The sequence below is a fragment of the Vicia villosa genome, linkage group LG3, assembly GCF_029867415.1.
Source record: "Vicia villosa cultivar HV-30 ecotype Madison, WI linkage group LG3, Vvil1.0, whole genome shotgun sequence".
NCBI classification, from domain to species: domain Eukaryota; kingdom Viridiplantae; phylum Streptophyta; class Magnoliopsida; order Fabales; family Fabaceae; genus Vicia; species Vicia villosa.
The window spans coordinates 82859832-82931920 of record NC_081182.1 but is presented as its reverse complement, the minus strand read 5'-3'; the positions used below and the strand labels follow the sequence as shown (position 1 = coordinate 82931920).

Below are 72089 nucleotides of genomic sequence, written 5' to 3'. Positions count from 1 at the left end.
GATTGCGGGGTTTGTCATACCCCAAAATTTGCCCACATTTTCAAAAAAGAAAAAAATTCGAAACTATTTCAACTGTCATACCCCAAAATTTGCCCACATTTTCAAAAAAGAAAAAAATTCGAAACTATTTCAAAAATTGGGTTTTTATAAAATCTAGGTTTCATTTACATTGATATCCTGATTTTTATAAATATTCGATTTAAAATCTATTTTAAAATATAATAGTTTACTCTTAAATTGTTATATTTTAAATAGCAAAATATTGATTGATGCTTCTTAAACTTTCAATTGACTTTTTATTTCGAACAAATAATATAGCCCAATTGATAAGGAAACAGGGTTTGTAAGTACAGGTCTTGGGTTCAAATCCCACTTTTAACATTTTCCCCTTTTATTTGTTACTAACTTTATTTTTGTTTTAAATTATTTCAAAAAACACAAAAAATGTATTTTTAATTAAATTTCGTATTTTATTAATTAGATATTTTAAAATATTATTTTTTACATTTTTTTTTATTTATTTTTATTTATAGAAAATATCAAAAAATCATAAAAAGGAAAAAATAGTAGTTTTTGATCCGGATCATTAACACTAAAGTCTTTGATTTGATTTTCTCTACATATATAGAAAAAATCAAGACAAATATTTTTAATGTTAATTTCATCATAAATTTTGATTTTGGTTTTAATTATTTACCTTTTGTAATTTAACCTAATTTTCCATATAAAAAGAACCCGGATTCCAACTTACGGAGGGTCACAAATATAATCCTTTTTTTTACCAATTTTCACGTACATACTCACCAACAATTGACCCTATTCACCGACCATCTCTCACGTAGAAAACCTTTGATTCACGTACAAACCCACAAAAAAAACTAACAATCCCTACCACTCTCACACATTTTGTTTTGCCGTAAACCAATTTCAATAACCAAAATCTCCTCCTCAAATTATCCAACAAAAGCCTTGCTTTTAAAACAATTGTTTTTTAAAACCAACTTTTTTTTCAAACTAACATAACTCATAATTGGTACAAAGTTTTTTTTTTTCTTCTTGCAGGAAAAAGTAAAAGAAAAAAGAAGGATATTCAAAATCGTCGACCGCCACGAACAAGCCGTGAACCCGATTTGCTTCCGCCGTGGACCTCCACCGAGCACCGCCAACAGCCGTAGACGCGCACCCAGCTTCCAGCGAAGGGTCTCTGATGCAACCTCCGCGAAGCTCCACGCTGCCGTACCTCCGATGCAACTTCCGACGAAGCTCCACGCCACCGCGATTCGCCACTGGCAACCCCACTTTCAGCCACCCACTCTCGGCCGTAGATCTGACACTGCTGAGCAACTTTCTCTTCTCTGTTTCGGCCAGATTCATTGTTAGTAATTCCTCACTTTTTTTACTCTTACTATGTTTGTTTTATTGATTGAGATTTTGTTTGAATTTTTTTTTACGTGCTTGACTCCACATGAAAAAGAGCAAGAGAGATACTGAGCAATAGCATAGAAGAGAGAAACGATAGATCTACTCTCTCTTTTCTGGATTTTTCCATTTTACGCTTTAAATTCTTTTTTTATTTATATTACAATCTCACACCATGTGTTGTTTCAATGAGTGGTTGTTAATAAAACTTGAAATGGTCAAAGCCAACACCACATTTAATTTGAATATCATCTAAAAATGAATTAGAGAGAAAAGGAGAATAGATCTCCCACGTCACTGTTGGTTAAAAAATAATAATAATAAAATAAAAAATAAATAAATATTTTTCTCTCATTAGATTATTTAGAGTATTATATTTAAATTTATTTAGTTAGTGTTTTTTAGTTAAATCTAGGTATTTCTTTTAATCAACCAAAAAAAAAATCCAAAAAATTATTATTAGAATTCAGATTTTATTAAATTTTATTTTTATAAAAATACAAAAAATTTATATTTATTTAATTAGTTGTTTTCATTCTATATCAAAAATACCAAAAAAAATTGTTTGTTTTATTTTCTCTTATTCCTTTGTTAGAATTTAATATAGTTTTTTTTTTAGATTTATCAATATTTGTTCATTATTTTTCACCATTTTCCCCTCCATATTTTATCATTTATACTAACACTTTCTTGATTTTTTGTGAGGTACTACACTTTGATCAATTGGACTTGATGGACATTAACAAGTTTTCTCTTAAATCTTACATCTTATCTTTTATTTTTTTCGCCTTTATTTTCAGGCAGGTTTATTGTAATAATTGTAGTTTACTTTCCCCTCGTTTTATTATTTGTAATCCCCCATTCCGAAGCCATGTAATAGCGTAGGAACCTTTACCTTTCCGCACTTTAATTTTCTGCACAAATATTATATGTTAGATGTATGTTAATAGGATTGCATGGAAAGACTAAAACTAAACATAGCTAACTAAATCAAGATAAAAATAACTGAATACAACACACTTGCACGCACTCACCTCTAGGGTACGCCCCTCTTGGTTGCCTTACGAATATATGGTCAAGTCCCTCAAGCGTAGGGATGTCTTAGCAAGGTTGCCTCCGATTAATGTCGTTATAGTCCCTTCGAGTTGCCTACGATAAAATGATGACCGTCCCTTCGAATGCTAAGACGTCCTTACATGTTGCCTTCTACGACCATAGATGACCCTTCGATTGTCCCGAACACGTCCAATAAACAAGGATTTCCTACTTCTGTATAGTATGGAAAATCCTAGGAATTTTAAAAGGTATAGAAAAAGACCAATTATTTAGGGTAATGCTCTTAATATGCCTAGCTCAATAAAAAACATCTTTTCAAAACTCTTTCGAAATACTAAGGCTACGCATTTACGCTAAAGTCCTTATGCCCCTTTTCAACTCAAAACAAACAAACAAACATGAGCTAAGCAAATTAAGAGCCCGTAGATAACTACGGATGAAAAGGGTGCTTACACCTTCCCTTTTCATAACTTACCCCCCGAGCCCGTTTTCTTTTTAAAAGGTCTTTTTCTGTACTTTTTACCTTTCCTAAAATTGGACAAAATAAAAGTCGGTGGCGACTCATGCTCACCGCAACATTGTTGCTTTATTAAAAATAAAAGTCAGTTCACCGAGTTACAGGGTTCTTTTGGAATTGGCTCATAGGTCTAGTAGGTGGTGTGGGAAGTAAGGGTGGGTTGGGGGTTTTTTCGGTAGTTTGTGTTTGGTCATTTCTGGTTGGATTTAAGTGAGTTCTATTTTGGTGATAAACTGATTTCTGTGGAGCAGACACAGATTTCTGAGCAATCAATTTTTCCTCAAATAACTTGGCAATAGACACAGCCTTCACAATTGAAATAGGACAATGCAACATAACATCTCTACGAATTTCCTCTTTCAAGCCACTCACAAAACAATCAATTAATGCATCATTACTTAATCCATAAACACGATTGGACAAGGAAGTGAATTCAAGGTAATAATCATTAACAGATTTTGTTTGTTACAGTTTAAATAGAGATGCTCTTGGGCAATCATAAATTGAGGGACCAAAATCCAGCTCAAGAGCTCGTGTAAAATCATGCCATGATTGAAATGGCTGAGATCTAGTAACCATTTGGAACCACGGAACAACTTCTTGTTCTAGGTGAACAGAAGCGATAATCAATCGTTCCGGATCTGGAGTATGATAATAACCAAAAAATTGTTCAGCCTTGAAAATCCAATCGAGTACATTCTTACCATTAAACCTTGGAAACTCCAGCTTAATGTTGCGAACATGAAATGGAGGTCCCGACGAGGATGAGTGAGATATGGTTGATGTTTGAGACGCTGAGTTCGTGCTTCCATGGGTGACATTGAGAGCTTGCATCTGTTTCAACATCATTTCCATCGATTTCGACAACTCCACAAAGCGTGACTCCGATGACAACTGCATCGTCTCCATTCTCGCAAAACGAGCTGCATTTTCCTGTTCGTTCTTCTCCAGAACTTCGCCTTGCCGTTTACCCTCCGCTGCAAGCTCCTTCATTCTGGTGTTGTCGACCATGGATGGGATGAAAGCACCAGTGTAATGACTGATAAAGAAATGTAACAGTTGCAAGATAAAAAGAGGATGAATATTAATTATAGAAGAAATCAGATTCAACTTGCATAAGTTTATCAGGAAGGAAAATATGAGCGTACAAAGGAATAATAGAAGGAATACAGTCCCATAAAAGGGTGTGGTGAATCAGAGAGAGATGAGAGAGAGAGAGAGAGAGAGAGAGAAAGATCTCAGATAATTCACACCACACAATATGAGCTACCCACTACTAATAGTCTCTCACTCACTAACAAACTGGGTCCACCTTGGATGCTTTCCTTTTATTCTATTACTGCGCCTCACTTCATTTTTCTTTGCCACGTCAGCATTCCCTTCCTCATTAACATTATTTTCCTCAATTGGACCCTTCTCGCCCATAACATTATGACATTGTTCATAAGGTTTTTTCAACTTATTTTCATAAATTTTTCAAGATAACTAAGCTTTAGTTTCATATTTTAATTCAAAATACAACATACAATATAATAATAATAATAATAATAATAATAATAATAATAAAGTTATTCATGTTTATTTAAATAAGCTGATTTGGTAGGTTTAAAAGAATTTTTTTTATTACATGTGATTTGGCCTTTTTAAGTAAATAAACTTATAAAAAAGGTTAGACCTTTTAAGTAAATAGTCTGGCATATTCCCACCCCTAGGTAGAAGTAATGTTTTAAAAACTGGACCGAAGATCAAACTGACTAGACTTTCAATTCAAGATTTATTTAGTTCAACATATTAAATCTACGGTTGAACCGTTTGATGAATAAAGTAATAATATAAAGCTAAATTTTATGGATAAGTTATATTATAATATGTTCACAAATTAATTAAAATAAGTATTAAAAATCATTACTAATTTAATATTTGTAGACCAATTTATTTTTATATATGTCATTCCCTCAAATTATACTTGCCACTCCCCTAAATTATACATGTCACCTTTCAAATTATACATGTCACCCCCTCCCATTTTTTATTCTATTTTTACCCCTAATGAGATATAGGGAATTTCCGATACACTCTACCAAATTTTCGATAGTGTATTTGAAATTTTCGATATACCGTAAATTTCAAATTTTCAGGCAGTACCGGAAATTTCATTATAACTGAAATTTCTGGTATGTTCTAATATTAGGTTTTTAAATGGTTGAGATTTTGCCGTCACTTTTGATTGCATCGACACATATGTGTGGTATAGAACGCATCACCATTTGTATAAATATGGGTCTTAGGGTTATTGGATAACATATCTAAATAAAATGCCTCTTCCTCGGTATTTGATTAATGTAGCAGTGTATTTTAATGGCTGCAACCCTGCTGTTGAAACCAAGATTCCATATGGGCCAGAATCCTTTGCCACCATGAAAGAAATGTTGAATAATTTGTTGTCTAATTCTAATAACAAAAGGGTGACAAAGATCGAGTTTCGGGAGGACTGGATTGATACAAATGGAAGGGTGAAATTCAACTTAATTGAGTTGAAGAATGATGAAGATGTGAAGGCCATGTAGAAATCATTTCGTCGTAAGATAACTTAAGGTTCAATCAAGTTGGACGCACAGATCCGAAGATCCGTGGATGATATAATGAAGTGTCTGAAACATCTAGAGTCATACGTTAGTGCCCAGATTTTCATGTTTCAGAGTATTGTTAATGTTTGTTGTTTGTCATGTGATGTTTGTTCACTATGTTTGTTTGTTATTGATGTTATTTTATTTTCTTTACCTAATCAAAACATGTACTAGCAAAAAATATGATGCAATAAAAAAGATGTCTGTCCAAAATATACAAATAATACAACCATAAAAAAATTATACATAGGCCCTCCACGGGCAATATTGGCCAACCTAGCTAAAATAGTATGAACCTCACCATCATGGTTCACCAAACCCATGAGGCTATCTAAGTGAACAATAATGAACTGTAGGTGGATGTCCTGGTCACCTGCGGGAGGTAGAGGTGGTGGTGGTGGATCAGACGAATACCTGGTAGCTGAAGGACCTGGAACATCATATGTTGTGGCAGGTGGTATGACCCTAGGGTGTGACACATTGTGGAACCACTCTAGGTATCAATCCTCGCAGTGCCCGAGCTCTCGAACCTCAACGGTTGTATCAATGATCTCACGAGGGGAGTTGATGATGTGACTCTAAAACCATCGATCAATGCCACCAGCTAGAGTTCTAGAACCGGGCGTGGGATGCCCTGTATATAATCATATAGGCGTAGACACCTACCTATCAAGCAAGTGTCTAGCCACATGGCTCTCCCATCTGACATACCTTGAATATAAAGTAGATACCTCAAAAGGACGATGAAGGTGGCGAGTTGTATACGGTGTCCAGATGACATCATCTAAGGTCTGAGCATCCAACCTCCGCATGTACATTATCAACCCTCTTGGAATGACATGTTTGGCCTTCCACCTTTTCTCACATGGGTCAGTAGCCGCATGTCTGAAGAGTATTGTGGTACTTTTAGATTATCGTTTCCTTAGGGGTTTGTGCGATATCACCTCTGTTCTATAGTTTATGTTGTCTTGAGTTAATGTTACTTTGGTTTTGGATTTGCAAAAGATCATTCAACAATTTTAGTAGCAAGGATTAAATCAAATTAAGTTCTAAGTTTTAAAGAAAAGTATCAAGACTTGATTTCATCAACCTATAATTTGTATGTCTTCCTAACAACTTGCGTATGAATTCGTTATCAATCAATACCTCACGTATCGCTCGTCTATACCGTTCGTTTACGCAACGTTATAGAAAGATTTACTTGATTGTTCAACCAACAATTTCTCAATCGATTCAACAATACAAATAACATTTTTAAACCGATACAAAGTGATTATCAATCATTAATTCCATGTCTAGACTTAATGTCTGATAGATGATAGAGTTAGGTCAAGATTCAAATATTGTATTTCACAAACATTTAAACCATAGAAAGATAACGTAAAGCAAACTAGATCATCTATATTGATTAACAACTTGTTCATACACAATATTTATAAGGAAAACATACAAAAAGTAAGGAAGATTACATCAAAGCCTTGACACAAAAGTGTTTAGCTATCCATTGACATGGTAGCTTGCACAAGAAGGAAGGAAGGAAGAAAGGCAAGCATCAATAGTGATTTCTCGACGATCAAAGCTTCGATTCTTCGATTCTATGTTGCAATATTGAAATTAGGGTTTTCTTTCTCTCAAAATGTGGTAACCTTCTCCAAATTCTGTTCTTCTCCTTAAATACAAAAACAAAATTACGCAGACCGTGCTTAGCGCGATAAAGCCGACTAAATGCGCTATCCCAAAATAAATAAATCCCCGGCAACGGCGCCATTTTGTTGGAAGAGTATTGTGGTACTTTTAGATTATCGTTTCCTCAGGGATTGGTGCGATATCACCTCCGTTCTATAGTTTATGTTGTCTTGAGTTAATGTTACTTTGGTTTTGGATTTGCAAAAGATCATTCAGTAATTTTAGTAGCAAGGATTAAATCAAATTAAGTTCTAAGTTTTAAAGAAAAGTATCAAGACTTGATTTCATCAACCTATAATTTGTATGTCTTCCTTACAACTTGCGTATGAATTCGTTATCAATCAATACCTCACGTATCGCTCGTCTATACCATTCGTTTCCACAACGTTATAGCAATATTTACTTGATTGTTCAACCAACGATTTCTCAATCGATTCAACAATACAAATAACATTTATAAACCGATACAAAGTGATTATCAACCATTAATTCCATGTCTAGACTTAATGTTTGATAGATGATAGAGTTAGGTCAAGATTCAAATATTGTATTTCACAAGCATTTAAACCATAGAAAGATAAGGTAAAGCAAACTAGATCATCTATATTGATTAACAACTTGTTCATACACAATATTTATAAGGAAAACATACAAAAAGTAAGGAAGATTACATCAAAGCCTTGCCACAAAAGTGTTTAGCTATCCATTGACATGGTAGCTTGCACAAAAAGGAAGGAAGGAAGAAAGACAAGCATCAATGGTGATTTCTCGACGATCAAAGTTTCGATTCTTCGATTCTATGTTGCAATATTGAAATTAGGGTTTTCTTTCTCTCAAAATGTGGTAACCTTCTCCAAATTCTGTTCTGCTCCTTAAATACAAAAACAAAATTACGCAGACCGCGCTTAGCGCGGTAAAGTCGGCTAAGCGCGCTATCCCAAAATAGTTAAACCGTCCAACCGCTCTAAGCGGGCTCCAGACCGCTTAGCGCGGAAGTTTCTGCCAAAACTTCCTTCTTTTCTTCAAAACCGCGCTTAGCGCGCTTCTACCGTGCTTAGCGCGGTACCTTTTTCCAGCAATCCTAACTTTTGGTCTTGGAGTATCTTCAATTCATTTTCCATGGTCCAAGCTTCCATTTATCTAGCAAAAACTACAAAATCCAACACAAATTGCAAAGATAAGAACTATTCGACAATAAAATAAAATAAGAATATATATATACCAAATGATAATAAAATACCTAACCACAAAAAGACTTAAAAGTTACCAAAAACTACCCAAGATATTAACACAATTTGGTAACTAACACCGCATCGCGCTGAATCTTGCACTCACAAATGTGAGGGAAGTGCTCGTAGATCCAACACTGCATAAAAAAATCATAAAATAAATATACCCAAATAATTAAACACAAAACCATCTAATAAATTATAATATATTTGTAACAAGCTCACGTAACCAGCAAGTTGTCTGGTGTCAGGACGAGATGCAGCATCAAGCGCCATGTACAACATCATCAATGTCGCCACTCCCTAAGCCCAACATGGGGTGTCAAGGGCGCTGAATAGAGAAATGTATCTAACATCTATATAAACTTAAAACTTGTCCATAGAGAAAGTACATGCCACTAGATGTAGCTTGTACGCCCTAGCGGCAGCCTGGTACCTCTCTTGCATCCATAAGCTCCTGATTAGTAGTCCTCAACCAAAAGATCCTTCCTAAGATGACATTCCTGAGTCTCACCAAACTCACATAGCACATCCACCTCATCAACCTTCATAGCTATTAATAGTAATTTTACTATAATTATCTTTAATTATTTTTTAAATATTTTATAAATTATCTACTATAAATATATAAAAATTAATTATTGACATAATTACATACCAATCCAAGTAAAACCTAATTAAAAAGCTAAATTCATGCCCCTAAATGTAATTTTCATTTGCAAATCATTGCTAATTAATAAATAGTGAATATTTTAATATTTCCTTTAATTGACATTAACTCTATTACAAATGATTTCTATTATCTAGAGGAAGTCTAAAAATTTTAATATATTTCTAATGAAACCCTTTACATTCCAAAGCAAAGAAATAAAAAAACATGAACCCTAAACATTTTCAGCATTTCATCTCTATCGGAAACTTCAACACTTTCATGAGATCTATCTGCATTGTTAATTTGAGTATTCAATAACTTTTTCGATTTTGGACGAATGAACTCATCAGCATATTCGAGTGCATCAGTGAAAGGGTCTGTTTGGGTTACAGGTTTTAAGTTTACAGATTCTAAAACTTACTTTTTGTTTGTATGTTTGTTGTTTTTGATTTTGTGTCTCTTTTCTTTTCAGCATCCTTTAGATTTAAAGTTCAGAAGAATAAATTGGTCATTGCTAGAACGACTATTGCAAGTAATTCAAATTTAATCACTTATTGAAAAGGCTTCTTCTCTTTAGAGAAATGTTTTAAAAGCCTCACAGAAGATTGAACCGATGAAACATCTGAGTTATGATTCATTTGGTTTAGTTAGTTCAACTACGATTAACACGAGTTAGCAGATTCACTATATGTTAATGGATGTTGTTGCATGTGTGGTTTTTGCATAAGAGTACTTTAACTCAATGATGCATTTGTAATGAAACGAATTGCTCAAGGTGGAATTCGGATGCCCATGATTATGAACTAAGTGTTTGGAGATTCTCAAGAAGGATTTGTAGTAGCTACTTAAGTAGACTCATCAAATAAGTGACTTAAAAAATAGTTGTTTGAATTTGTTAATGACATTTTATCTTGGTATGTGTTACGCATTCAATTTTCTCTTATTATTCTATTGGTGTTTTGGTGTCGTGATGTTGACGAAGTAAAGTTAGAATACATTGCTGACGAATCCTTCTCCAATAATGCAGTTGAACATGCAGAAGCAATCAATTTCGCATTCAAAAACAAGCTAGTAAGAATTTAGAGTTATAATCAATTACAAACTTAATCTTTCATCTTAACATGTAATCAAATCCATATTTTTCAAGCTATACATTTGATGAATTGAAAAGAAAAAAAACATTTCAAATGAAACATAACTAATTTCATAACTGTAAGATATTTTCTTAGATGTTGCATCTGGCTCTGCTACTCAAATTTCCATGTGTGTGGTAAATAAATTTACTCTCAGCATTATGGATAATTTTATTTTGAATGGTACATGTTGTTACGTTGCAAATCTTTATATTATGAGAAATGAATCCGATGTGTTCGAAATTGTGGGTACAATACCGTTTCAGAGACCTCAAAGTCCTTTATATCACGGGTACAATTGTTGTTGTAGACCAAAATTTAAAACATATTACTATAGTTGTATTTAATTTATTTTGTAATGATAACATGTATAATATTAAAATTCAGGATGGTACGTCTCACTACATGAAATTAACACATGTGCGAGATTTCGTTATTGATTGTAATGTTATGGCTATTTAACAGGATAATCGGGTTGTGTTTTTTTCCTTGAATGCTTATCGGTGTTATTTATTATGAGTTTGTAGTTGTGGGAGACTTATCAATCAAAATGTGTTCAATGATAAATTTACATACAGGACAGTGAAACTCCTCAGAATTTCCACATTTGTTTTTTAAGGTATGTAATATAGTACTTGAATTTGAAATATTCTAAAGTATGATTCATAACAAAAGATAAAGAAAAAAGAGGTTATAATTTCCAAAAATGGATAATATATTTGAAATGAGTGTTGTAAATTATTAATATCATATTTTAGTTTAGACATAATTTTGTGTTTGAATTTAGGTATTTAGTTTTAATGTTAATGTTTTGAAAATTTCTTCACCCACCTCCCAACCTTCTTGGCCACCTCCGGTGAATTTACCAAAATACCCCTTGTTTCGGAAGTTCATTTCCGAAACTGTACGTTTTTTCTTGAAAAAGGTGTTTTCGGAAATGAACTTCCGAAAACGTATTTTTTTTAATATAAAATATTGATTTCGGAGATTCATCTCCGAAATAAAGTGACTTTTTCAGAAAATGTGGTGTTTCGGAAGTTCATCTCCGAGCGCACCCCCCTTGGAGGAATTCGGAAATGCACTTCCGAAAATAGGTCTGGACAGAATAAAATGAAAAACAACAACAATTCGCTTTATTTAATCGGGTGAAGATTACAACGATAATATTACATAAAATTTAAGTTACATATTGTTGAACACGGGTAGGTGGGGATGAGAGAGTGGTGGGGAGAAAAAAAGACTTCCAACGAAAATTAAAGTTTCAATTCGCTTTATTTAATCGGGTGAAGATTACAACGATAATATTACCATCTTAGTTTTTGGAAGTGGTAACCCGGGCCGGAACATATGACGGAGGAGGTGGATGTCCGGAGGAAGAAGAACCGGAGGTACGTCCACCGCGACACAAAGGAGCCAATCAATGTAAGCTATAGTTTATCATTATCATTAGGGGACGTCATTACAAAAAATTGGGAAAAAAATCTTATTATTTTTAATCTTGATTTTTTAGAAATGACGTCCCCAAATGATAATGATAAACTATAGCTTACATTGATTGGCTCCTTTGTGTCGCGGTGGACGTACCTCCGGTTCTTCTTCCTCCGGACATCCACCTCCTCCGTCATATGTTCCAGCCCCGGTTACCACTTCCAAAAACTAAGATGATAAATCCAATACAAAAACATTATTCGATACAATCCGAAATCAGAACAAAACAAGACACGTCAAACAAAACAAAAACATGTTATTCTGCCCGACGAGCGTTACAAAATACACATCAAACAAAATAAAAACACGTTATTCTTCTCGACGAGCGAACTCCTCCGAATGAAGATAATTATACCAATCTTCATCCCACTCATTATCAGAACCATCAGCGTTGATCACGCCTGAAGGCTGAGCCTGCGCGTCCGAGCCATGGACTCCCAGGGGACGAGAAGCAGAACCAGTCAAAAGCTTCTTCTTCTCCTTCACCTCCTTCACCTCCTTCACCTCCTTCACCTCTTTCACCTCCTTCTTTGAAGAACTCTTTCTTCCCTTAGCGCCCTCTTTAGAAGACGCAGTCCTGCGTGCTTGTTGGTTGTCTGACATGTTCCTGTAAACAGTTGAAATCGATTAATATGCGAGACAAAATAAAAAACAAAAAAATTTGAACTTCTGATATATTTCGGAAGTTCATTTCCGAAAACTGGGATGGAGGTGTTTTCGGAAATGAACTTCCGAAACACCCCTGCGATGCAATTTTCTGCAACTTCCATGCCAGACCCCTAAATCAACCTTCAAACCAAATCAAAATGCTTCTAAACAACCTAAATACTACTAACAACCTAGCCATATATCATTTATGTAATTAAAACCCTAAATAACATGCATTTGAATAATAGATCTAAAAATTTCAAAACTTACAAAGTGTTAGGATTGAGGGCTTTTGAATGTTGTTTAGCAGTGTGATTGGAGCCTTGATGCAGCTTTGGAATTCCGTTTGCACAAATTTTCGCCTCTGCCACTTTTTGTTTTGATTTAGGGTAAATGATTGGGGGAGGGGGAGTGTTTTGATAAATCTGCAGAAATCGCAGTATTTCGGAAGTGAACTTCCGAAATAATTGTTTCGGAAATGAACTTCCGAAGTAAGTCAATTTTTTTAAAAAAACACGCTTTCGGAAATGAACTTCCGAAGCAGGGGTAGTTTTGGTTTTTCGCAGGAGGTGGGTAAAGAAATTTTCTAATGTTTTTGTTGGTTCATCAGGCTGATATTTGTCATGTGTATCATTTACCGAGAAACATGTTTATATTGGGGCATGCTTTTAAATTTTAATCTTCTTGTCATAAGTTTTTCGATTTTTCTATTAATTTTTCATTTGGTCTTAGCTTTTTGGTCAAATTCACTCCTTATTCTTTGTATTGTATATGTTTTATTTAAAGATCTTTATGGAATTACTGTAAGGCCTGTTGCAATGTTTGGAAGTGCAACTTTTTAATGAGTTTAATCATAAACTCATTCTCATGCAATAATTTGACCTGGTTGTCAGTTTGGTAATGTTTCAAGGTTTATGGCCAACTGATTCAATCGGTATATATCGAAAAAAATTGAAAAAAAATCAATAACTTATATTTTAAAAAGAATCATATCAAACTTTAAAAATTCTAACCATAGTTTATTAGGCATCCAGTAATTCATTTTTAACTTGATTCTATTATATAGTATCTTTTGTAATGCTTAGCCGTTGTATGACAGACAAATAACCATATAACAAAAGTAATATGGTTGAATGAGTGGTATCACTAAATCAACCAAGTCGAAGCTTTTTTTAGTTAGCTCTATGCATTTTCAATATAATATACTCCATTTGTTTAGTAGAAAATTTGGTTTGTTATTTACTTGACTTTATTTGATATATCTCAAGTCATTATTCAAAATTGTTTGCCATGAATAGTAATGTAGTGCAGGGTCCAGAAGAACCTTTGAGATATGTGAGATAAAAGCAAAATGTTGTGGAGAATGATGTCAAACTTTCAAACAATGCGGAGAGTGAAAGTAAAACTTTTTATTATCCCTCTAAAATTATAATTACAATACTATTAGTATTAGTATTGTGTAGTGATTAAGTAGTTGAAAACCATCTTCTTCTTTTTCTAATGAGCAATCAACATTTATATCTACTTACACTTGCAAATGGGTTTGGCTTTTTGGATTTTCATATGTCTTCATTTTTGTTTGCTACCCTTTTTATTGTTATGCCTTGAGGTATGCCTTTAATACGAATTCCCATTTTAATCATTATGTATTTCATTTTGTCTGAACTAGGAGAGTCCAAAAATTCTAGATATATTGCTTGTGTTATTTTTTATTATCTTTTTTGCTAATTTTTTTCATTGAATCTTTTTGGAATGAGAGAAATAATTGTAAGATATACATTGTAACTTTTTTTTTAACATAGGAAATTTTATCCCATGCTACGCACGGATATAGACACTTGTAAACATAAAATAACATTAACTTATATAATCTCTAAATAGAAATAAAGTTTACTTATTAATGTATTAAAAATACATAATACTTTTAGATTAATTCTCCGAATCAATGTAAGGAAATGTTTGAGAAAATAAAAAATATATATGTTCTGGATTGGGCCAAGATTAGGCCCAATCTACTTTCGGTCCATTTAGCCTTAAAAGCCCAAACCACTCTGTGCTCCATAATTGGGCTTAGAATGCTCGTCTCCACTATGCCCGGCATAACGCTCCTCGCAAGCTGCCTGTCGCCCGGCATGGTTGCTCCCCGCGAGCATCCTCCCGCCGAGGACCTTGCTCCTCGTAGGGCTCCTTCACATTCAATCCTCCGAATGACGCGGAGTCCATGTGGCCCCTAAAAGACCGCGTCTCCCCTAAATTTCGGAGCGGTTAACCAGGACAGAGGGAACTCATGCACCTATGATATTTCCGCCTAGGAAACCTGGCAGTCTCCTAATTGGGCCTGGGCATCCAACCCAAACAGCAAGATCATGGCCCAGCGCTGGGGGCTATAAATACCCTCTTTCACTAGAGGGTCAAGTATTCACTTCTTTCTAACCTTTAGCTTGTACTTGCAGTCCTTTGCTCGTTTTCTTATTTTGACATCGGAGTACCTTGCAGGTACACCCCCCTTTTTCACTCCTCGAAGATCCAGTTCCGAGCAGCCCGTGACGATCCTTCTGATCAGGTACGATCAATATATATTCATTATCTTTTTATTTACTTATAGCAAAAATAAAAATATTGGAAAGTTGCATTAAAATAAAAATTTAATTTTTAAATTATATTAAAGCTGTTAATTTTACTAATCTGCTGTTTTAAACAACAAAAAAGATTAATTTAAATTTTTTAATATATTAAATCAATTAAATTTTCAAAAAAAAAAAACAGGTTCTTTTGATATTTTAATTTTTTTACTAAATAATTAATGATTACTTATTATATTTATATAATTTATTTACGGTTTAATTTGTCAGTTAAGAATTATTCAAAATTTATTAATTAACCATGAATACAGGTAAAGTAAACGTTATTCAAATGTTTAACGCTTAATTGAAATCTCCGCTATTTGTTTCGCTTCCCTCGGTTCTCTTCTTCCTCACTGTTCCACCTCACCATTTTCCTTCACGTGAAATCAATGAAATTCAAAAGCTAAATTACTCTCAAACCCTAATACTACTCTTCAACTAATGGCCACCGCAGCTTTCAAATCCACCACCAAGAGAATCCCCGTCGGAGCTTCCTCCGGCGACGACTCCCGCGCCTCTTCCTCCTCCCTCCACCACCGCCGCTCTCGGAGCCTCAGTCGACCTGCTCGTCCTCCCTCCTCACGCGATTCCGACTCTGATCTCGCCGCTCCTAGAGGCAAGTTCGTTAACACTGTTAGAGGCTCTGGCTTCCCGGAGATTAGCCTTGACGATCTCGCTATTGAGTTTTTTGATTCTGCGAACCGAGGTCGCGTTAATTCTAGAAGCTCGGAGTCGGAGACGTCGTCGTCGGTGAGAAGAGGGAGGTCTGTTTCGAGGAGGAGCTCCGGTGTTGGGGAGGATAGAAGGAGTAGTATTGGTGGCGGAGGAAAAACGAGCTCCGATGCTAGTTCGAGAAGAAGGAGATCGGTTTCAGTTGTTAGGTGTCAAATTAGTGATTCTGAGGTAACGATTAATGGATATTCGGTTTTTTCATCATTTGAATTAGTGTTTTTGATTTTTATTTTTGATTTTCAATTTTCGATGTTCCATTTTGAAATTTGAATTTCTTGTTGTGTCAAATTTCAATGTGCATTTTTTCATTTAAAGCACTATTAATTAATTATTACATTATTACATATTTGTGCTGATAAAATTAATCTATTTAATTTTTCTATTAGTTTGTATGTTAAGCATACCAGAAAAGTTAGTTAACCATTAATTAACAAGAAGCATCTAACTAAATGGCTGAGCTGGATTTGGTTATTGTGATGAGCTGGGTTTAGTTGGACCGGTGGAGTCTGATAATAGAGTGAATATTTTATTTCTATAATGATTGAAAAAGAGAAATGATAGCAACACATGATCAATTTCCTCTCTATTAATGGGTGAAATTCGAGTGTTTCCCAAATTCTACCAATTAGGAAATAAATCCCTCTAAACAGAGATTAAGACCTACATGATATTGTGGATTTTGACCCGATTTTATCTTGTCAATGAATAACAAAATGCGGTACTGTTAGTAACAGAGAAAGAAACATCTAGTTTTGAGTATATCAACTGTCTCTGTTCGCACTTTAGCAAGTTAAATATCAGCTATAGTGGTGATGTATCATGGACGAAATTGAAAAATAAGTAAATAACTATTGTTCTGCAATACGCTATTTAGTAACAAGTATTCTCTAGTAGCAGGTTATAGTGGCGCTATAGTGTAGAGGAATTTGAACAACTAACTATTATTCTACGGTACTCTTCTTAGAACAAAATATTCTCAAATAGCGGCTATAGTGGTGCCATAGCATTTTTGCGTAGCTGATTTTTCACAAACTTCTATTTTCTGCTAAGATTGAGAACAGTGACTTTATTAAATAATCTTATAACTGAAAATGGGGAAGAATCCCCTTTTATCATAAACAAAAACAGCACTTTGAGGGTCTGCCTTCCTCTCAATGGCAAAATGCTCTATTGCTCTCAAATGATAAGATGAAATAATTCCCTTTCTAATCCTCCTCTCTATTTATAGGCAGCCTGTCTTATATGGACCAACACTATCTCTCGAAGTAACTACTAACTACCCATTAACTAATTAACTAACTAATCAACTGCTTAACAATAGCAGACCTATGACCAACAACTAAGTTTTTTATGATTCCTTTAAGCATATTAAAATATAAAATATTATGATGTATTTATGTGTGTGCATATCTTGCATGATACAGAGTGACCTGGATCGTTCTCAGAATTCTAAAAGTCGGGCAAATTTGAAAAATATTGATATTGGGAACAAGGTAATGCATAAGCCAGTTGCTTCGGATCAAAGACAAGTGCTGAAAAAGTCCCTTAGTCAGAAAGATTTGAGATCATATGATGGCTACTCTGTAAGTGTCATAGCTGTCTGGATTCTGTTAAATTTGTCTTTGTTTGTCTCACTGTAATGCTTGTAGTAGTAATTTTTGATGTTGACAGGATACAAAAAACTAGAAAAATAATAGTTAGAGGTGAAATGCAACGTGATTTAGTATTTTATCATTGTTTGTGTACCAATAACCCCTGCCCTTGCTCGATAATAAAAGGGATGTCTCCCCTCCAACACAATTCACATTGCAGAAAAATCTAACATGTTGAAGTTGGTATTTGTGAGTTTGTTTGAAGTCCCACATTGCTTAGGTTCCCGGACTGTTGGGTGTATAAATATGTGAGGACAACCTCACCTCTTGAGCTAGCTTTTGAGGTTGAGATCCAAGCATATTTAACATAGTATCAGAGCCGGGTTAAGGACTTTGTGAGTTTGTTTGAAGTCCCACATTGCTTAGGTTCCCAGACTGTTGGGAGTATAAATATGTGAGGACAACCTCACCTCTTGAGCTAGCTTTTGAGGTTGAGATCCAAGCATATTTAACATAACAAATAATGGGTTTCTATAGAAACCAACTGATATATAAAAGAAAATAAGGAAAATTCCTTGGAATTATAGATTAAATCGTAGAACTTCGAGGTTCTGCACCTCCCAATGCCAAAATGGCCCCTTTTCCTTGTCAAACTTCATGATGATCAACTCCTCAATTTCTTCCCCTATGTATTTGCAACCTAAGCACTTTGAAATTTGAATTGATTTAATAATATAAACTTCGAGGTTCTGCACCTCCCAATGCCAAAATGGCCCCTTTTCCTATCAAACTCCACGATGATCAACTCCTCAAATAATACCTTGTCCTCAAGGTGAAATAATTACACGGTAGGAAAAATGTATCTTTCCGCTTAGGATTGCCCCCACTTTAAATAGTACACCTGCAATTAAGGTGAAAATTCCAACACCCCCTCACACTTGGGCCTCAATGAGCCCGTAGCGTGGACGATGTGTGAAGCCCAACAACGGATCTAGCCTCAATGAGCAACAACGGATCTAGCCTCAATGAGCCCGTAGCATGGATAATGTGTGAAGCCCAACAATGGATCTAGGATAGGCTTTGATACCAACTCGGAATTTGAGTTGGACCTAACTCATCCCTACAAAACCGGCTTGTAAGGTGAGGATTGCACCCACTTATAAACATAACACGGGCCATATCTCTTAGCAATGTGGGACTAAATTCACCCCTTCAAACCCATCACAATGAAGGTGTTAGCGGCTGCAATTAAGACAACCAAATGCCGCAATTAAGGTTACTAGAGGCGGTCCGCAACTAAGGCGACTAGGAACGGACCGCAATTAAGGAGGAAATTCCAACAAATATGAAAATTTTCTCCTTGTTCAAATTTGCTTGCTGCCAACGGCCCTCTAGTGAACGATTGTTGGGGCAACGGCGACACCGGCGGTGGAACTTTCTCATTCCAAGACTTTATATTAGGAATATCAGCAAACACTGCCGTGCCGATGTCTGGTGATTTCGAGAATGGAGGTTGTTGGTCTAACTATTTTGGTAGTGGCCTCTCATTTGGTTTTTCAATCTCTATTGAGTCAGTTTCTGACCCAAATTTCTTGAGGATTGCATCTTTAAAATTTTTCCATGTGGAACTTGGATTGACCGAAATCCATAATTGGTACCATGTGACGACTCTACCACTCATCCATTGCGCAATTTTTGGTATTTTATCTTCTTCTTTACGTACACCTCCTGCATCAAAATATTTTTCAACCTTGATCATTCATTCAGCAGCATCCCTTCCTTCAAAGATTGGTATTTTTAGTTGCAACTCTTTGAGTTATCTTCTCCAAGCTCTAATTTCTTTCAATACTTCATCAACAAGATCGAGTGAGTATTCCTTCTATTCTTGATGACAACTCCATTTTTTTTCAGTTTTTTTCTTCCTCTCCCAGATCAAAGTCTAACAGTTACATGACTGAGGAGTCTAACAGTTTCTTCTGTAAATCACCCAACTTCATGTTCTTTGCTGTTTAGTTGAAATTTTTCACTTTTTACTGTCAAACATTGTATTTTAGTTAACCCGTGGTTTTGTCTATGAATTTCAGAGTCATTCTTCAGTTCTCACTGATGACGAAGGAGCAAGTGCCCACTTCAAAAAAAGTGGAAGTGAGAAACTACGAGCAGTTCATTCACATAAGAAGGTTGATCCCTTGTGTAATTAGTGGCTGAATTGTATGAATTTCACTTCTATAATTTTCTTGTTTTAAATAATCTTCAGGGTGGACTTGTTGACATGGCTAATGAAACTTCCACTTTTAAGGCGGCGGGGAAATCAAGGGCCTCCCCGTTGTCCATGAGTGATAGGTTGCTGTCAGATAATTCTGATGCTGTTCAGGCGGTTTCTTCGGTCAGAAGGAGCTATGAATCTGAATTGGAACAGGTGTTAGAAGTTAATAGTTATTTTGATGAAATATTATCTCTTTCATGTTTTAACGTTTGCATTTTTAATAGAGTAGTGTAAAATTCTGAATAACAGTGACCTCTGACTGCATAATGTTCTAATAAAATGTTTCTCTAGTTGTTTTTTCTTGGGGTTGTGAGTAAGGGTGGAGCTGCTTAACGAAACCATTTATTAATTTTCATTTAAAATTACAGTCAGAGAAAAGAAAACAAGATTTGTTAGCTGAGATTGTGTTTGAGGAGCAGCGAGGCAGACAACTTTCCAAGATCGTTAATGAATTGAGTCCTCCTAAAAAGAGCAATTCTATAGCAGAACCACCAAGAGTCAGGAAGGTGCAATGCCTCTACTTTTCTGACAATAGTTTCCTTGTAATTTGAATAAACCATTTTTTTTGTCCGTGTGAAGGAAAAGGAAAAGGAAAAGCTTAAGGGTTATTTTTGTTTTAAGCCGTGTTTTCATTTTATTTTCCAGAAAAGTAATGACAGAAACAGAATGTCTATGCGGTTAACTGAGGAGGCTGAGAGATATATCGAGGATTTCATTTCAAATGTTGAAGATACGGATATTTCCTCACTTGATGGAGAAAGGAGTGACACAAGCTCTTCCATTGGAGGATTGATAAAACCAGAAACATTTTACAGTCCACCATTGCCTAGACCTCTTCCTGTTTTGATGGATGGGGTGACATTACCATGGTTGCAATGGGAAACAATTAACGATGCTACACCTAGGACAACCCTGAATAAGGCACTTTTAACATTGACTCCGAATACTGCAACTGCAAGTTCCACTCAGGTTATCACTGAACTATTAAATAGTTTTCAAATGAAATGTGTTCGGGATCTCATTTAGATTAATATTAACATACCTTCACATGCACACTTTTATTGATTGCTAAAATCACAAGTCTTGGAAAATTACAATGAACTGTTTAATCATTGTCATAAACTCTGGTTATTTGCTGATATACAATTACATTATCTGGAGGCTGTTGTTCCATATTTTACTATAGGTAGTTTCTAATTTTCTCATTTACATGACTCATTGAAATTCATTCATGTCACAGGATAATTCGAAAGATCAAAGTAACCAATCTATCAGCAGTCGTGGGAGCTGGAGCCCTGATTACCTTAAGGACTATATCGGAAAGGATGTATACAGTAAACTTGGAAAAGTTTATAGTAATCCAGACCAGTCATCCTTAGCTGAATCAAAAGGATTGAGATATGATATCGATGAGTATCTCAAAGTTAAAAGCAGTGAAGATTTTCTGACTGAAAGACTGAAGCAACAGCAAAGAATTAATTCAGGCTGTCTCCTGTTATGTAACATAAGATTATTTTAGTGTACAAATAATTACCAAACAATTGATCTAGCTATGTCACCACATGTATTTGAAGACAAACATGTTATAAACGACTAGCATCATAATTCATTAGTGCAAGCTTTGTCATCTTGGTTCAGTTTGTTGGATTTTTTAGTTGCCTGCAATAGTCGATATCTTTGTAGATAGCATTATTTCTACAGAGCCCCTCTGTTACCTGACACAATATTTATGTAGAAATTTAAGAACGTACAGTACTACGTTATAATTCCCACTAAAATTTTCTCTTTCTTCAATTTTTTTTTTTTTTTTGAAGAAGAAGATTATTTGTTATTTTGATAAATATGGAAAGAAAAGTTATAAACGACTTTGTTGTATTATTTTCATCCTCATCATAATCAAGTACTATACTTCCAAAATATATGTGATTCCCAAGAAAAAGTATGAATCTCTCAGGGCAGTTTAAATTGCTCTAATCAAGTATGTACTTCCAAAAAGTAAAATATATGTGATTTAAGTTGCATTTGACAAACAAAGCCTAAATATTTTTGACATGTGAATAAGTCGTAATCTTTTTATGTTCTCTTGTTGCCATTCTTCCCTCCCAGCTATTGTGCCCTGCATTTGGTTAGTTACGCACGTTACTATATTATTGCCATTTATTGTCTCTTTTTGTTTGGGGTTCGTGACTCTAGTTTTAGTTTGTTACATAATTCGTTTTTTAACTTGAGGCCGGGTCAATCTCGTGATATGATTTTTAACCAATCAGTATTATTGTATCAGTATTATTGTATATATATATTTGTATTATGATTGTTTGTTAATATATATTAATTAAGCATTGTATTTATTATGATATTTATTATTTGTATGTGACATAATAAAATTCATAGAATAACTAGTTTGGTTAATGGTCCATTAAGTGTGACTTAATTGTGAGATCTCATTAAACATAAAGACATTACTCTGAAGGTATCAGTAGGCAAGTTTTATTGTCACGTAAGATAACAACGATGCATAAAGACTATTATATAAATGGATTGATGATCGTATCACACGGGTCATGGATATGAGATATTAAATCTTCACATAGGTAAAAATATTAAAAATATTATTTGTACTGAGTTGATTTACCGTGAGAATACTACATAGTTTGTTATGTATGTGCCATAAGTTATTCTCATAATTTTAGTCATCGTTGTCGCACGCTCGCGAAAAAATGATCTGGAATCAACAGAGTCGTCACCGAACTTTATTTATCCAAGAAGAGAAGGGATAACATCGAGAAAACCCGGAATAGGGAAAGGATGGTCTCGCGATCAGAGAAATGGGTAAGGAGGTCGATTACGCAAGGGGAAGATACTAGCACCCCTCACGTCTTTGGTACTCCACATGATCCACTCATGCTTGTTTCTAATCAAAGGGTGTGTTAACTAGTGCTTACTTGCTAAGAGGGAAATGAAAGGATTATAAAAAATACGGGAGAAATAAAGTTTTTTAAATAGTTGTGCTCGCTTAGGTCCCGCAACCTAATGCCTACGTATCCCCTTATGAGGAATCAGAGCGCCGTAGTTCGCCTCAATATTTTCTGTTTGTGTTTTTTAGTGGATGAAGTTACATTCACATTATAGCATTAAGATAGTTATTCGTTGAGTGGAGTCTTATGTGTTACCTGTATGTGATCGAAAGGAAATAACATGTCCGAATAAGGGAAAGAAGACCTTGAAGGCGAGAGAGAAGAGAGAGAATTGGTTTGTATTTTTTGATTTAGATAAATGATGAACTAATCCCACTACCGTGACGTTCACCACCGCTCTACTTTGTTTAAACTTTGAGATTCGAACCATGTGCGTGTGTGAATGGAGGAGAAGGGACTACATCCACTCGTTTCTCTCCATTGTGTAAATGAAAGCATGGTTCTCATCAATATTTATTAGGTATTTTATGTGTTTTGTTGGTGTTTTTTAAGGGGAAATTAATTATTTGAATCACACAAAAGTATGTGAGTGGTAGAGAAACAGATTAGGGACTACACCCACTCATTTCTCTCCCACTAAGGTTTGTAATAGTGTGATTCGCATCATTATTTATTAGGTGTTTTAAAAAGTTGAAAGAGAAAAAGATGAAGAAGGGGGAGCTATCCTATTGTTAATTCTACCTAAATGTTAATTATAAAAGAAAAAAAGAAAGGGGAACTAGGGTTAAAGTGTGTGACAATTGAGCTTCATTTTCATCTCACCTCTCTCTCTCTCTCTCTCTCTCTCTCTCTCTCTCTCTCTCTCTCTCTCTCTCTCTCTCTCTCTCTCTCTCTCTCTCTCTCTCTCTCTCTCTCTCTCTCTCTCTCTCTCTCGCGCGCGCGAACGGCGCTCCCTCACCATCTCCGGTCAAAACTCTCACAGCACCGCCGTGATAAATACACCACCAACGACCTCTTGTTACCTTAAATTCGAACTTCATTTTCACAAACCTAAACTCAATCGCCCCAAATCTACATGTTTAGAAAACCCTAGGTTTGAAACAAGTATGATTAAACTTATATAACGAAGGATCTTGCCATGAGACCTTATGGGGAAAGACTCCGGGACGTCTACTCTATACGATAGTAACAAGAACAGGCGAAGAAGATGAAGAATGAAGACTCATAGAACTTACCTGAGGTGAAGATCACGATTTTGTAGTTGGAGAAATAAACATGTCAGGGTACTTCAATCCAGGTAATCTTTCTTGTTCCTCTCCTTGCGTACACTCCTTCTTCCTCTTCTCGAAATTATTGTGTGTGGCGTATTGTTGTTGTGCGAGAGAGTTGAGGTGAGATTGAAAAGAAGATGATGAAGATTCAGAGAGAGTGATGTTATTGTCATGTATTGAGGTTGAGAGATTAGGAATTGATGGAGGTTAAGCTCACTCCATTAAAGCTTCAACGAGAAGCTTTAATAGAGGTTGGAGGTGAGAGCTATGAGTATATGGTGAAGAAAGAGAGAATTGAAGGAGAAAAGTGGATTTGAGAGAGAAATCAGAAGTGAGAGATGATCCAAAAATATGGTCAAAGGTAACTTTGGTAAAAAAAGTCAACCTTCCTTGGTTGGTTTTGACCAAAGGCTCAAAGTAGGGAAATAAACCCTAATTCTTGTTCTTGATGAACTTGGATGAAGAATAGCCTTTGTAATCTGATTAAGGATAAGAGCCTCAAAGCAATAGTGAAACCCTACTACTTCAAGATCATTGATCCATGCCAGATTATTGATTAATGATGCATGATGTGTTAGATGGCCTAATGGAGAGATGCATGTGAATGCGAAGCTTAAGCCTATTAGAAGTAAAATTAGGAGGGCAAATTTTGAGGTGCAATAATCGTCAATCAAACATTGTTCGTAACAAGATCATCATAAAGATGGTTGATGGACACTCTACTGAGGGACACGAGTCACCTATATGAGATTTGTCCCTCCTACATCTGCGAGAGTAATATTGGTGGGTTTCATAATAGAGTATGATTGTAAAATATATGGTTATTCTCAAATAAGTCGATATGAGATATTAGGTTTATTTGTTGTTATCAAGTATACTTGGGAGTCAAGGAATATGATATTGGATTATACAAGGGTGGCACATTTTATGTCTTGTATTCAATATAAGTATAAGAGCAAAAGAGTAATTATACACCCGATCATTATCATATAAATGTTATGTTTGATCATATGACATTCTTGTCACTTATGTAGCAGTGATGTCTTGATAGATATTCTCACTATTTATAATATTAATTAGCTTATTTAATATTATTGACAATATTACGAGACCTACGATATCACACGCATAAAGTATTTATAGTGGAGTAAATGATTGAATTAAATAAAATTTAATTTTATTATGTGTTAATATTAATTAAATTATGTAATATATTAACACATATATAATTTATTTGATTAAATATGATATAATTAAATAAATGAGAATTGGCAGTTAATTAAATTAAATATGATTTAATTTAATTATTTTACGTTATTTAATTAAAATAATTTAATTAAATATAAATAAGAATGGAGTTTTTTTTTGAAAGAGTTTAAAATAATAGTATTAGGGTTGTAGTAGTTACCTATAATTAGAGAAGTTCTTTCCCCTTCAATTTTAGTTTTAGTTTTTGTCATTCTTAGCAAACGGCTAACATCGCCTTCCATTTTGTTCTCGCTTGGACTTCGTAAAGACGCAAGTATCTTCTATCGTTTGTGATCAAAGTTAAAGCATACTTCAAGAGGCATTTCAATAATCTTTTTATATTTTCTTTGTGATTAATAGTTTAAGCGAGATCCGTTCATCAAGATTGTTTTGTTAAAAGGATTTTTTTTAATAAACTCATCTTAAATCCCTTCAATGATGACTTTGGCTACCTAACATGCCAGGGCGAGCTGACCTATATGGCTCGTAGATTGTTCCATCAAGCCTAATATAATTTATGTACTCTCTGGGAGTTTTGGATGTCCTGAATCAAATGGGTCAAGATGTTCCGATGCTAGATGGATCCGGGTTATAATAAATATAATGATTCACAATACCTCAAGCATGAGGCCTGCAAGGGTGAAGTGATTAAAAAAGAAGTATAATAGTTCGCAGTCCCTCAAGCATGAGGCCAGTAAGGGCTAAGTGATTTAAGGAATATAATGGGTTAAAGGCCCTCAAGTATGAGGCATGTAAGAGTGAAGTGATTAAGAAATATAATGGGTCACAATCCTTCAAGCATTGTGAGGAAGATGCTCATCAATTACCTTAGTTTAGTTTTGATATTTCTTAATTCTTCATGAAACTTCTACATTCATTTGCATCCAATCCAAGAGTTTTCTTATGATGTATTTAAGGGAAAATACATCAGTTTTTTAAATTACCTTTTTCCTACATATAATTTTATACAATTTAAATTCATTTCTAGTGTTCTAACAACCTTAACAATGAAACTTTGTGCATAACTTTCATATCATTCAAAGAGTTTCATTCAAATATTCCAAGAACTTAATGTTATTATATTTGAATTGTACATTGAAAGAGAAGATCAATTTTCTGTATTAGAATTGATTCGAGATATTCATAATTTTTTTTGATCACCAAGAGTTTAGTAACAATTGTTTGTAACAGAACGTGATGTGTTTTCTAAGAAGTGTTTGTAATAGAAAATGGTGTGCTTTCTAAGTGTTGTAAATAGAAATTAGTGTACTTTCTAGTTTATGTGAGAATCATCTTAGTGTTTGATAATTTTGGAAAAGGTCCTTTGATTCGGGGAGATTTAAAGTCGACCATAGGATTGGTGTTTATGTTAGAAGAATGTAAGAAAGATCTTGATGTGAGGCATGTACAAATATCTAACATAGTGGAAAATCCTTCAAGGTGTGAAAGGACTAGCTGTAATATTGGTTGATAAGGGGACCTAGTATAAATCTCTTGTGTTCTTTAATTTTGTGGACTTTAAATTTTTGCACTTTTTATTGCTAACAACATATCTTTACCATATCCAAAGATAATTAAGGTCATATCGCAAAATTAAGAAAAATACGACAACACTAATTCACCTCCCTTTATTAGGTTGCACTCTGAACTTACATCAAACACGAGGCCAATAACGACGAAGTGGTTGTGGGCAATGTCACACCCTTAAGTGGTAATGTTTTTATCAGACTGTGGTAGTTTAATAGTATGGACGATCGGTTTTCCTGACCCTATGGTTTTACCAAATATCCATCGTTAATAGAGGAAATGATTAAAAATGTCTTGGAAAAAACAAATAAATCGGGGTCATTTATTTTCTAGCATGCTTAAGTTTAGGTCCCTTATTAGTCTGTTAAGCTATTGTTGACTATTCAGGCTAAAGGAAACCTTTTCACTTCTTTTAAATACCAAATCATTTGTCTTTCATTTTACATTGCTTATCCTGTTTGGTTATCACCCCTTGTTGCAAAAATATCTCCTCGTTATTCCGCATATTCTTTCCTTTTTAGTTTTAGTTTCAATTTACAAAGCATTACTATATGTATATCTTTTTCTCTCTTTTGATGCCCTTTGATTTTCTATATTTTTCAGGAATGTTTTTTTATCAGGGAGGATGATGTGGGTGAGAATGTGATTGGACCTGAAAGACGTGATGGGAGATGTGGGTTATGGCATTGATGCATAATGAGTTCGTGGAGGGTTACTGGTGACGTAGATTAGAGAAAATGTTGAAATGAATATGTTTGGAAGCTACAATAACCTCTATAACAATAATTCTAATTGTTGGTATATCAAGTGTGAATGTGAGTCCCACATCAGAAAGAAAAGTGAATGCTGAACACTTTATAAGTGATAAGATCCATAGATCCAATGCCTTAAGGTTTTGGGTTAATATGTGGTGTGTTTCTCACTTGTTTGGGGAGGCCCTCATGATGATCCAACAGTAGTATAAGAGCCTAGTTCGATTAAGGCTCCTTGTATCGAAAGTCTTCATGGCAAAGGTGTTCAGACATCGTGTTCCGTATAGGCCATCCAACAACGATGCAAGTAGATATGGATGAAAAATATTCAATTTGAGGGGGACCATGCCCATAAGAATGGACAGACTCAAACTCGAGGAAGAGATTGTTGGTATATCAAGTGTGAGTATGAGTCTCACATCGGGTGAAAAGTAAAGTTGAACACTTTATAAGTGATAAGACCTATAAACCCAATACCTTAAGGTTTTAGGTTAATATGTGGTGTCTCTCTCACTTATGTGATTGCTCCTAAACCTGATGTAATGATTCCCGAACCTCCCTCATAAACCAACATGTATATGCTCGTACTTAAATATTGTTACCTTAGCGTCATTATTATACACAAAGTTAATTTTTACCACCTCGTCACAAAAGGCATTCATGCTTGAATTCGAAGCCGTCGTAAGAAGATACCAAGTCAGCAACACTAACAATAGGCTCATTGTTATTAGTGTTGGGTTTCAAGTGTGAAAGTGTTAAAGTCTCACATCGACTAGGAATGGAGGAAATGTTGATTTCATAATAGAGGTGACCCGTACCTCCACTGCCTTAAGGTTTTGAGTGGATATGTAACGTCAAGATCTCTTGTATCCCCAACGTTTGGCATAATAATATTTCTAGTGCTCTCCGAATTCCCCAATAAGTGGATCAGTGCCAGGTTGGCTCGATGGGAAAGCGGAAGCGAATTCTAGTGTGCACAAAGGCTAGTGATATGGGTGACTCACACTTATGGGGGAGATTGTTGGGTTTCAAGTGTGAAAGTTCTAAAGTCTTGCATCAATTAGGAATGAAGGAAACATTGGGTTTATATGAAAGGCGACCTGTACCCCTCCCCCATTGTGTTAAGGTTTTGGCAGGGTTATGGCGTCAAGGTCTCTTGGATCCCTAATGTTTGGCCCATTAACACTTCCGAGTCTCGCTCCTCGGACTCCCCAACAATACATATCGAACTCTGAATATGAAGACGATGTCTTGCCGAGGCCTTACATGGAAGGCAAAAAGGCTTACATTAGGTGGCCTCAAGGATTGAAGGATGACTTCCTCTATTTCTATATGGGAATCATAACCAATCTAGGGAGGATATCCCTTTTACTGTGTTTAAGGCTGAATTCTTGAAGGCTATCAACATCTCCTCCGTGCAACTCCATCCAAATAATCCAGGATTCAAGATTTCTTATAGGCCCTTGAGATTATGTCTATCGTGGGTAACAAACAAGGATAGTTGGATTTCAGTAATAAATAAATAAAATCATTATTTCAAAATAAAATTGATTTTAATGTTTTTATTTTACTTTTATAAATGAGACAACAAAGAGTAATAAATTGACCATAATTTTTTTTTTTTGAAAAGGAGGGTAATAATTAGTATCTGTCAACTATTATTAATAAAAAAAAAAACTGTATTACTCTTCAAAAAGGAATAGTGCAGTGCTGTAGAAATAGTTAATTAAAGAAAATTTTAAAAATTTATTTGACAATTTTTACATATATTAATAATAACAGTTATCATATTAAATTTTGAACTTTATCTTCTCAATATCTACAACATAATAAGCAAGTTACATGCTGGTTTTTTGAAGCAAGGTGGTGATAGTATTGTCACAATGCAAGTCTTCCCCAATTCTTATCTCTTCACTTTTCCTAAACCCTTAAACCCTCCCTCTCCCCTTTTCCACTTCCACCGTCGTCCTCCGCCTCTACTCCTCCGAAAACCACCACCCACCACCGTCGCAAAGTCCTTCACCTCCGATGAGTTCCCCGTCGACGAGACCTTCCTCCAGGCTCTCGGCCCCCAAAACAAGGAAACCGAGGATGAAGCTCGACGGCGCAACTGGATCGAACGCGGCTGGGCTCCCTGGGAAGAAATCCTCACTCCCGAAGCCGAATTCGCGCGTCATTCTCTCAACGAAGGTGAGGAGGTTCCTCTCAAATCGCCGGAGTCCATCGAAGCGTTCAAAATGTTGAACCCTAGGTACCGGAAGAAGAGGATTGAGGAAATGGGATTGACGGAAGAGGAGTATTTGGAGAAGCAGTTTGAAATCAAGACAGAGATTCCCGAGCCGTTGGTGACCAAGTGGGCGGGACCGCTGGTGGTAAGGTTAGTGCCGCCGCGTGATTGGCCTCCCCGAGGGTGGGAGGTGGATCGGAAGGAACTCGAGTTTATTCGAGAAGCGCATAAGATGCAGGCCAAGAGGGTGAGGTTGGAGGATATTGAAAATGGAGTTAAAACTGAGACTGATGATGTGTGTTTGGATCGGTATAAGGTGTTTCTGAAGCAATACAAAGAGTGGGTGGAAGCTAACAAGGATTTGTTGGAAGAGGAATCTTATAAGGTTTCAATTTCATACTTGTGCAAAATACAACGCATTCGTACTTTCTTGCTTTGGTTTATGTCGATTGTTAATGCTAATTTTGATATGAATGTTACAGTTAGACCAAGATTATCACCCTGGTAGGAGGAAAAGAGGCAAGGACTACAAGGACGGCATGGTAGGATCGCGATTTTTTTTATGTTTGTGTTTCATTGGAATATTAGAAAGTAAAGCTATTCTTGTGCTAACTTGTTTTAATGGTTTATTGCAGTACGAGTTACCATTCTATTATCCTGGTCAGGTAAGCTATTGATCAATTCTTAAGTCATATGCCTTACGGGTTATATTGTATTGTTGTGAAAAAACTGATTTCATATGGCAGGCTTGGGATAGTCTTCGGTAGACATGTCTAGTGATCTTTTCAAATATGACAATATAAAAGTTGTATTTTAAAATTGCAGATTGGAATATTTGTTTGAGAAAACTATGGACAGCTGATTTTACCCTTCAATTACAGCATCACATTGTCACAGTTTTTTCTTTCTTTTTGGTTTTGTTAATGCTTCTAATTGGACAAGTTGTAATCCAATAGACGATCCTATTTTATTTGCATCCATATAATTAAAATCAGTCTTTTTTCTGTATCATAATTAATATGTAGGATTGTAATTCAAATTTTCATAAATGCTCAAATGACAATTTTCTATGGAATCGTCAATTACATGGGAAATTTTTCTTTGCAGATTTGTGTGGGGAAGGTGACAACTTTGCATCTCTATCAAGGGGCATTTATTGACATTGGCGGGGTATACGATGGGTATCTACCTTTCCCTATGTCCATATTTTAAGTGTTCCCTTAACTTCTTTTTTTGCGAAGGGTGTTAGTTTCCTCATTGTTCTGGATGCTAGGGTACTACTCAAGTAATATTGAGTTGCTTCCAATGATATTCTTGCAAGTTAGTAATAACTATAATTTTAGAATGTTGAAGGGCATTTAGTGCATACATAATCAATATCCCTGGGGACAAAAATTAACAATGGGGCAAATTTCAAAATTGGGAAAAATGGCTTCACAAGCATCTATAGTAGCGTTGAAATGCTCCATTGACACCTAAAGCCACAGCAGTAACAAAACAAGTACCAAGAAGTACATACTTGAGACTGGTTAAATCTTTGGACTTTTGATATGTTATTTTGCTAGAGAAAAAAGTACTGGTTGTTTATAGACTAGAACTAGAGGGAAACCATACTGTCTTATTTATATCATGTGGTAGCCTAGGATACTGAGTGAAAACTATTAAATACTGAAATTGGTTTCTCTATTTTTGATCTTTGACTAGGTGATATTATTTTCTCTGTATATGCATCCATGGATTATTGCATATTTTCTTTTGTTTGTTGCAGCTGCGTAACCAGCACTTCATACTGTTATCATGAGTAACTTAGAGGCTTTACTTCTATAGCACTGTTATCTTGTTTACTGCCACTGTTTCAGCTTTTATTTTTATGTGAATTTTCTTCTGGAATATTCATCTACTGTTATGCATTCTAGGTGGGTTCCTATAAAGAACAATGATTGGTTTTGGATTCGCCATCATATAAATGTGGGTATGACCGTCATTGTTGAAATTACGGTGAGTATTTCAGTCACTAGTTGAAAACTTTTCATTCTATTTTTACTTAATATTTACTTTACATTACTTGATAACACAGTGGTGATGCTTTTAGCTCATACTGTTGTCAAACTGTGTAGCCTGTTTTTGGCTCGTTAGTACAAAAACTAGTTGGTGCTGCGTTTTTTGTTCATGTTGTTATTAGACAAGGTGAATTTTCTCTCTTTCTCTTGTGTGCCACAGCTGGGGCAAGCCCTCACCTACTTAGCAGAGGCACTGTCCCTAGTTATTAGTTATTTTTTGGTACATCAGGTGTCCAAATTTATGGTTTTTTGCTCACTCCATTCTGAAGAGAAGTGGGGGCATGTTTAACCCAACTGACGACCCAATCCTAAACCTCGCCCATCAAAAAGCTGGTCCAAGTTTTGAGCCTGGGCACCTCTGACCTCAGTGGTTGATGGCTCTTTCTTTTATTTATCCATTCTTGGTACTAAGAAAGGTCTACTTTAGTCTCAACTCTGCACTATAATTGATCATTTATTCATTTAATCATGTGATTCATGTCAATGGTTGCATGTGACTGAAGTTGGTTCCTGTGTATCCATACTTTAAGCTTTTCTGCATCTTTTTATAGGCAATATAGGTGGGATACACAAGGTTATATGTCTGATTCTATAACATGTACATAGTTCCGTTATACCCTTGTTTGGCCATAAGTGGATTTCTTTTGATGAATGTTTACTTATTAACACATTCACATTTTTACTTTGTAGGCAAAGCGAGATCCTTATCGCTTCCGGTTCCCAATTGAACTTCGTTTTGTCGATCCAAATATAGATCATCTAATGTACGATTATGTATTTGTGATGTTCAACCTTCTATAAACAACATTTGATAGTTCAAGCTTTATTAATTTGATTACTATTATTGATTTTAACATTTTTTTTTCATACTTCAGCTTTAACAGATTTGAGTTCCCACCAATATTTCACCGCGAGGAAGATACTAATCCAGATGAAATGCGGGTTGGCACCTTTACTAGACCACCTCAATCTTTTTGCTGATGAAAAATATTTTGAATTGACTGAGCTCCAAAGTTCTTTGTATTGTAATTTTGCTCTGATCTAATCCATCATGCTTTCATCATTTAAAAAGTAAAAGTTCAAATTTATATTAACTCCAAGGTTTTGTTGACTGTGAAAGCTTAAGAAGAGCAGTTGTGCTATCTATTTGGTTGGGTTCTATTGTGGTGCTTCTGCATGCCAATCTAATCTATCAAAATAGAAGTTTCTGTTTGTGCGGCCTATTAATAATCACTGATCAGATGCTGATGGTTGGATATTGTTTAAAAGTTACGGATTTTGTGTAACTCTTGACTTTAATTCAAAAAATTAGAGGTAGATTGATCAATTGGAATTCAACTTGTTAACATTTGTATGAAGTTGATACTTTGGGAAGAATTGGTACCAAAGGCTTACCTTTTGACAAAATCATTGGTTCCTTTTCAATGGATACTACTTACCATAAACCATTAACTGAGGTTCACCCACTTCCCCAAGGGTGCATGTTTCTATTTTAAACCTGTCAGATATGTCTTGATATCAAAATTAATGCTTTATTATGATCTTACTTTTTCTATCTGATATTTTAAAATTTGCAGCGTGACTGTGGAAGACCTCCTCTTCCTAGAAAAGATCCAGGAGACAAGCCAGAGGAAGAACCTCTATTTTCTAATCACCCATACGTTGATAAGGTATGTTCTGATGGGCTGTTTTAAAAAAAATTGCAGGGAACAACTCCGGTAGACTGTTTTTTTTTTTTGGGATACAACGGGGCCGAATCCCAAACCGGTAGACTGTTTAGGTCATGCATAGGATATATTTGCTAATAGATATCAATGATGGTTCCAAATCCCTTGTGTATGCATGTTTTATTGTTTTGGTTTATTTCCTGTTTTCACTCTTACCCCTTAGTATGGTCATGGACCCCTTACAAGCTCCTATTCACACCTGCATACATGCAAAGTCAAATAAGAAAATTGTAAATGTTTCATGTGTTTGCATGGGTTGATGTTCAGTTGAATCTTACATAAATAGTGGGACTTCAAAATAACTGCCATTCTTAGTTACAATTAAGAAATACAAACATGTGTTTGTTACAATATTAGCACATAGCCATTTTTGGCCACTAGAATCCATTGTTGCAGATAGAGGCAAATTCTTATTTAAATGCTTATGCTCATATTGCTGAAGCTTCTGAGACTGCATTAAATCTGGTAATGAAACTACCATGTAACAATATGGATCCCAAAACTAATATAATAGATTGAGGTGCTTGTTTATGAATCAGTCATTATGGTACTGGGAAATCCCGGCCATAGATGATAAGGGGTGGTGTTCATAAATGATTATCCTACCAGGCCATAGGAGATAAGGCGTGGTGTTTATAAATGACTATCCCACCCTGGTAATGCCCTATCATGATTGAGCTCATATAGCTAAAGCTTCTGATACTGCTTTATCTCTGGTAATGAAGCTACTGTGTGAATATGGACCCCAAATAAATTGGATGCTTTTTACTAGCTTCGTCCATTATTTCCCTACTAAAACCAGTATAACTTCTGGTTTTGGTCTAAAATACTTTAATCCTGCTGATTTCGTATAAATATTGTTTCTTTTATAATTGATCCATCACGTACACTCAATAGATAGACTAGCCCTTCACCGGGTTAAAATTTAATCTCTAATATGCTAAAAAAGTTATGTGCACCGAACACCTGCTATAACATGGCAACCCGGTTATGATATGGAAAAGTAGATTGCCTTTAATTAAATAACAAGTAATCTGTACTGTTAGGTGTGATGCACTTAGAGTACAAATGAATTTCTCCTCCTTTATTTGATTTTTTTGCCTTTGATGTCTAAAGAAAGAGGGCAATAAAAAACAAAGATAATTGGTTAGGCCGGTTGGCATCCTATACCTGCATCACAGGTAAAAATAGAATGATTGTCTTATACGAGTTCTTGGTTAGACCTTTTAGCATCTGTTACAGGCATGTAGTTTTCAGTCACGTTTATATTTTATGTCCGAGTATTGTGGCAACTTTTTTTTTTTTGTAGAGATTCGTCTGGGAATTGCAAGGGTAGGCTAATATGAAGCCAGAGTGGCCTTACTCCGTTTTGGGATCAAGTGGCCCCTAAAGAAACTATGCGTCTTGAGTTGCAGCCCTTGGTTTACAACAGAATAATTTTATACAGGGCTGTGCTCAAGTCTGCAGTCACATGAGTCATGACAAATGATATTGTGTGTGCTTGTAAAACATCACTAGAAACTTAAAAGCATGTGACAGGAGCATGAACTTTCTTCGCTGAGTGACTCGCCATACTTTGCCTTGCAGTTTTATAACGATTCTGATATCATAGTAACGGGCACCCAAATCTGCGATTATTTAGGGCCTAGCTCAGGTGTATCAAAGATATAAAAAGTAATGATAAGGGGAGAAAGGAAATTGAGGCGGTGTGGTCTGTTAGAAAGGAACCCAACAGAATGGGTAAGTGGCTGCCAATCAATGGGGAAGAGTGCATGGATATGAGGGAAGGAATAGAACTGAAAGAGGCGGAATTTGTTTGATTTGTAGGAAGCTTAGAAGTGAAGCATACTATTTCTTGCATCTTTGATATTTTCTTTCTTTTCTGCATTTACTTGCTCTTTCCTGAAATCACAGTTGGATATTCTTTACTTGCCCATCACAAGAATACTTCTTTTTTTGCAGTTGTGGCAGATCAATGTAGCTGAGCAAATGATTTTGAATGATATGGATATTAATCCTGATAAATATAAAGGCAAAAAGTTGTCAGACTTGGTTGACGAAGATGATTTTGATGAAGAAAAATCCGTCCAGCATACAAAAGTTCACTATAAGAATGCATTAGTGCCAAAAGTAACTTTGGTGAGTTCTATTATTGTTATTTTGGATAAGAAAGAGTTATAGCTCTCTTCTTTGTTATAATAAATAGTTATCGATCTCTTATTCGCGTTAAGTCATAGAAAGTTTGGAAATAGTAATAGATCTTGTACAACATAGGAAAGAAAAATAAGAGATTAACCATGAAATTTAAATCCGATCTAAATTGGATACTTCAAATGTAAATATAGTTCTCAATCCCAAACATTACGGGATAGCACATAGAAGATGGCCACTATATTGAAGTCAGATATATGTTAATTAGTTCATGAAAATTCCCTAAAACATATGTATTATATATGAATAAGATACTTAGACTACATGAATAAATGCTCAACTTTTTAATTGTTAATATCATAATCCGAATTAAACGGATTTAGTCTCTTCTTTCTAACAAACTTATACACTGAACTTACATTCATTTGGTTGCATATTTATTTACTTATTGTTTTTAACTTTGCCAGAAAACAAGTGTCAAAGAGCTTGACTTAGAGGCTGCATTTGCTGAGCGTGAGGTCAGCTTTCCTTTTATTGCCAATGCATATTACACTGCTGGTTCTAGGGACCATTGTGCCTTTTAAATGATGCCTTCGATTTTTTTGAACATAGTTAAAGGAACTATTAACCTATTATCCACTGCTTGAATTTTAACACTTTTTTCCTAAACCTAGTGTCAGACTCGCTGCTAGCGCTTTTGCAAATTCTGACGACCAAAATTTAAGAGATGTACAGCTCAGAAATTATCCTTAAGAACATAGATTATACTAGATTATTTAATAATTTTCTTCTTAACTCAATCTTTTGACCAATGACCACCCAAGTCATATATAGCTTACCTATTCTACTCTGTTGGGTATTCAGCCCATTTAGACATTAATTTGTCTTGTTATGGATATTTTCTTGAATTGCACAAAAAATTCCTTGACCAAGACCAGTTAAGCTGTTATTTTCATGGACATCGACAGTTTAAGAGTAAACTTCTATTGCATGTCCTGAAATTGCAAGTGTCTTGCAATTTCGCACCTTAAATTTATAAGATATCAAACAGAACCCTCAAACATTCTAATATTGGAGAATTTAATTTTTTCCCCGTAAATTTAGGGTCCCAAGGACAGTTAGAATTTTAGAATAAAAACTGATGGTTTATTCATGTGTTTAAACAGGACTTTAGATATTTTTCAATAATTTATGTTAAGAAATGTGGTTGGGCCTAACTCAACCCTACAAAACCGGCTTGTAGGGTGAGGATTGCCCCCACTTATAAGGACATGTTTAGGCCATATATTGTCCGATGTGGGACTCTTAACACACCCCCTCACGCCCAGGACTAGACAACTGGAGCGTGGAAATAAATGGTGGATGGCCCGATAGCGGAAACCATAGAAGGTGGCCCACCGGATCTTAAACGAGGCTCTTGATACCATTTTAAGAAGTGTGGTTGGGCCTAACTCAACAACTGGAGCGTGGAAATAAATGGCGGGTGGCCCGATAGCGGAAACCATAAACCATAGAAGGTGGCCCACCGGATCTTAAATTAGGCTCTGATACCATGTTAAGAAGTGTGGTTGGGTCTAACTCAACCCTACAAAACCGGCTTGAAGGGTGAGGATTGCCCCCACTTATAAGGACATGTTCAGGCCATATATTGTCCGATGTGGGACTCTTAACAATTTATATGTATTTAGTTATAATATTCACAATAAATTAAAAAATGATTTTTAAACCATAAAATTAGTCGGTGTTTATATAATATATTCTTAAATTTTCTTAAAAAAAATAAATATATCTTAATTGGTATTTAAGGAAAAAATGGGAGTGATGGTCCATAAAAGAAAAGTTGGACTGAAGGAAAATTAGGAAAATCCTATGTTTAATATCCGGAGAATAGTTGTCTCTTTCATTAATCTGAGCTTAACCTTTGGGGATACAGCACCATAAGAAACTATGGAAGGAAGCAAAGGACAGAGGTGAGGACTACAAAATTACCTCATTGAAGCGCAATACTGAGATGGATGAATATGATTTTATGCATTGGCGTAGATCATTTGAGGAAAGAGAAGCATTGATTAGAGACATCAGCTGGTATAGTTGTATTCATGTCTATTAATCTCATTTCTAGTTATGATGCATGTCTTTTACCTGTCTTTCTCATCTTTTTCTTTTCAGTCGCAAAACTCTTGGATTACCATTGGAAGAGCCAGGAAGGTATGTGGATGCTAGTTTTTTCGGTAAAGACCAGTATGATCCTGAAAGTCCTCTATATCGCTATGACTACTGGGGAGAACCCAAGAATTCAGAAAAGAGCAGAAAAGAGAGGATGACAGATACTCATAACAAATCAATTGTGGGCAAGAGCACTGTTTGGTGTGAAATGCCGTATGAAGATACCATCAAGGATCAGAGCAAAGAATTCATTAAGTATACAGAGCAAGATGAAGAAGAGGATGATGATGACGATGATGATTTTGATTTTAGTATTCTGAGGAATCTTGGCAATAATGATGCCGCAGATCAAATTCGTGTTAATGGAACCGAGACTTCTACATTGTCAGATGAAGGCGTGTTTGAGGAATGATGCTACAAAGCATTATTATTGAGTAAAGCATTATTAATGAGTAACGTGTACAGTTAGGTGAGAAATGTGAATAAATTTTGCAATGTAGTGTAACACTATGGCAACGGCAATTTAGTTTTTTCTTGTTTTAAGATATTATTTTCTTGTTTTAAGATATTATTTTCCATTATAAGTATCTCACTCAATATAAAAGCATAACTACCTCAAACTTTATAAATACTTCAAGAAATAGTCTTTGGTATTATTACTAGCTTGAATATCACGAAAAAAGGATTTAGTATTATTACTGTATCCGCTAATAGAATATTTCTTAGAAACACATCAGCAGGCTCATTAAGGTATTTCCAAGAAACATTAAATAGAAAGAATTGATTTCTACTCGGATCTAACATATTGTACAATGTGAGTGAAGTTAACTACTCAAGCTCGGGTATAGAACTCGTTACAAACGGGTTTATCTTTAAAGGCAAAACTGGGTAAATCAGTATCCAGATACCAAAGCCCCCTTCATTAAATGGGGACTGCACGCAAGCTATTAACACGTTCAGAAACCATTTTCCAAGTGAAAACCAAATTTAATCAGACCGAAGAAAAGCCAAATCCAAGGCTTCACGCCCTTTTCTAAGTTTTTACTATCCGTCCTCAAACTTCCTAGAGTGTGGAGCCAACTTCCAACCATAGCAGCATCACTAAATCCAGCAACTACTGCTCAGGACCAGTGCTCATATATTTTGTTCAAATAATTCAACAATTAATTGGGGCCAACATCAATCAATTTCTCCTTCTTCTACATCTTTTGATGGCTCTGCAGCACTCTGAGGCAGTTCTTCCTCCTCATCTTCATCATCAACCTTCATGTACAATCCTAACTGCTCTAAGGGATTTCCCTGCAGCCTGATCCCCCCAAATCCATTTTGATGATCATCTGGGCTCGCTTCCTCTTTGAAACTTGGTGTATTTTCATCATGTACAGCACTCAGCATCTCTAGATCTTCCAAAAATTGACAGCTCTCATTGATGTCAACAGTTTTCTCCATCTGCAAACAGAGCTGCTTAGTGAAATGTGCCATAAAGCTAATTTTGTATTTGGACATATATAATTCCAAACTACCTTTTGCAAAGCTTGGCGGGCTGCTTCTCTCTCCAGTTCCCTCTTCCTTTTGGCTTCAGCTTCAGCTTCTGCTTCAGCTTTCCTCCGAGCCTCTTCTGCAGCTTTTGCCTCTGCTTGGAGCCGAGCTTTCTCTGATGCACAAAAACAAACTTATCAATCACACAAATCATGAGTATTCTATAAAAGTTCAACATTTAAACATTTATATAAGAAATATTACAAGGTAAAAAAAGAAAAAACAAACCTTCTTTCTGCCTTCTCTCAAGCTCTTCCCGCTCTATCCTAAGCTTTTCAGGGTCACGTTTATCATCCTGAGATCAAGTTGGAATTGAAACACCGAGTTTCACATGAAACTTGCAGAAATGTTGACAGAATTTTCATGAAAAAGGCAGCAATACGGGTAAAGTAGCAACTACAAAATTTTTACTTTAGCAATAGTTGAGATTTTCTACTGATGAGTCAGACAAACTAAATACTTAAAACCTTGATGGTTTTTAAATGGTTGTGTTTCTCAAATTTTGAAGTTTAACAGACCCAGCCTATTCTACTAATGCGCCAAATTGAAACTTCAACTGCCATATTACCCCCTTAACAAACCTTTTCAAGGGCTTTCTCTTGAGCTTTGAATATGGTGTCAGCAAACCGGCTCCTTAATAAAGCTGCACGGTAGAGCTTTTCTGGAGAGACTTGCCTCTTAGACGCAGCACTCTCCCCTAAAATGTTACAGCATGAAGGGTGAGATCATGCCTCAAAACTAATAGCAGACACATTGCTGCATTTTTCAAGCTTACCATCTTGGTGGCTTTCTGATTCAATAGTAATAGTCTTAGTCTCCAGACTCTGGTCAACCTGGCTACCCAGGTTAGTTGAATCTATACATGAAAGAAATAGTGAGAAAGAAAACAACAAAGGCAAGCAGATTCCTCATCAAAAAGCATCCAAAGAAACTATAATATGCACATGGTTACAAAACACCATAAATTCTATGACCCACCATTTCCAGTTGCTGGATTACCAGGATCTCCCCTGTTTTGATCATAAGTCAAGCCAGGACCTATATTTTCCTGCAATGTGTTTTGATTTTTAACATAGAAAATGGTCAAAGCAGAGTTTAAATTGATTTCTATGAATAACAACATTTAATACTGTATGCACCCCAATCACCTTAGAACTAAGAGGTTCTGACGCTTTAGCTGTATCTAACTCACTACCAGATGAACTACTTGAATCTGAATCTGTTGTGCCACAATTGCAACAGTCAGATAAAAAATATTCCAGCATGCAGAAAAAATCATTTACAAATGTCTAATTTTGCTATCATCATAAGCCAAAATAGTAGAAAATTGCCAATAGCTGCTGAATTTATAAAATACTGAAAGAAACTATGCCCGTCTATTTTCCTACTTAACAATGCTACACACAAGTATCTGTAACAAGTAAATTGACATCACAGGCATTTTCTTTTATTCAATACATCAAAATTGACCAACAACTTATTGAGTAAACACTTCTAGCAAAATTAATCGTACAGCTGTTTAGATGACGTCTGAAAGAAACTACATTTAAGATAAAGACTAAACTAGTGAGTCCAACCAAAACCGGTAACGGATGTAATCTTAAGGCAGGAAAAAAAATGAAAAGTTCCTGCAAGCGACCACTTTATACCATAACACTTGGTTAATGAAATAGTTGAGTGAGAGGAACATCATTAACAAGGCAAACAAAATCGACACTAGAATACCAGATGGATGAAACCGTCCAAAATTATTACATAGAGGAATTATACCTAAAAGCTTGACTGAGAGCTGGAAAAAAAAGTAAAATAGTTTAAGGACTCAAAAGCTAATAGAAATTTGGTTTGCATGACAGTTGGGGAAAACCACTACTAAGAAATAAAAATGGAGAGTTCTGGGTATACACGCTGCAATTAGAAGACTATAAACATGGCCTGCTATAGGAAACATATCAAAAGTATGCACTAGCACGAACCACTGGATGATGAGCCAGATTCACTACTAGAGCTGCTTGAACTACTGCATTTACTGTTTCTGTTGGCTCCATCTTTCTCAATCTCTAGTGGAGGATAATTTGAATTAAGAGGATCATTCCCACCAATAATGTCAACATCCTCCTCAACCAGTTCGTTGCCTGGCATTTGCAGTGAAAATAAAGGATCGTGATTATCGTCAATTACCATTGACATATGTACCATATTGATACAAAAACAATTGCAAAACGAGGGGATAAAATACACACTATACCTTTAGAAGGTTGCATTGATGAATTGCTAAACCCAGATTCATTACGAAGCTGCATTGAAGTCAAGAATGGGGAAAAACGTCAGTCAAATGAGAAATAAAGTAGTTGATTAACAAACATGCATATAGTAGTTTAATGCATTTAGACACATATATAAGTGAGGATGTGCTTTACACTGAGTACGGGTCTAAGACATTCAGTGCAGTAAAAAAATTTAATGTCAAATTTTCAACAAATCAATTGCTAAATTGAAAGAATCAAACACATGCAGAGAGAGAGAAAAGAGACCTCCATTTCACACTGTCCAGTTTTTGGCTGGAATCGTTGCTTCTCCAGCATAAAATCATCAAGAAGCTTCCGCAGTTTGAATAAGGTATCATCACTAAGAGTATCAATATCAATCTCAATTTCATCATCATTGGTTTGCCCTGCATTGTGACTCTGCTCTTTCAAAAAATCCAAAATGGTTTCAGGCAACTCTGCAAGCATCTCCTCCAACTCTTGACTCAATTTCTGCTTCTCCATGTCACTCATGATTCTTTTGACAGGTTCTGGCTTGGTATTAGTATTATTTGGTGTCATTTTCTTCTTTTTTATGGGGGGGATTGGGTCATAAATTTCAGTTTCAATGTGTGTATGTTTTGAAAGCTCGGATGAGACATGATGACCAATGACAGGAATTTTCTTCTCGATGGACTTCCATTTTGTTTGAAAGGCTTTATTAAGAGTAGTTGCCATGCCGTGCACATCATTGCCAGGTGGATTATAAGTCAATGCGTTTGAGAATGTCAGCTTCACATCAGCAGCAAAATCCATGGGATTTGAATATTTACCAGATGTAAGTCTACTCTTCACAGTTCCCAAATCCATTGGATGTTTGATGACATTGAAATAATCGGGAATGTTCAATGCAACAGGATCAACTGGTTTATTAAAGACCCAACCATATTGATGCGACATCAAACGGTTAAGTAAATTCTCGCACTGTTTCATCAATGATTCATATGAATCCATTGGTGCAGCAGGTTTCGGATATTCAAAACGCCCAGACATACTTTTTTTTGTCTTGGGACCACTACGTCCTGGCAAAGGTCTTTTCTTACTATGTGGCACTGATGCTTGCAGTATATTGTATTGACTCTCCAGCTGAGGCCTTTTCTGTCCCACACTGCAGCTCCTTATATCACTGGACGGAGATAATCCAATAATGGTTGAATTACTCATACCATCAATTTTCTTCTGAAGTTTCCTCACTTGTTCAAGCTCCCAAGTTAACCTCAATTTCAAATCCCTTCTTTCCATAGCCGACATTTTAGGCAACGAAAACAGTTGATAAGGTACATCAAAACTACCATAACAACTATCACTTTTCAAACCAGCGCATTTCCTATTCGGCGCATACGAATCTGCCGACGCCGCCGGCTCCATCTCAACCCTTCCCGAGCTACCCAACCCATCCGATTCACCCATAGTCTCTACAACATGACGAAACTCAGGAACAAACCCAGTAGCATGACCTTTGGAATATTTTCTAGATTTCCCCATGTTTTGTGAATGAGAATATTTTCTGGATTCCTTTTGCCCAGCAAAATCTATGGGAACAGTTGGTGCCATAAGATGAAATCCCAACAACCGCACATATCAACTACAGCAACAAATTTTTCTCCCACACAGCAATCTCTAAACCAAAATCCTCAGACGCAAGAAGAATTAAGTCTTATCCTCCAAATCTTAACGCAAAAAATGATAAAACCCAGTGATGGGTGCACTTGTCTCATACCCAATAGACTACTAATTTCAGTTCTATCTCTAAACCAAACAAAAAAAACAAAACTTTATTGAGCGGGTAATACTAATAACAGTATTCTTCTCTCTTCTTCCAAGGTGCAAAGCATTCAAAACACAATTGAGTAATTGAATGAAAACAACGGCACGCGATTCTTTAAAATCCTTATCCTAATCGTACCTTGGATATTCGAAATCGAAAATTGAGCAATTAAGAGAGATGGTTTCTTGAATTAGCGAAAATGAGAAAAATGGAAGTATAAACCCTAGATCGAGAGAAAAGGGAAAGAAAAAAGTGCGAAACCCTAAGTAGGAATCCAATTAAAAACCTGGATGTGAAAGAGGATCTCGCAAACGCAATGTGGATCAAACCCTAACAAGAACACAGCATCATCATCACCATCGTTCTCTTCTGAGAGAGAGAGAGAGAGAGAGAGAGAGAGAGAGAGAGAGAGAGATCGCTCTCTTTCGTGTAGTTAAATAAATAATTAAATAATAAAAAAAAAGAGAGATGCGATCCTTTTGTTGCATCCTTTCATTTCATTTCCCTCGTTTTATCATCGGACGGCTTGAATGATAACGCGTTTATACGTACATCTTAATCGGACGGTTATAATTGGTTTCTCACTTGTTTCATGTCTCCATGTGGAAAGAAACAAGTGAAGTGATCTCATTTGTTTGGGTTTTATTATATGTGATAGGACCTCCCACATATTTGCAAAAATCATGTAAAATAAGTAAGTTTAATAAAATTGATTTTAACATAATTGATTTATATTTGAATTTATTTATCTAAAAGTAGGTTGAATAATAAATTTTAGTGTAAAAATCACGTTTAAACTCAAAAGTTACAAATTCTATCTTCTAGTAAAATTAATTTTGAAGGCAAAATCAATTCTATTTTTAAAGAACTAAACACCTCAAAATCACTTCAGAATCAATTTTACATTTCTAGAATTATTTTTGACTTTTTTAAAAGTCAAACCAAACATGCTAAAAATTTGAAATTTTTTCCACAGATAGAACTTTTTTCGAACCATGTAAATGAACCATTTGAAAAGACCTTTATGAAATGATTGTAAGTTGTTTATTTGTTCTATTTGTCATGGGTTCTTATCTTATATTGAAAAATGTCGTATAAATAGAGGATAAACAATATGTTTAAGACACAATGAGAGTGCTCGTAATGCATGTGTATACTTAGCGTTCATAAAGGTAGGATCCTAAACAGTCGTCTTTGTAAGACTCAAGGCATTCATCTCAAGCACAAATTAATATGTTGTCCCTTCCACTACATACTTAAGTCAGATACGAGTCTCATTCTCAAGACATATCACATTTTTATTCTCAACTCCGGTTATTGCATTGGTAACACTTCTTTAACATATTAATGTTAGAAATATTTTTTTCCTACAATAAACATATCATCAACTTATAACAACAAGATAATGAAGTCATTGTAGAAAATTTTCTAACAAAGACACAATGATCTGAAGTAGTCTTGTGATATCCTTGATCACATACAACAGACTCAAACTTCTTGTACCATTATCTTGAAACTTGCTTCAACCCATATAAACTCTTTATCAATCTACGCACATGATCTTCTTTGCCTTTAACTTGAAAATCATCATGTTGTTTTATGTAGATCTCTTCCTCCAAATGCCCTTGAAGAAAAGTCGTTTCCACATCCATTTGCTCAACTTCTAAATCAAGAGTAGCATCCAAACTCAACACAATTCTAATTGATGACATCTTTACAACAGGTCAGAAAATATCGTTAAAATCAACACCCTTTCTTTGACGAAAACCTTTCACCACTAATCTAGATTTATACCTTGGAGACTTAGAGTTGCTTTCATGTTTAACTTTATAAATCCACTTGTTTTCCAAAGCTCTTATGTCTTTAGGCAACTTCACTAAATCATTATTGTGATTATCATGCAAAAATTTCATCTCAGCATGCATTGCATCCAACCACTTTTTATTTTTCTCACTTTCCATGGCCTCTTGAAAATACTCGGGTTCACCCTCATCAGTCAAGGTCACATACTCATCAGAATTATACATTGTAGAAGGTTGTCTATGTCTGTTAGACCTTTGTATATATTTGGAATGTTTAGGCCGATCAGGAAAGCCGACATAAAAAAGGGGAGGTAGGTGCGAGATAAGGTGGATAAGAGTTAGGTTTGATCTTAAGAAACTATGAACTCGGTTCGACAAGGACCTTCAATTCGAAACTGACCTTCAACCCGATCAAGACGAAATCTCCAGGTCAGAAGACGTTACCTCGAGTATGGTCGGAGTCGTTTAACCTAGTCATCCGTAACCGTTATCCACACACGAAGGGACTCCGCCATTGCGGGAGTTACAATCCTTTAATTTCCAGGCGGCGGGGGTTACTGTAGTTCACTCGTTATGGAGGAAATCTAAGGTTCCTCCATTTATGATGGTAATTACTGCTCTAGCAGCTATAAACAGGGCTCCCGATTTAGGGATAAGCAAGACACATTCTATCTTGAGCCTGCACTACTTGTACATCTCAAATACCTAAATATAAACACTTACAAACTCCTGTGTGAGTTCGTCGGAATCTTCTTCCGGTGAGTAATCTAAAGTTTCTGCAGGAACAACCTCCTAAGTTGAAATTAAGATAATTCTAGAGCTTTACCAAGATTTCTCATCCTGTGACATATCTTTATCCCCTTCATCATCATTAGTTGGAATATTTTCATCATTTCCAAGTTGTTGATCATCAACATAATCATATGGCTCACCATTTTGATCACCACCACCAATAGCATCTAGATTATAACTAGGTAACCGAACTAGATCAACATTAGACAAACTAATATCTTTTTTGGGTGTAGTCTTCTCTACCTTATCAATGTCTTCAATATTTTGGTCTTCCATGAACACCACATCGCAGCTTCGAATAAGCTTCTTTCTTACATGATCATACAACCTGTAACCAAACTCATCTTTCCCATAGCTAATGAAGATACATTGTTTTGACTGCATCCAACTTGGATTTTTCATCTTTGGAATATGCACAAAAGCCTTGGATTTTTCATCCTTTGGGATATAACCATGTGTTGAAGGTACTACTTCCTACATGTGCAATGCAAGTCCAGTGGAAAGTAGACAACATCATAGTTGTTTAGAAAGAAAAAAGTATACCTTCGAATTTGAGCTGAAAGAATGTGTAATCCTAGACAAAGCATCTAGCACTACAGTAGAGCCAGCTCCTTGAGCAAAGTTAGATCCACATTCCTTATGATCAAACAAAGCCACCATTATAACACCTGGATCTTCCTCAAGACTGCTATCAGAGGATGTATCATCTATTAATGATTGAAAGTGAAACCAGGGTGTTAGCACATTATAGTGAAAACGAAGGTCTTGCTAATGAGCACCCTAGGAGCATTGGTTAAAGAGGTAATAAAAGGAAGCTGGCTTGAAAATACACCTTAAACAGTGGTAAATGTTATGATAATTCCATCATTTTCCCATGAAATTTTACCTCTTGGTTCTTAAACAATTACATTACACGAGAACTTCACACATCATACACAAGCACATTCTAATTTCCATACATGATTGCCAAAATCGAAATTCTACCAAGGATTAAGGGGGTGAAAGATCCTCAGTTGGATCACAACATGGATCATAAAATACTACCTCTAATTTAAAATATACATATACATAAACATATGCATACAAAGTTACACATAAGGAAATAATATCGAAAGCATAATATTTTATAAACTAAAATTCAAAATAATCATCCTGGTTCTCTTTCATTTGGGAAAATATATTTTACTTTAAAAGAAAATTTTAAAAAATTGATAATTGAAATGCACACCCAATTAAATATTCGATTAATAATTTCACCAAAAGAGGCACTTAGGCACATAGCCTAACATAGTATGGCAAAACTCGCGAAAAAATAAAACGAGATTGAAAGGCTCCAATAAGAGAAATGGGTGGTATGGGTCGGGAATGAGAGTGAATTTAAGATTTTTATGTATATTTGACATACTTAGTGCTATAGGTGGACTCCAGTAATATGGTGTACTGCCGAGTTTATAAGTAGTACTCAAGTAATAAAATCATACAATTATGTTCATAAAAAAAGATTTTTATAGTAAAAACCAAGTAAGAATTCACATAGAAAACCTTCATCAGGTTTGCAAGCAAAACATATATAAGCATAATGTTATTTGGGAAGGGGGGAGAGAGAGGGAGTGAAAGAACATGGAAGATTCAAGCAGAACAATTCCAAATATTTCCTCTTGTCAAAGGGCATCAAAGAAAAGTATAGTTTGGAAGTCACTTAACATTTAGGTGTATACAAGGAAGGGGATACAAGGGATTGAGGTCTCTAATGCTCGGAGGGGAAGACACGAATTGTAACGAACTTCCAGACCAGTAGGGCCATGAAGGAAATAAGGGAGAGAAATTCTGTTAAAATTTGTAAGGAATAAAAGGAGCGAGAAGAGGAGTGGAAAGAGTGGACAACTTTTAAGACTTGTGTGATTTTTGACCTCTATGCCACACTTTTGAAACTAAAATACCACAATGCCACAAGTTGTTTTTTTTTGCCAAAGTGCCACTTATGTGGTGGTTCGTTCATGTATTGGACGAAAAGCTGCAATTTTTTCCCCAGTTGGGGTTCGGCCAGGGGTTGGCCGACCCTGTACTCGGCCTTTTTCTTTTGGGTTAAATAAGTTTTTAGTCCCTATAAATATTGCAGTTTTCATTTTTAGTCTCTCCCTATCTTTAGGCAACGGTTTTTACAAAAAAACTGTTGCCAAAACCAGCTAAAACCGTTGCCAAAACCCAGGAGGGACTAAAAATGAAACTACAATATTTATAGGGATCAAAAACTTATTTAACGCTTTTCTTTTTCTTTATCTTTTTAATTTTGAATATTTAAATGATATTTTTTATTTTTAAATATAAATAATTATTTATTTAAACTATTAATTGAATAAAATATAATATTTAATTATTATTTTAATTTTATAATAAAAATATTCATTGTAATAATTGTGTTATAGTAAATTAATTAATAAGAAATTTTATTAAATAATTTAATTTAATATAATATAGTAGGTGCATCATTGGTTGATCCGCTGAAACGAATATACGAAGAAGACATAGGTTGGACGAGGGCATGAAGAAGATGCGTGCATGTGTAGGCTCGACCAATAGATGGTCGAGCGCATATATTTCATTAATTTTTTGTTGCCTATAACTAAGCTTGAATTGCTCATTTGTACTCACATCAGTTACAATTAAAGGCTTATTTTAACTCTTGAAGATAAATTGTCCGTCCTTGCGTGCATGTCATTGTAATTGTTTAAATACCCAGTCAAATTCATAACTCCACACATTCAAACACACATTTACACAAAATATTTCTAGTTCAAAAAATGGCTCAGAGAAATTTCATGGTAAGAATGCACTATAATGGTTATATCATCAACGATCTAACTAACGGTTTCTCATTTAGCAATATCGAAACCATAAGTTTCAAAATACATTGCAGGTCCGATTTTATGCATTTGAAGGAACGTATTGAAACAAAATTGTAACATTTCGTCAGTGAAACTATATATCGACTTCCATATTTAATGGGGACGACGATGGAGTTGTTTACGTCATGAAACAAGTTGAGGACGACGATGCAGTCAAAGTGATGTTTGAATGTCATAAATTGTATGCTCCTCTAGACTCCTTCGAGTTGTATGTCCGTATAATTAATGATGACCTTAATCAAACGTAAGAGTCACATTCTCATTAATACGGTTTGAGTCAACCCACTAATGAAGAGCCAACACAAAACAATGAACCGTTCATACAAAATGAAGAGGTGGGTGAATACAGTAACGATGAAATACATGAAGTGCAATATGAAGATCTTTTTGGTGGTAGTGTTGATGACAATGACGCAGATACTGTTGTGCCTTCACAGACTACAAATGCACAACCGATTAGTATGTACGCTCCACCAGCGTACATGCGAAATATCTGTTTATAGGATGATCTTCCTTTGTCTATTTTGGGTGATAGGATGATCCCCATGAGAAGTGGGCAAGGGCGTTTGACAAAGGATAGCGTTTGGGACAAATGATGACTAACCTTGTCGAAGTAATGAACTCTGTGCTAAAGGCAACCCGAAACCTTCCAATAACTTCTTTGGTACAGTCTACATATTTTCGGATGGGAGCGTTATTTAGTCAACACGGCATGACTGGAGAAAGAGCTTGGAATCAGGTCAAACTTTTGCAGACAATTGTATCAAGGGGATCTTGCCGAAGTAATGAACTCTGTGCTAAAGGCAACCCGAAACCTTCCAATAACTTCTTTGGTACAGTCTACATATTTTTAGATGGGAGCGTTATTTAGTCAACACGGCATATTGGAGAAAGAGCTTGGCATCAGGTCAAACTTTTGCAGACAATTGTATCAAGGGGATGTCTGAAGAAGTCAATAAATCAAGCAATCATAATGTAATGCAATTCGATCGGGAGAGATTCTATTTAATGGTGGTCGAAAGAATTAACCAAAACGATGATCGACCAACGGGTACTTACAGTGTTGATAAGAGAAAACAAACATGTGATTGGGGAAAATTTCAAGCGTTTCATTTTCCTTGCTCACTTGTTATTGCAGCATGTGCAAATATACACCAAGAATACACCATTCACATACCAGACGTGTTCAAGATTCACAATGTTTTCAAAGTCTACAAAGAAAGCTTCCTTATACTCTCACATAAAGAAAATTGGCCGCAATATAGAGGAGCAACTCTTTGTCATGACGAGACTATGCGTAGGAAGAAAAGAGATCACCCAAATAGTACTCAGATTAGAACCGAAATGGATGACATGGAAAAGGAAAAGAGAATATGTGGGATCTGTCGTGAAGTAGGCTATATCCGGAGTAAATGTTCAATTGTAGCAGGTCCGTCTAATAGGCCATAATGTTTACTTCAACTAGCTTTACTAATGTAATATAATGCCTTTTTAATTGAGTTTTCATTTCAATTATAAATAACAACCCAGATAAAACAAAACTAACACAACATAAAACATAACTAAAACAATATTCGAGGATAATAAAATAAAGACAGCCACAAATAAAACAACAAAACAGGAAACAAATAAAATATAACTAAGAGATTACAACCATCAACACAATATCATTTGGTCCTAGCATCATCTAAAGGACACCACGTCATTTTTCATGGGTTTCCAAGAACGAGTTACTCAATTTGGGCCTGACACCGTGACTTGCCTATCAATTCTACTTATCTTTTCACCGTCAAGAATGTTTGTGTCTAGCCAGCGGATCAAGTGCCTCTAAAGATGCTCGAATGTTTACGTGTTCCAGAGTTTGATTATCAACGGAGGCTTTATTGTCGAAAAAAATAGTGTTGCATCTCTCTTCATAAATGGGAACGTTGGAAAGGTGTCTGAAGACATCTTCAAGAGTTAAAATAAGCCTTTGATTGTAACTGATGTGAGTACAAAATGAGCAATTCAAGCTTATTTATAGGCAACAAAAAATTAATAAAATATATGCGATCGACCATCTATTGGCCGAGCCTACACATGCACGCATCTTCTTCATGCGCTCGTCCTATGCCTTCTTCGTATATTCGTTTCAACGGATCGACCAATAATGCACCTACCGTATTAAATTATATTAAATTAATTTATTTAATAGAATATCTTATTAATTAATTTATTATAACCCAATTATTACAATTATTATTTTTATATTTTTATTATAAAATTAAATATTTTATTTTATTTAATTAATAGTTTAAATAAATAATTATTGATATTTAACAATAAAACAATCATTTACATATTAAAAAAAGGCCCAGTACAAGGTCGGCCAACTCCTGGCCGAACCCCAACTGGGGAAAAAAATTTCAGCTTTTCGTCCAATACATGGACGAACCACCACATAAAAGTGACACTTTGGCAAAAAAAATCAACTTGTGGCATTGTGGTATATTAGTTTTAAAAGTGTGGCATAAAGAAAAAAAATTGATTTGCGTTCATTTCATATTTCCCCATTAAAATTGTCATACATCATCATGCAGGCATTAGTATCTGTATCACCCTGACACCAGTATCATAATCTAAAATCAAAATGGGTACAGTTGAGGAATTGGTGATCTTGAACCGACTGCTCCGATCTTCGATACTGTAGTGCAGGATGGACTTGCAAGGTTATCACTCCAACGTCCAAGTCACTTCAAGATTCAAGATGAGCATGGTAAAAAGAAGATATCAATTAATGTGCATTGCTTTGGGTAAAATAGAATGAATTTGAAATAAATTGGACATTAGCTATTTAAACCTCTAGCCGACCCAAAACATATATATTTCATATGTTGAATTGTTCTTGATAAAAGAGAAAATGGAAACATGATGTTGACTTTTAAGAGGAATAGATGCTCAAAAAAATGCCATATGTTATGGTATTGGAGAAATTTAGAAGAGCATGATACAAATTTTGAGAGACCTCATAATCCTATTTGCCATATATTTCGTAGGAAGCAGGAATATGCTAGTGCCATTATGACAACAAGGCATTGCCATGGAGAAGTCGGGAGCAGTAAGTTCATGGGGGTGGAAACCGCCTACTACTGATATGTGGAAATTCAATACAGACGGGGCAAGCAGATGGGGGCAGGAGGCTGGGTGTGGAGGAATCGTTAGAGATAGTAGTGGAGTTTGGAGAGGAAGTTTCTCTAAATACTTGGGAAGGTGTAGTGCTATTGTTGCTGAATTTTGGGGAGTTCTTGAAGGGCTGAAATATACTCTCTCGTTGGGTATTAAACGAGTGGAAGTTAACGTGGATGCATCGATAGTTGTTAAAGCCATTGAGGAAGGCGTTATCGACATGGTGGATTGCGTTTCCATTCTAAGGCAGATAAAGGAGCTCATTGAGTTATATGAGTTGGTTGTCATATCGTATGCTCATTGTTCTACGAACATGTGCACAGATGCTCTTGCTAATAGGGGTTGTTTAGATAAGAGTGATTCGGTCCATTTGTCTGCCCCTGAATTTCTCTGACCGTTGTTGGCAGCGAATTCGTTAGGGATTAGGAATCTCTTTGTTGATCTAATGTAGTTGTTTTTTTATTTTAGGCTTAGGCCCTCCATTGTACCAAAAAAATGCTTGTTTGTCTCTATTTTAAGAAGTGAGTATTTTAATTAGTTTACAGAGAAAAAAAAATAAAATCTTTAACAAAATGATAAAGTTTTTTTTTACCCACTAAACCTCAATTTGCTGTAAACCCCAATCTACAACAAATTTAATTAAAACACACCTTTTCAATAATGTTAAAAACAAGTATTCAATTCTTAATGATGATTAAACATAGAGAAATGATATCCTAACATAAATTTCATACACATACACCCAATACACTGTTCACAAATACGTAAACAGTGTTTTAAGTATAGCTGTTAAACATATTATATCAATCATTAAAATGGTCAAAAGTTGAACTTCTTCATGCTAGATACATAATTAAAGGGGTCCATACTCCAGGCTAAATGTCACCATAATAAGTTTTATGAATGTTTGATTATACACATTGCTTTAGAGAGTTTCTTATTAGACCTCCTAGTCCTCTTGGTCACCCGCGGTGAAATCCCCAAAATGCCCCTTTATTTCGGAAATGCATTTTCGAAGTCTACTTTTTATGAAAAACAGGTGGTTTCGGAGATGCACTTCCGAAAACACATTTTTTTTCGTAAAAAAAAGGTGTTTTCGGAAGTGCATCTCCGAATTCACCCCCTTGGAAGATTTCGAATATGTACTTCCAAAATCTTCTCTAATACAGAATCCATCAAACAAACAACAACGCTTCGATTTTATTACAAAACGTGGAAATTACAAACATCAGATAACGTAAAATTAAAGTTAATATTGTTAAACACGGGTAGGTGAGGATGAGTCAACATTTTGATAACGTCGGCCCCCGATCTTTAAAGTTTCGCATCCAACTCGATCGGACCCTTCGAAGAAAATCGGTCGAAAGTTAACCACAAAACTGCTAAATCCTCATTGTTATTGACTTCAAATGGGGTGAACTCAACGTCTCCATCGTCGTTAAGCGAAGGCGAGCGATACTCAAGCTTGACAACCTTCTGATTTTCCGGGTATTGCAATAGAGTGTTGAGCGACGTTATCAATTCCGCGAACGGCGTGTCGCGCGAGAAGCGAAATTGGAACGGCGTCGGGTAGCCAGTGCTGAAGTAGACAAACGCAAGGTGGGGGTAGGTTTGTGTTATTGTTGTTTTGTGGCTTGATGTTGATGAAAAGGATTGGAGTTGTATTTATACTTATTGGAGTAATAATGACCCAACAAACCTTATCTTGCTTTCAGTGGATGTTTCAGAAATGTACTTCCGAAAATATCTCAAATCTCATCAAATTTCGGAAATACACTTCTGAATTAAGGAGAAACAGACCTGAAATTTAAGTTTTGAGTAGAGAAGTGTGTTTTGACAATTAACTACAAATTGAACCAAGCATAAGCATAACATAAACAATGACAACATGAAATATAGGCATATTATATATGTATTGAATCGGTTTGATTTTACATTCTAAATGAGAATACATACAAAAAATGACACGCATCGGTCACTACAAACAAAAACGGTCTGATAAAAACTAAAATTTGTCGAACCAATCGGTGGCGCTTAAATCTAAAATCGATATGTTCTTCGTCCGCTCTCTATTTTCCTCACGCTCTTGCTTCATCATTTCTTCAAACTCCGTCATTCTTTCAACAAAAGGATCTGGCCAAGTCTCCGCTCATTTGTATGATGTGCCGTCCACTAACAAGAAGTAGCCGGTATAGGTGATAAGTGCCAAAATGTCGATATTTTGAGTATATATTTGTGGCACTTATCGATTCTATTCTTATGATTTTTGTAATAAAATCCTAAATTTTGTGTAAATATGTGCATACTTGTGTTTTTGATTCATTTTTATACCAATTAATAGTTTTCCATTCATTTTATAGGTATTCATGCATCTTTGGAGCATTGAGTAATAAAGACCAAAGGCTAAGCTTCAAGAATGCAAATTCTACCAATTCATCAAAGAATAAGGCTCAAAATAAGGATGATAAAAATTATCATTTTGGTTTCCATTCATTCATTATTGGATAGAGCATTGAATATGTTTTCCAACGCTTTGAACCGGGTGTAATTCGGAGTTACGGTTCTCAACTTATGGCGAAAACAAGATTTCACTTTTGCTGTCAGTCCGCTGAGCGGAGGGGGTCCGCTGAGCGGGGCTCCAGCGGAGCAAATCAGAGCCTGGATGCAATTGAGTCCGCTGAGCTGAGGGGGTTCGCTAAGCGGACCTGCTAAGACAGCAGCTCGTTAAAAGGGGCAAAAATCACATTTTTAGGTTATGGGTTGGGTATTTTTGAGTCCCAACTCCATCATTTTCATTCTTAGATCAAAATTAGCTTAGAAAACAACTTCGGAGGTTGCATAAGGATGATCGGGGGTGGATTGAGCGTCGAACGGAGCTGACAAACCGGGAGATTTTCGGTTCATTTCTCTTCTTCTTTGTGTATTTCTCTTTGGTTGAGTTTGTTTGTATATTTACTTGAATCTTATGTATATTTACCGATTATAATGTTATGTTTAACTTGCTTTACAAATCTGTGTTGATGTTATCCTGGATTCTTGCTCTATGCTGGGGATTTGGGGTGCTTTAGAGATAAACTTCTTGAATCCTTATCTAGGATGATTATCTGTTGGTTCTGAACTCTAGAGATAGATTTATAGCTAGCATTCACTGTTTGTATCTGTTCTTAATGCTTTCGTGTTTGAGCGACGCGCGAGAGATCGCCGACGTGAGAACACGGATGTTCTCGTGACTTTGCGTTAGAGATAACCTTAGTTGTGAGATGATCTCGTTTGTGCTCCAGAGATGGACGCTTATGTGAGAGATACGTGATAACATAGATGAGTATCGTAGGTTGAGTATAACGGGTTGGTAAGTGTATGTTTGTGAAGAGTGAATATATTTACATTCCTGATAAGTTATTTCTCTTCTAAGAATGTGTTTATTCTTTTCTTGTCTATATTTTTGTTTACTTTTTGCTCATTCAAACCCAAGCTCGAAACCGTAGAAATTGTTGAATGGCATCTCTCCATCTCTGAGGACGATAATTCCCGGATCAATATTTCCAATTTTTTTTGTTGCTTGCCCTATACTGCATTCAACAATAGGACACCCCGGTTTCAAAAAAAACTTGCACAAAATGGCGCGATCTTAGATACCCGATACATATGATGCGACTCGACGCGTCCAAAGGCGATCGACTATGAAGTGGAAAAAATGTCTCACATAATCCAAATCTCGTCAAATCCACACACACTCGATCGTACGCACTTGCTATGAAATGACCCATATCGGGAAATGACATCCACTTCGAAACTGGGACGAGACCGCTTAATGATGGAACAAGTGAATCATGAAGTTTATCAAAGTTTTCTTTATTTTCATAGAGTCGGCCGTAGATGTCTCTATGTGAAATCAACTCCGAAATAAGTGCTCGTCGAATAAGAGTGTGATTTTCTTCTCCTTTTCTGAACAAACCGGCAACGGCCCGATATCCACAATTGTCGTCGGTGCCAACACCAACTATGTTATCAATATATTTGTGCATAAAAAGCGGCATCTCATCAATGTAGATCATTGGAGATTTTTTGGTCGGAGGTGTGCGCGACGGCTTCGAAATACAGGCTCCTTTGTTAGCACTACACTTGGACTTTGGTGTTGGTGAATCCGGGATCAATGCATCAACGTGTTCAAAGTAAGAAGGAGATCGTTTGGTTGATGTATATTCTTGGGTACTTTTCGGCTTTTTTGGCGCACCTTTGATTTATGTCGGTTTGTCTGACTTTTGAGCACGAACTGCACTCTATTGTTCAAACATTTTGATTCGTCGGATAAATCAAACCATTCGTGTGATGCCTCATAAACACTCTGAAACACATTCTTTGTAATTGAATCAAACTCAAAACACATTTGTGTTGTTAAGCATCAAGCAGTCGTCTGGCCACCACGCCCTTTGACTCCGGCGTTACGTCACACTGTCCATTTGTTGAACATTTATTTGATGCTCGTGATATTCATCTTCAAAAATTTGAGTCAATATAGTTTGACATTTTCTAAAAAAATAAATCTTGTGAAAAAACAGCTTTCAGAGACCATTGCTATACATATATACAAATGCACAACCAACAAAATTGATGATAAAGGTTTGTGTAAATTAGGCTACTATAACGACAAGACAAGCCTGAAGTATATATATATACACCAAATTCAAACCTAATGTGTTGACAGCATAAATAATTATATACTTTTAAACATGCATTCCAAACAGTAAATAATTACTCTTTTAAAATAAGTAGCATATAACTAAATATGTTGACATTATAAATATATGAAAAAATGTTGCACCAATTATATACTTTTTTACATGCATTCCAAACAGTAAATAATTACTCTTTTAAAATAAGTAGCATATAACTAAATATGTTTTATAAATATATGAAAAAATGTTGCACCAGTTGAGTGCAGCTCTGACAGTCTGACTCCATTGTCATCCTGATCACAATTTGGATGAACCACCATTTAGAGCAATAGCCACTAATTCTCTTCTTAAAATTTTGCCTGCTGGAGATTTTGGAATAGAGTTAATAAAAGAAACACGTCTTATCTTCTTGTATGGTGACACCTGCAACAATAATAAGCACACTTAAAATATGACAAGAATAAAATTAAAAATTGTGACAGCTTCTTGACAAAGTAAATTGTACAAGCTGTGGTTTTGGAGGGGTAAATGAAGCTCATGCTTCATTCTTTTTTATTATATATATTATATGTAAAGGCCTCCAACTTATAGCATTTGATAGTTCAAATGTCACTTCCGACCATCTAGTGCATACTGTACTCCCTCGGTGGATAATTCATTCATCAGATATCTGCCTAAAACATACCTGCTTTGCCACATACTCCATAACCTGATCTGCAGTGATCTTGCTTCCAGGCTTTCTTACCACAAAGGCCATTGGAATCTGTCCAGCATCTTCATCAGGATACCTGTTCTCAAAAGATTAGTCGTAGTAGATTTAGCGAACCTTCTAATAGACATAGTCATGTACTTTATTAAAGCAAGTGAATTACATCAACAACTTTTCTTTGGGACCACATAAAAAAACTGATTTATATGACTTCCACATGAACAAGAATTTGGTAAGACAGTATTGAAAATAATTTTGGGTTTGCTTTCGAAAGGAAACAGAGAGATGATTAAAGCAGAAGATACATACGGAACTACTGCGACATCCGCAATTTCAGGATTAGTAAGGAGTATGTGCTCTAATTCAGCTGGGGGAACCTGAAAAATAGCAAGGAAAATGTAAGGGTAGTAAAGTGGTATTTGCAAAAGAATGTGACGTGTTCTTCAATTCACGATGCTTCACCTGATAAGCTTTGTATTTGATCAATTCCTTCAGTCTATCTACAATGAATAGAAAACCATCCGAGTCAAAATAACAAAGATCGCCGGTCTTCAGCCATCCCTCTGAATCCAATGTCTCAACAGTCGCCTTGTCATCTCCTATGTAACCTGCACTGACACCATAATAACCACAGATAGTTAGATATCTCTAGCTATATCAACTGCATTTGATCAAAAACATCATTGATCTTGCATATATAAATCGGTATCATTTGTTAGCAATGAGGAAACCCAAAGGAGAGAACAGATAAGAACTCTAGTCAATGGACTAAAGTGCGAGACAAGGAAAATAGAGCAAAGTATGTTGGCATTGAATACATTATACATGAATCTGTCTAATCATCTATACTGATATCATCTTTTATAACTCATTGTAAGCTTATTTGCAACTTTCACATGTTCACAACTCTACACATGCATTTTGAAACATGATGATCATAGCAAATCATAGGTTTTTAATGCACATCTTCACTGCAGAAGATCATTCAAATGCAATGGGGCCTATAAATGGATAAGCCCACAAACTTTACTTGGATTTTGCAATAGATTAGTGTTGCTAAGCTGCTAGTGTTACTAATCACCTTTCATGATTATCGGTCCTCGAATCCAAAGCTCCCCTCTTTGCCCAGGAGATAATGCCTCTCCAGTAACAGGGTCAACTATCTTAGCCTCCATATTTTCTGCTAGTCGACCCACAGAACCATGGTGCGTAGCCTCATCAAAACCTATCATTCTTGCTGCCGCTCCTCCACTTTCAGTCAGACCATAGCCCTACAAGTAGAAATAGAATCACATTATTAAAAACAAAAAATCATCTCTTTTACATATTATATGTTAAAATAATAATAATTACTAATAAAATCAACTGTTCCATATATTTAAATCAAACAAACAAAATCCAATGTTTCTATAATAGGTTTCATGATTATATAACTAAAAAAATTAAATGTTCCATAATTGACAAGCTCTAATTAATTACACCATTCCAATTAAACTCAAAACATAAACTAATCACAAATGTGTATTTAAAAGAATGTGTCAGTGAGAATTCTTTTATTAAGCCTAGAAGAGCAAAACTAATGTTGGTGGTCCCATTAATAAACGAATCATGCAACGTTTATCACCTGCACAATGTCCACATTGGGGAATTTTGCTTTGAAGCTCTCCGCAACTTCCTTACCAAGCGGCGCGCCACCGCACCCCAACAACCTGATCGAACTAACATCATATTTCTTCGCCAAATCCGACTTGGCGAACGCCGTAACCAACGGTGGCGACACCGGCATATACGAAACCCTATACTTCTCTACAGACTTCAACATCCCTTCAAAATCAAACCTCTCCATCAACACAAGCGTCTCCCCCATAGCCATAGCTCTCACCATCATGAAGAAGCCAAACACATGAAAAAGTGGCAGCGGAAAGAGGGAGACCGGATGCGGTTCATTTTCAAGGCCGTCATTGTAAACATGCTTCAGTGAACAAAACCCTCCGATCAACGCGATGAAGTTACGGTGAGTTAACAGCACGCCTTTGACACGTCCGGTGGTTCCGGAAGAGAAGAGAATCGCAGCTGTGTCGGATTGACTCGTTTCGACTCGGCGAGGCTCGGAGTTGGAGTTAAGCATGGAAAGGAAAGAAGGAGAGTCGGTTACGATAGTGCCGTAAGGGAGGTTGGGGATTTTTGAAGCGGTTGAGGAAGATGCGAATGCGATGACTGGTTTAGTGAGGTTAACGATGTGAGTTAACTCGGATTGGGAGCTGAGCGGGTTAGCAGGCGCGATGGTGACACCAAGGGAGAAGAGGGCGAGATAGAGTACGGGGACGTGTAGGGAAGTTGGAGTGAGGATTAATGCGACGTGGCCTTTGGAGAGAGAGGTGTGTGATTGGAGGGAGGCAGCGAGGGATTTGATTTGGCGGATGAAGGTGGGGTAAGTGAGGTGGTTGTCGGTGGTGGAGTCGATGAGGGCGGAGATGTTGTTTTCGGTGGCGGTGGTGGGGATGAGAGAGAGTATGTATTCGGTGAGGGAGAGAGGGAGGGAAGGTGGAGGGAGAGGGATGTTGGGACGGAGGCTATGGAAGGTTCTGGAATGAGAGGAGAAACCGGAGTTAGGGTCGATGGTGGCGTTGTTAGAATGTGGGTGTGAAGTATGGTTGGTGTTGGTGGTGGCCATTGAATGCTTCAACTAAAATTTGCCTAACAAGAGATGTACAGAGTTCACAAACACACATTCACTCTTGCTATATTTATTATTTATTCAAGAAACGTTGTAGAACACACAATTGTTATATCACGATGTTGACTTTATAAATGTTTTTTTTCTTCTTTCAAATAAATAAGGCTGACTTATAGCAGGTGTATTCATTATTATATCTACATATGATTTTCAAAAGGAAAGTTACATCAACATCTACTCGAATATATTAAAATATTAGTGCATATAAATATGTATTAATTAATGGAAGATTAATTAATATACGTGTTAAAATTAAATAGGATGTCAATGTAATTTTAAGAGATTTAAATGAGGTAAGTGCTTATTTTAATTATGAATTTTTTTTATAAATAAAAGTTTGATTTGTTTAAATTTTTTTCTTTTCTACTACGCTTAAAATTTCTGCTTAGTTGATTGGCGATTTCTACTGTTCATGTTAAATTCTAAGATTAATTGTTTGTGCCCTCTTTTCCATAGGCAATCCAATTATGTCACGGGTTTTTCTTGACTGTTATGCTATTCCAACCAAACCTTCAGAAGAAATTAAAACCCACAATCAACAAAAAATATTTGTTGAAGTTGTAAACGGTGTTTGTGACATTTCACTTAGTCAGCTTCTAAAATCGTGCGTCGAAAGGGATTCTACTGGCCATCATGATTCCCGAACAAGAATATCTCCTAGGTGTTGAAGCTTATAAGCACAATCTTCATGATAGAGTTATCTGGCCAAAAAGATCCCCATCTCTATTAGTTTCAAACTTTATGGCATTCTCGAAAATGGGGAATCACTTCTCTTGGCAAGAGATACTTTGAGTTCTCATTCTCCTCCTTGGAAGATGCAAGGCTTGTTAGGTCAGTTAATTCATGGATATCAATCCAGGTTTTTAAAATTATTCCCATAGTCTAAGGATTTTATCCCTTCAATCTTGAAGCAAACTTTTGTTCAAGTATGGATACTGATAGGAAAATTAGCAAGTGTACTATTTTTCACCGATGTAGTTTTAAAAAGAAGTTTATACCCAGTATCGAACTCGCGGACTGCGTAGGAAATATAAGTTTCACAATTATTCAATTGAACAAAATATCATGGGATTTGTTTGTTTGTAGAGAAATTATATTAATTATAGCTAATGAAAGCAAAAGTAAAATAACGGTTCTTGAAAATATGAGAAAGCATGCTAGGTTAGGTGTTTAAATTGCCGTGCAATGAACTTTAATCCCCAATTTATGAAATATAGTTATAACGAGCTACTACCGAATCTCAAGAGTTGTTTTCCTTAATTCCTTAACGGAAAACCTTTGGTGTTTATCTTTAATCCTAATTCCTTAGCTATTAACGATAACAACAAGTACTATAGTAATGAATATCAAGAATTAAACGGTTACTACGGTTAAATCCTCATTCCTAAGCAATTTTACCGAAGTATTATTGTGCAAATTGCGTTGAGTTGGTTTGTCCGACCTAAATCTCAACCGTGAATCCGAAAACTATTTGTCCGATAGAAAAGGCATTAAGAATTTTGCACAATAAAAATAAACTCATAAAACTTTAATAACATAAATTGATGATAATAAGGTTCATAACAATGGCAATTCAGGGACACCCCCTAGCAATGGGGGGTTTAGCTTCTTATAATAATATTCGAAGAACTAAAGATAAAGATGATAGACATTACAAAAATTGTGGAAGTCTTTGATCTTCAATTGCGATCGTCGTTGAAGATCTCCATTCTTCGAAACTCTTGTTAGCTCCTCTCCTTCACCGTAAAATTCTTCAATATGATCCAAGATAATCCAAAAAACTCTCAAATTAGGACTAAGTAGTGTTAGGTTACATTCCATTCATGTAAAAAGTCGAAAACGCCCTTAATAAGACTTGAAATAATGAAACAGCCAAAAAAACAATTTCTGGCCGCAACAGCTGACGCGGCCGTGTCCCACGACGCTGGCGCCTGCGTCAACCTCTGTTTTCTCTTAAAAAGGCTCTTTTTCCATGTATCAGCTGACACGACCGTGTCCCACAACGCTGGCGCCCGTGTTAGCTCCCAACAGCATTTTTTCCTTTTCCAGCTGACGTGGCCGTGTCCCACGACGCTGGCACCCGCGTCAGCTTCTTTCCTTTCAATTTTGGCTTTGTTTTCTTCTGTTCTCGTCCCAATTTTTCGGCGATTCTTCCTTACACCTGAAATAACCAATAACTACCACCAAAGTGATCAAAAGTAACTATTTTACTAAAAATTACCACTAACAATTAGATTAACAAAACATGAAAGAATTACTTAAAACAAAGAACAAACCATTCACAGTGTTACCGAAATGACCGATTTTTACCAAATAAATTGCGGAGTATAAGTGAAATTGGTGACCGATCACAACCCCAAACTTAGCTCGTTGCTTGTCCTCAAGCAATGCCTGAGACATCAAGCAAAGGTCACCCCTAAATTTATGCTTCCACTATACAACCGTGCTTTTCACAACTCGACTTCCACCCTTCCGATCAATCGTGCTAGCTTTTACTCCCCGAATTTTCCGCTCCACTTTCACATTAAAATTTTCCTTCACTTGTAAGCTTTTTCACACTTCTCACCAAGTCTCTCACGGTTACAAGTAATTCACTCATAAATCACGATATGCAATATCAACTTTTAAATTTGAACAAATTCTACTTTCATACATAAACACTTTGCACACACTTTTTGAGGTCTTTGGGTTGTAACGGGGCTTAGGACAGGTGGGATAAACAAGGAAACGGATACACAAAGGTTTTGGGGGCTCGGCAGTCATGTTGTCTTTCTTGTCATTGTGCTGATTTGAATACGATGGGGTTTAACATTGACTCTTTAACTTCACTCAATTATTCGAGTGTTTCAAATGTAACCAAGTCATTTAGCCGGGACAAGTGTGTTTTTATGAGATCTATATTTTTTTTCTTCTTTTTTTTTTCCGGAGCATTCAAGAGTCTCCATATTTTTTTTCACACTTGCCCTTTTCGTATAAGGTTCGCCACCCCAAACATAGAATATTGCACAATTTCTACATCCACAACGTTTATGCCGAGCACGGGTAAGAGGGAATATTTTTTTCTTTTTGGCCAAGGGGTAATATATGCGGTTTAAAAAAAACAAACAAGGGATACAGGCTCAAAGGGGTTTGCAATGGATAAACATAAATAAGGGACGGCTAGAAAGGCTCAAGGGGAAACAAAAAAGCGTGCCTCAGTGTGTGTTATCATGTAGTGTCATATGAGTATAACTTACGCAAATTCAAAGTGATAAAGTCATACCTGACTACTCTCTCATGATGATAAATTTATGGTTTTTTATGATCTCACCATGTTGGGCATAGCTTACAGGATCCCGAGTGCTTATTGTGTAATGTCGCTTCTTTTCCGGTTCGTATGTACCAGCTTTCAATCTCAGTCCGGTGTCATCAAGTTGCGTCCAACTACTTCTTTCGGTTGTATCAACTTTCAGGGATGTCTTTTGGTGCAAGATTGGGTTGTCTCGTTCATCCTTTCCTTACTACTTCATCAATCATCCAATAAAGCACATCAATCTATAACACTGGAAGGTTAAAACTGAACAGAAATAACTAAAACAAACAAAGAATAACTGAAACTAAAAACTGAAAGCAATAAAACCCCCCCACACTTGAACCAAACATTGACCTCAATGTTTAAATTCAAGATAGTGAGGGTGAACTCACAGAGGGTACTGCGACTCCAGCTGTCGCTTCCTAGCTTTCACCGGAGAGACCCACCTATTTTTTTCTGAAAACAAAGCAAAAAGTAAACCGCATTATTAAAACTGTGGGTTGCCTCCCACGAAGCGCTTCGTTTAACGTCGCATGGCTCGACGGTCCAATACCCTTTATAAAGGAGGGTACTTCCTCCTCCAAACTTGGTTGCTTGTCACTTCCCCAACCACAAACTTATGAAGCAGAGAAGTATGGACCACTTTTCTCTTCAAGTTACTACCCACTTTCATCGTCTCACCTTTACTTTCCACTGTTTTCTTCTTCTTGATTTCTTGAATTACTGCAGGAATTTTTATAGGTGTAAGAGCTGAGACCACCTTAGAGATGATACTTGAAACTTTTTCGGGATGATGTGGACTTTTGCTGGCTCCCTCACTTCTGATCATACCAACTTTAGATTGATTATTCCCACCAGCAGCTTGTTTTTTGACTTCTAACACCTTCAGTGTTACCTCCTCATCAAATGATTTAACTACGAGTTCCCCTTTTTCAATATCCAAATTGCAGCGACTAGTAAGCAGAAATGGTCGCCCAAGAAGGATTGGAGTCTCTTCATCCTCAGGAATGTCCATGATGTGGAAATCAACTGGGTAGACAAACTTGTCAATCTCTACCATTACATCTTCGGCTATCCCATATGACTTCTTAATAGTGTGATCAGCGAATTTCAACTTTGTTTCACTCTCGCTTATTTTTCCAATCTCCAACTTTTTGAAGATGGACAATGGCATCAAACTCACACTAGAACCAGAATCAATTAACACCTTCTTGACCACTCTGTCATTGATGGTGCACGGTATTGCCACCACTCCAGGGTCTTTCTTCTTAATGGGGATCTTCCTTGCTGGCGAGACTCTACCACACTTTTCAGTCACAATTTCTGTTTCATCTCCCACTAAACTTTTTTTTGAAATTACCTCCTTCATGAATTTCTTGTATGCAGGCATATTTTCAAGTGCTTCAAAGAAAGGTAAGTAAATCTCCAACTTTTTGAACATTGCAATAAACTTCTCAAAGTCTTTCTCTTTTGAATCTTTCTTTGTCACTCTGGAGGGGAAAGGTAGCTTGATCTCCGGTTTAGTTTCTTTCTTATTTTTCTCTTCAAGTGGCTTAACCGGTGGTACCACTACTTCGGGTTCTTTCGGATTTTCTCTCACTTCCAGATCTACCTCTATGACTAAATTGTCATTTATTTCCTCTTCTTCTTCAGGCTCTGGCGCTTTCTGACTTCTTGTTGAGACAACATTAATTTTCTCTTGGTTTTTTGGATTTGCCACAGTTGAGCTTGGAAGAGTGCCTTGTGCCTGTAGAGTGAGATGCTGTGCTATTTGACCCACTTGAACTTCCAGATTTTTGATTGAAGCTGTTGTGTTCCTATGGTTATTTCTTGTCTCTTCTTGAAACTGAGAACATTGTCCGGCCAGTCTCTCAGTAGCTACTTCCCATTCTGCCTTCTGAGGAACTTGTTGTTGATCTTTCCATGAGAAGTTTGGATGATTCTTCCATCCCGGATTATATGTGTTAGAATAAGGATTGTTCTGCTTCAAGAACTTGATCTCTTCAATTTGTTGAGGAGTTGCAAAACAATACACAGTTTGGTGAGGGCCATTACAAATCTCACAACTGACCGTCTGAGCCGGTTGAACTTGAGCCACAGTTTGAGTCTCAACAGTCATCTTCTTGAGTCTTCTCTCGACTTCAGCTACAATTCGGTCTTCCATTTTCACAACTTGATTAGCCAACTTTAAATCAATCATCCCTTTCGGCTGGCTTACACTACGGTCATATAATTCCAAATGCTCATTCGCAGCAATGGCTTCAATGATCTTCTTGATACCAGTGGCTGTTGTAAAATTAGATAAGCCACCGGCAGCTGTGTCAATGAGTTGCTTAGTCTTCATCTTGAGGCCATTCACAAAGTTCTGCATCTGTTCAGTTGCATCCATATTGTGAGTAGGACATGCAATTAATAATCGTTTAAACCTCTTGTACGCATCTCCAAGTGATTCTCCTTCCTTCTGTTTAAAATTTACTATGTCATACCTCTTATGGATATACACAGAAGTAGGAAAATACTCGTTGAGAAATGTCGTCTCCATCTGTTGCTAAGTTGTAATGCTCCTAGCAGGTAAAGAGTAGAACCACTCTTCAGCATCTTCTGAAAGGGTAAAGGGAAACATTACCAACTTTTTCGATTCCTCAGAGTGTCCTTCAATTTTTAACGACGTGGTCATCGTGAGAAATCTCTGTAAATGCTTATTTGCATCTTCATTGATTTTTCCCGAAAAAGGTCTCTTTTCGAGTTGCTGGATCGTTGAAGGGTGCAACTGAAAATGAGCAACATTGACCGGTTGATTTACTATTGTCAAACGTCCAGTTGGAGCATTTGATCCTCCATAGTCACCGAGAAGTCTCTCCACTGGAGGTGTATCTGCAGCCATGGTTTCAGACTCGGTGTCTGAATGTTCGGAATGAACCGAAATTACTTCCTCTTCTTCAGATTCAGAAACTGTCGGTGTTGCTTTTGATGTTTCCGGTCTTTCTTGTCTTGCTTTTCGAAGTCTAGCTCGCAACGATTGTTCTGGCTCTGCGTCAAAAAGAAATTCTGCTGAGGCCTTACCACGCATACAAAGATTAGACAATTATTAGTAGTGAGCAAATAAAATAACAGAAAATTAAAATTTTAGTTGCAGAGCAACAAAAACCCAATTGAATTATTATTAAACTTATATTTTGGCAGTCCCCGGCAACGGCGCCAAAAACTTGATCGGAAAATTAGCAAGTGTACTATTTTTCACCGATGTAGTTTTAAAAAGAAGTTTATACCCAGTATCGAACTCGCGGACTGCGTAGGAAATATAAGTTTCACAATTATTCAATTGAACAAAATATCATGAGATTTGTTTGTTTGTAGAGAAATTATATTAATTATAGCTAATGAAAGCAAAAGTAAAATAACGGTTCTTGAAAATATGAGAAAGCATGCTAGGTTAGGTGTTTAAATTGCCGTGCAATGAACTTTAATCCCCAATTTATGAAATATAGTTATAACGAGCTACTACTGAATCTCAAGAGTTGTTTTCCTTAATTCCTTAACGGAAAACCTTTGGTGTTTATCTTTAATCCTAATTCCTTAGCTATTAACGATAACAACAAGTACTATAGTAATGAATATCAAGAATTAAACGGTTACTACGGTTAAATCCTCATTCCTAAGCAATTTTACCGAAGTATTATTGTGCAAATTGCGTTGAGTTGGTTTGTCCGACCTAAATCTCAACCGTGAATCCGAAAACTATTTGTCCGATAGAAAAGGCATTAAGAATTTTGCACAATAAAAATAAACTCATAAAACTTTAATAACATAAATTGATGATAATAAGGTTCATAACAATGGCAATTCAGGGACACCCCCTAGCAATGGCGGGTTTAGCTTCTCATAATAATATTCGAAGAACTAAAGATAAAGATGATAGACATTACAAAAATTATGGAAGTATTTGATCTTCAATTGCGATTGCCGTTGAAGATCTCCGTTCTTCGAAACTCTTGTTAGCTCCTCTCCTTCACCGTAAAATTCTTCAATATCATCCAAAATAATTCAAAAAACTCTCAAACTAGGACTAAGTAGTGTTAGGTTACATTCCATTCATGTAAAAAGTCGAAAATGCCCTTAATGAGACTTGAAATAATGAAACAGCCAAAAAAACAATTTCTGGCCGCAACAGCTGACGCGGCCTGTAACACCCTTCTAAACCCCGCGGAAATTAATAGAATAAATCAGAGTAAAAACATAAACACAAGGGTGCCACAGTTATTTAAAATAAATAAACCAATCATGGTCAAGTCATGCTTTAATAGGAAACGATTTACCAAAAACACAATTATGTTTATCACAGCGGAATAAGAAACATCATCAACATAACCAAATGGAAACATAATCCAACACCAAATAAAATAGATAATTCTCATAAATCTCTATAACTATCGTCCCCCAGTGTTACAAGACCAGAGCATGACCGACACGACCCAAAACAACGGATAAACTCTACGAGTCATCCTCACCGAGCACTAATGTCGCTACTCCTCAATCTGAAAAATGTCAACAAGTAAGGGTGAGTCTCATTCTCAATTAATCAATGTTATGCATTCATAAGCAACAAAACATCATAATATATCATTCACCCAAATTGTCATATATTCAGATATTCAATGATCATCCATCAATCACAATAAATACAACAATTACAATAAATACGACACCAAACATAACACTGAAATTCAATTCAATCATGTTATGGCAAAGATGCATGTGACCAACTGACACTATGCATGTGGTACCAATAAACCGTGGAATCAATCCACCTAACCGATCTACGCCTCATCGAGATACGGCCCACCGACACAATTTCCGCACAATGGGAAATATGTCCACCAACGATCCAAACATCACCGGGATCCATCATCAAATGCATATGAATGAATGTACACATATACCATACTTAAAAACATCACCGATCCGATGCACCGCATCGTCTCATCATAACTCACCATTTTCATCACCGAATAAGTATGTACACGCTGCACAATCATTCAATTATTCACATATATTTACATCAAATGTATCATTAAATCATCACCGTCATATTATCACAACAATCATGATAATAGTCACAACAAATCTATCACCACATCAACACATTGTCACCTTCAAAAATAAATGCACTCAATGTTACATTCAATCATACATGTCCACATATAACATATAATCATCACATTAATAATAATAACGGTTCATTCCATCATCCCACGAAAACATTGTCATGTTTACACAATTCCACATACACACAATGTATATCACCGAAGCAATTAAATAATCTTTTAAAAATAATTCGGGTCACCGCCCATCTCACCAATTCATCATATAAAATATTTAATTTGCTTCACAACGTCCCAAACGGCACCAGGAAAGGATACACGGATCAAAAGATACGTTATTTTAAAGTTTTAGAAAAATTCAACACAGCAAAGTTCGCTCAGCGAAGCCCGACAGAAACGAATCCTTCAGACCTCCGCTCAGCGGACCTCTAGCGACGCCCAACAGAAGCAATCTACGTTGGGACCTCCGCTCAGCGGACCCCCTCCGCTCAGCGGACCTACGATTTCACCAATTCTCAGGTCTGCGACAGACCTGCGATTTCATACCCCTTTCACCCAAAAACAATTCCAGACATCATATACAAGCATACAAACATCGAATTTCTCACCACACATCATTATACATCAAAACAAACATCAATAACCAACAATCTATACAAATTCATCAATTATCCCGAATCATAACATACCTAACAATATCAAATCCCAATATACCCAATCGAATCGAATCATACGTTAATCCATCCTATTACCCATAATCACATAATAGAAATTAACCGGAAGAGTCCCCCCTTACCTTAGCCAAGAATCTGGACTTTTCTCCTTCTTCTCCATCAAACCCGTATGCCTCTTTTCATCACTTTCAGCAAGAATCTCCAATCTTCAAACCCGCTTATCTCCCTCACCGAGAACTTCCCTGACACGAATTAATAAATCAAATCGAAGGAAATTTCGTGTAGAATCCGAATCTTCAAGAATTACCTGATTTGGAGCTACGAGCAGAGAGTTATGACCCATTTTGTGAGGGCTGCACCATGAATACGAAAATCCCTTTTCTCCATGAATTCTCCTTCTCTCCCTCTTAGGTTTTCCTTCTCTATTTCTCAATTTTCTCTTATTTACTTGTTTTATTAAAACATGGCATAATTTAGTAATGGGCTCAACATTTAACACCCCCTCATTACTAAATACCTCACTTGGCCCAAAGACCCATACTCCATAGTTCTTCCAATTAGTTCAACGAAAATACCAAATAAATTCCAAATAATAATTTAATTTCCGATTAAATTAAAATTAGAAAATATGGGGTGTTACAACTCTCCCCCACTAAAAGAGTTTTCGTCCTCGAAAACATACTTCAAGTGAAAAGTCTCGGATATGAGTCCTTCATCTGACTCTTCAGTTCCCATGTAACATTTTCATCAGTCGATCCTCAAAAATCCATCTGACATAACCAATAGGAAGCACATCTCACGCATTCAATCTCAGCTCTTACGTCGAATTTGACCACCCAAAGGTGTACTACTCGTTATACTTCCAAAAGGTTAACAACAATAGAACGTTGAGGTACAACCCATACAATACGCCCAATAACTGAATAATATAATTACACAACTCGTGGTATAATCACACCTGATCAACACTGCAGCAATGCATTCCATATTCGAACGTACCAACCTGAAACACACTTTCCTATTTGCGCGATAAAGTAATACTTACACTTTTCACCAACTGCTTCCTTCAAGAAAACTCAATAATAGTATTTTTCATACCATTGAATTCAAATTATCTGACTGCTCTTAAGTCACACCATCAACTATCCAACACTTTACATTCTGCTTCCGCTACACTACTCCGATTACTTATTACAATCATCTACACCAATTAGATTTCTTAGTTTTGCCCAATTCCAACTCTCTTTACTCATTCGTTTAAAATCCTCCTTTACCATACATGGTATTAATTTACCACTTAGCAATACTTATACTCATTCAACAACAAATTCCTGAGTTACTACATCTATTAAGACATTTTAATCATCAGAACGAGCACACACGAGTAGTTATAATCACACTCATCAACCTCCATATACCATTGCTTACAAAATAGCTCAACTGAGTCCCACTCTTCTCCAAGAATTAAATCAACTTCATCCTTCATAGAGTATATTTCCTCATTATATATGAAAATCTACAATAACACCTTTCAACAGCACAAAGTTATTATAGCATCATATAGTATCAACTCATCGTCTTAACTCCGCCGAATGCATACTCGTCAACCACGTACAACCATAATAACATGTTCATCATCTCGGAAATTATTCAAAAGAGTTCTAATTCTTCGACACGACATCCTTACATCCACTAGATTCTATATTCAGCATATAGATCAATACATATTCTCTATGTAGGCTCCTGACATATTAATTCCTCACTGGCCACGAGTAGTACTCATGACACTACTCCACATCACACTTTCGCTACGCGACTCTGATTACCCATCTTAGGTCATCATCCAATATATTGCAATCTTTCATATTCACTTCTTCATAAGTTCACACAACATAGTGAGTGCTTATTCTCACGGTTTAATATCCATCACATCTTATACCATTAAGGCAACAAACAAGCTCATCCCATCTATATGATTCCGTCTACTATCAAGAAGAGATTAAGGGTGATCAAGTCCTCAATTTGTCAATAGATAGCCGACAACCATATGTAAGCATAAACCGTCGTTACTACATAATAGTGTCCTTTCTGAGCCAGCACTCAAACCCATTAACATCGTCATAGTTCAATAATTCACTTTGAGTCTTTACAACTCGCACATTTCCCTCTTATTGGATCTTGTCGGTGAGACACCAACATCCAAACATTTCACATAATCCGCTTCATAGTCACTTAGCATCACACACTTGTTAAGTACTTCCAAACTTCATTGTCACTAACATACTCGTACATTACTATTCATCCCGTTCCAAATCAAAATCCTCATCTTAGCAAAAGACCGCGACAACATTCATAACTCGTGGTTTTACTCTAAATCTCATGGCATCCTTCGCGTCTAAGTATTATTCCACTCAGAGTCTCAACAAAGTCTTCCTCACATCAATAGGTGTCAGAAATCCTCTACAATTCTTCTTTTATACATGTCGTTACTTTGGCATCACAATTACGACTTCAACTGTTCTAAAGTTTATTTCACCTTTTCTACTAATTCACTCCTCACTAAAATCCATCAGCACTCAAATCATCTTTATTACCGAACATCTCATCAACTTATTCATCGACAACATATTCTACTCAATTTTGTTTCAAACAATCGCGGTAGTAGGCATTCTTATTCGACAAGTTTCACGCTTCCTTAACCTACTTCATAATATCTCCTCATAGAATCAATCTACTGTATTTATAACTCTCCCATAAGGTATAACATAATCTCTCCTCTTTGTAGGTTCAAACGGCACATTAATCCGACACTCGGAACTCAAGATGTGAATTTTCCAATCATTATCCGAAATGCAACATCGACATCATGCAGCGACGCTCTATACGATATTCGCAAAAATCTTCAAATGGT

At 36.0% G+C, this 72089-nt stretch overlaps 4 protein-coding genes across 5 annotated transcripts; 2 read left to right on the top strand and 2 right to left on the bottom strand.

Annotated features, from left to right (window-relative positions):
• The first annotated feature begins 15376 nt into the window (after positions 1-15376).
• On the top strand, positions 15377-21296 carry LOC131662076 (uncharacterized). 2 transcript variants are annotated; one of them, XM_058931765.1, is made up of 7 exons: positions 15377-15982; positions 17236-17394; positions 19488-19583; positions 19703-19822; positions 20038-20175; positions 20315-20638; positions 20910-21296. In XM_058931765.1, the coding sequence occupies exons 1-7, from the start codon at positions 15521-15523 to the stop codon at positions 21186-21188; spliced, it is 1578 nt and encodes a 525-aa protein (XP_058787748.1). In that variant the 5' UTR covers positions 15377-15520; the 3' UTR covers positions 21189-21296. The 2 variants fall into 2 exon arrangements, with proteins under 2 accessions (XP_058787748.1, XP_058787747.1); XM_058931764.1 differs by having other exon boundaries at positions 19661-19822.
• A 7896-nt stretch (positions 21297-29192) lies between these two features.
• LOC131662075 (protein PLASTID TRANSCRIPTIONALLY ACTIVE 10) lies at positions 29193-38256 on the top strand. The gene is made up of 12 exons (XM_058931763.1): positions 29193-29994; positions 30092-30151; positions 30245-30274; positions 30717-30790; positions 31526-31607; positions 32360-32433; positions 32545-32611; positions 33247-33339; positions 35359-35535; positions 36015-36065; positions 37481-37632; positions 37717-38256. Exons 1-12 carry the CDS (start codon positions 29266-29268, stop codon positions 38123-38125), a joined length of 1998 nt encoding a protein of 665 aa, XP_058787746.1. The 5' UTR covers positions 29193-29265; the 3' UTR covers positions 38126-38256.
• A 223-nt stretch (positions 38257-38479) lies between these two features.
• LOC131662074 (transcription factor GTE10-like) lies at positions 38480-43767 on the bottom strand. Its single transcript, XM_058931761.1, has 10 exons — positions 41784-43767; positions 41498-41546; positions 41226-41384; positions 40401-40471; positions 40231-40300; positions 40028-40108; positions 39834-39949; positions 39481-39547; positions 39237-39367; positions 38480-39162 (listed from the first exon to the last, which is right to left on the bottom strand). Exons 1-10 carry the CDS (start codon positions 43107-43109, stop codon positions 38893-38895), a joined length of 2340 nt encoding a protein of 779 aa, XP_058787744.1. The 5' UTR covers positions 43110-43767; the 3' UTR covers positions 38480-38892.
• A 12998-nt stretch (positions 43768-56765) lies between these two features.
• LOC131662073 (4-coumarate--CoA ligase-like 9) lies at positions 56766-60112 on the bottom strand. Its single transcript, XM_058931760.1, has 6 exons — positions 58998-60112; positions 58455-58644; positions 57836-57981; positions 57683-57750; positions 57350-57452; positions 56766-57087 (listed from the first exon to the last, which is right to left on the bottom strand). The coding sequence occupies exons 1-6, from the start codon at positions 60045-60047 to the stop codon at positions 56962-56964; spliced, it is 1683 nt and encodes a 560-aa protein (XP_058787743.1). The 5' UTR covers positions 60048-60112; the 3' UTR covers positions 56766-56961.
• Positions 60113-72089: the final 11977 nt, after the last annotated feature.

Bases quoted from the DNA above. Each gene is read 5' to 3' on its own strand.
- LOC131662076 (XM_058931764.1), top strand. From the start codon at position 15,521: ATGGCCACCGCAGCTTTCAAATCCACCACCAAGAGAATCCCCGTCGGA. The intron at 17,395-19,487 runs GTAAGTGTCATA...TATGAATTTCAG, and splicing joins GATCATATGATGGCTACTCT to AGTCATTCTTCAGTTCTCAC. The intron at 19,584-19,660 runs GTTGATCCCTTG...AATAATCTTCAG, and splicing joins CAGTTCATTCACATAAGAAG to GGTGGACTTGTTGACATGGC.
- LOC131662075 (XM_058931763.1), top strand. From the start codon at position 29,266: ATGCAAGTCTTCCCCAATTCTTATCTCTTCACTTTTCCTAAACCCTTA. The intron at 32,612-33,246 runs GTTGGCACCTTT...TAAAATTTGCAG, and splicing joins CTAATCCAGATGAAATGCGG to CGTGACTGTGGAAGACCTCC. The intron at 33,340-35,358 runs GTATGTTCTGAT...CTTTTTTTGCAG, and splicing joins ATCACCCATACGTTGATAAG to TTGTGGCAGATCAATGTAGC.
- LOC131662074 (XM_058931761.1), bottom strand. From the start codon at position 43,109: ATGGCACCAACTGTTCCCATAGATTTTGCTGGGCAAAAGGAATCCAGA. The intron at 40,472-41,225 runs GTTCGTGCTAGT...GTGGCACAACAG, and splicing joins ATCTGGCTCATCATCCAGTG to ATTCAGATTCAAGTAGTTCA. The intron at 39,950-40,027 runs GTAAGCTTGAAA...GTAACATTTTAG, and splicing joins ATCAGAAAGCCACCAAGATG to GGGAGAGTGCTGCGTCTAAG.
- LOC131662073 (XM_058931760.1), bottom strand. From the start codon at position 60,047: ATGGCCACCACCAACACCAACCATACTTCACACCCACATTCTAACAAC. The intron at 58,645-58,997 runs GTGATAAACGTT...TTCTACTTGTAG, and splicing joins CCAATGTGGACATTGTGCAG to GGCTATGGTCTGACTGAAAG. The intron at 57,453-57,682 runs GTATGTATCTTC...TTTTGAGAACAG, and splicing joins GCGGATGTCGCAGTAGTTCC to GTATCCTGATGAAGATGCTG.